The following is a 72,089-nucleotide window of genomic DNA, read 5'->3' on the forward strand; positions in this document are numbered from 1 at the left end:
AATTCCTCAACTTCAATTTTGATCAGGTCGTTTACTTCAGCTTGGCCGTCACTTTCGTCTTTCACCTACTCCTCGACCTCTGATCCACCTTTTGAAGATTCTAAATGCTTGACAGCTTATCATAGAAGTGATTATTATAACAGCAAGCTCTCGAAAACCTGTCTTAAAATCAAGAACCCCTGTCTGGGGATCACAAAGTTCTGTTTGCAATTTATGGAAACCATCTCTAATCAAAAGGAGTAAATCATATGAATCAACCTCCATGATGTAGCCTCAGGTTCAACCCTGATACCAATTGAGGTGGAACCCAGTTCAAAATACCATGTTGGGTTCTACAGGCCGACCTAATCACTATATAGTCCAACTCAAGAATTGAGTGGCAAAATTGTAAATATTTCAAAGTTAAAGGGGGAGTGGCATGACCGTAACCAACCAAACATTAAGGGAAGGATGCAAAAGGAATTACTATTTATTAAGTGAGGAAAAACTAGGAATAAAGACAAATAAAGGGGCAAGGCATACTAAAGGAAAAGAGGTGGGGGCATAAATGGAAACAAAATGACAAAATAAAAGGGAAGAGGAACTGTGGGAAGAAGTCTATCGCCTTCAACCTTGTGACTCTTTCTCCAGCAATAAACCAGCCTCTGTTACGAAGGGAGAACTCACCCTAGAGTATTGTGAATCGAAACTTCAGTTGAAGAATCGCCACAGTAGACCCTCTATAGATCCGATACCAACAACCCCTAACAGCTCTTGAAGGAAGAGATCTCAAGACCTGCAACTAAACTTGGCAGTAAGCAAGGTCCAGATATGAAGATGAGCTTGATTCTCACCACAGGGAAATCCTCGGAAATGAAATTTGAGGGTTCAAATCATAACCCATGCCCGCTGAATCTTAGGTAAATGATCCAGATTTCCATCACTAAAAAAATAAACTTGGGCAAGACAGTCACTGGTGGGAAAACAAAGATACACTCAATGACAGAAATTGACTGACAACAAAGGAGAGAGGGACGGAAGGAGAGCTCGTACAGGAGGGGGTAGGAGACACACACACACACAGCCCCCATGCTTCAGAACTCACAATTCCATTCCTTTTCAATCTAGCTATTCATGATGGTTACATGGTATAAATAAATAAAAATCAAAAGAATCCCATTCTAACTCTAAAACTGAAATATAAAGGAAATCTATAACTACCTAGCCTATTCAAAGTAAATAAACGATCACAAGATAAATCCAAATAATAATAGACTACCAGTATCCTACTAGATAAAAGACCCAAATTGGACCCAGTCCATCTCCGTCTGGATTCCCAACCAGTTTTGGGCTGATCCATGTAAGCACTACTGCATCATTAATTCTTGCACATGCAATGTAAACAGTTTGCAAAATCTACATTTCTAACACACCCTTGGCATGTTAGTTCCACACCGGCTTACTTTATCCAGAAAATACTGGTAAATTAATTCCATCTGAAATACATGACTGTAATTTTTTTAGTCTTTCTGATTAAAAGGATTGTGCTTAAAGCATCACCCTGTAAGCATTCTGAGAATATTGGTAAAATTTATAAAAGGAGGAGGTCAAAGAGAACACAGATGTATCAGTATAAAAAAAAAGGAGGTACAAAACAACTACCTCAAATCTTGAGGCCGCAACAAAGGAACCTTTGAATCATTAATTTCTCCTGATTTCCCATTTTTGTCATAAACAGGTCTAAGTGGAGAGGTCAGCATCAATCCATGGTTCATCCTTGAAGCACGTTTCCAGTGAAGCCTCTACAAACAATTGAGCTGAAGGTAAACAACCAAAACTATATAATGGGATAACAAAAACTTAAGGTAGACAAAGTTACTAAGTTATTCACATGGATATTTATAAGGGGTACGTTTCATCTACTGGAAGCTATATATGCCTAGTGGTAATCTGATTGGTGCCTAAACTGTGTTGGACATTTCTCACATCACTCTCCATTCATTGCCCAGCTTCAGCTCAATTGGACTACAGCACATGCAAAGAAGGTAGGAAAAATGGGTGTAAAAAGTACATCTCCTTTTGGAAAAATCTGGCCCACTGAATTAAAAGGAGAAGAATCCAATGCGTGCTGATCCATCCGATTCAGAAGGGCTACTACATTTGACATGTCACCAATCCAGAAGAAATCCTACCCATCCAACGAGAAATTATGAAATTACCCTCCCTAAGATAGAAATGACTGCCAATTAAGGACTGTTTGCTCCACTGCAGTGGAGAAAACCTTTCACCATATTTTAACACCAAAACTTACAATCAGATTAGCCAAAGAAATTCCAATGATGTCTCTGTTGGTTGCAATGTCAAGTCCTGAAAGTGAACTGCTATTCAAGTCAGAAGCCTTCGATCTAGGATCCTCCACGCAACTTCCATTAACAATGGCAAACAAGCTGTGTCCTGAAGAGACCTTGAAAAGCTCCTTCAATAACAAGAAAAACCAATACTTAGCTATTATATGTCAAATAGTAGAACAAGTTAGCCATCAAAAGATTTTATGGTAAACTTGCACAATGGTTAAAATACTGGTCCATTAGTGAGAGTGAAAGAAAATCACTATACGAATTACTGAGGAAAAAGTATTTGTCAAATTAGCATACCTCAGGGTTCTCAGTTTGTGGCCAAATCAGAAATTCCTCCCCAACTCGTGAACCAACAATCTTCACCCCGAGTCTTCTACAGACTTCAATATAAATGATGCTAATCAAAATTGCTGTCAACAAGGTAAAATTCATTAGGCATGATCAACTTACTGAATGGAAAAGAATAAGAGATATAGCGCCTTTCAAAGCAAAAAACTTCACCATCCCCGCATAGAGTTCCAATAGGAACAAAAGAGAAGAGTGCTTGCATGAATAAAGATAAGAAGAACCAGGAAAAGGATTTACCACTGCCACAGCCAGAGTTTAGCACCGCATGCAAGTATGAAAGCTTTGAGTCTAAGAGTACATGAAACCTTTTGAAGCCACGTGATTTGAAAAGAACTACATTTACAGCCTCCAAGACTTCCAACAAATGGCAACCTATGTCTCTCAAAACCAATTCCGCTTCCACCTCTTTGGCAATAGCATCCAACTCACTCAACCACTCAGTTATGCTCCTTCCAGCCAACGGAAGAGATTCCAAGGAATCCCACTCTTGTGCCTGAACAGAGACTGAAGATTCTCTCCTTTCATTCATTAGGGAGCAAGCATCCATGTTTCGATTGAAAGCCGTAAAGGTTTCATCCTCAGCCGCAACATATAGCAAAGCCTACAGCAATGTATTGGGCACAAAACAGAACTTCAGTGGAAGCATAGCCCAATATGCATAAGATGATACACAGAGGACACAGAGTACAAGGTCATTAATCTTCGGTTCTGCATCAATTTTCAGCCGCTATCAATAGTGAGATAAGTAGGTCCAGATTTCATTACATATAATACAAGATCAGAAATTTTAACCAAACATTAAAAACATCTCACATTTGTAGCAGCAAACGTAATAAAGTGAACCCAATGAATCACATTCAATAGCCATATAACTTAAAATTGAAGTAAGAGATGCAGATTCTAGTTAAAACTATAATTCAAGGAAGACAAAGAAACGGGTTTATAGTTTTATACCTTAGCAAGAGAAACATCTTTGTCCTTGGTCTGAAAGAAGATTTCTTGGGTGAATTTTTCCCTGGCAGCTTTAAGAACCTGCAATTGTTTGAGAGGGGCAAGCAAAAAGAGGGAGTCCAAGAAACAGAAAGAGATGGGCAGGTCAGGAAAAGAGAACTGAAATTTAAACAGAGACAAAAGGGTAGACTCTGAGATTATCTCTCCCCCTCAGTTGAAGAATGATAGATGATGGATTGATTAAATGATGAGTTTGTTGTCCAAACCGGGCGAGATTGTTGGTGGGAAGTAGTAATAACATGATCGAATGAAAACGGACCTCCTGGTAAAAATGGGAATCCCTGGCCTGACTGCTAAAAAGGGTAGTAGCAGAGGCATCAGCAGAAGCAGTCAGAAGGGAAAGGCTCCTGTGCGTCTTCTTCCCATTCCAACGACGATCATACCTGATGATCGTAAGAAGAAAGGGGTTTGGAATGCAGCACAAAACCTTCTTGCCCCACAAATAACAATACAACTCCAGACAAGTATGCATCTAATATAACAACATATAAGAAGAAGACACCAATGAAATAAAATAAAAGCTGCTCTTCTGTTTTACCTGATTAAAGAAGTGCGCGGATAGCTCCAACTGCTACAGAAATCCGCAACGGTAGAGACCGGAAAACAAGCAGCGCCGGCTGCGGCAGCGGCGGCCGTCATGGTTATCGTGGCAGTTGTCGCTGATGTCAAATCAGAAAAGATCGGCAACGGTAAGGATAACATTAGTAAGATAAATAAGAATCGAGAATTCCCTCCGGATTCAATTCCATTATTACAGTTTACCGGAGAGGATTGATAGAATCAGAATATATCAGAGGGTCTGAAGAAGGGTAGGGAAGCGAAGCAGATCGAGAGAAGGGAAGAAAAGGGATCATGCGTCATCATCATCGCATGAATAGGGAGAGGTCATGGGCTTTGAAGAAGCGGCGGCTTTGTTGATGTGAGCGATGGACTTGGGCTCGGGATAATCAGTTCCAATGAAAGGTGTAGTAGCGGAAGAGGAAGAATAAGAATAGTGACTGGAGAAGAAGACGACGTCGTCAACACCATCCATGGCGGAGACTTGAATCCCGAATAAACCTGAGATACCCAATGAGGTTGACACCATGAGCTCTGTAGCACTTCTTCCCCTCCTCCTTCCCTTCGGACAGAACTCTCCAACACCTTCAGGCATACCAGAGCTTTAATGAAGAGAAAGAATGAAATAAAGAAGAGGAGAGAGAGAGAGAGAGAGAGAGAACGGGTTTCCTCACCACTCTTCTCTATTTGATTGATTCTGGGATTTGATTTCCCTCCTTCCCCTCACTCTTAAGAACAGCAGAGAGGCAGAGAGGGACAGAGAGAGAGGGAGACGACAGACGAGGGACGATCCGTGGAGCACAGCAAAGTGTGGGTAATTTTGAAGCGTGTAAGCCAAAGCTCATGGTTGGGTACCGCAGCGCTTGGCATTTATATGCATAGTTTTTTTTTTTTTTTTTTTTTTTTTAGATAGATAGAAATGGTATTTATTTCCCATATTTTTATTTTATTTATTTACATGCACGCTGTTGTATAATGTAAAAGGTGATAATGATATGACGATGGATCACGGCCAAGTGAGAGCAAAAATATCAAAAAAAAAAAAAAAAAGTGAGGGTAATCCAGAAGCGTGTAAGCCAAATGTGATGATGGGCGCTTCATAGTTTTATATATCTGATGATAAGACTCCTACCTAAAAGAAAAAGGCAACATATGATGATAAGACGGACCGGTTTGGTTATTCGTGGGGTTTGGCTTCAAACGAATACTTTACTTGGAGCCAACAATGAATTCCATTAATAATGATTTTTTTGAATCACTCAATGACAGTTTTAATGGGATTAGTCAAACCATTATTGTGACTACGGGTCATATTACATTTCAGAGAGGGTGTTAAACATCCCCATCTCTCTGGTTGAATTTCATTCCTTGATGAAAAAATAAAAAATAAAACATTTATACTACACAAGAATCTAAACTACATGATATAAAAGCTAGGGTTAGGTCTACATATCCGAAGCAGCTAACTACAATGAGAGGGTCAGTATACAAAAATGTAATGAAAAGTGATGAGGCAAAATATGTCCCCTTCCTCAGCACGGCTGAAGCGTGTATGCAAACCTAAATAGGACTGACCCATTACCTCGGCCCTCCATCAGGCCGTGCTGCCACATCGGCCCTTCATCAGGCCGTGCTGCCACCTCAGCATCTCATCAAGTCGTGATGCCACCTCGGCATCTCATCAAGTTGTGCTGCCACCTCGGCCCTCCATCAGTCCGTGCTGCCACCTCGGTCCTCCATCAGGCCGTGCTACCACCTCGGCCCTCCATCAGGCCGTGTTATCACCTCGGCTCGACCAACCTGTCACCTCCGCTCGGCACAGTCAAGTAATGACCCGAAAACGTGCACACATCCACTCCGACATTCAAATGACGTGATCCCTGATCATGGGGGTAGGACTCTATCCACTACACATCATCAGAGGCGTCCACCCCTCTCACGACTTGCACCTCCAAGATCAATGGAGAATATATCCAGAATATGCCCTGGAACCAGGAATATTCCCAGAATCATGGTGCCACTCCCCTCGAGGACTCTACGCCTAAACTGGACTCTCCACAAACGCTCCTCCTTCTCTCTCTATCAGCAGCCTATAAATACCAAGGTAAGCCTCCATCATAGGGGATCGATCAATCACTCCTTTTATTGGAAAAGCTCTCTTGAGCATCTGATGTGGAAAGATCTGACTTAGGCATCAGAAAGTTCCTCGTTGGGTCAACCCGGCTCTCCCCTGTCATCTCTTCTATGCAGGTCGGCTGGAGCACCAGGAACTGCAGGGAAGGTCATCCAGTCAATTTTTGCCGCATCCAATTGACGCCGTCCGTGGGAATCAGTTACAAAAATTAACCTTCGACCAATGCAATTAAGGAGTGAGAAGGTCATTTCTTCTACGACAACATGAGTAAGATCCACCCGCGAATTACCATTTGGATGTCCCCCTTCACCATCAATGGCAGAGCAGGAGAATGTCCCAGCAGAGACCCCTCCACAAGGACCCCAACAAACCATGCCTGATGCACAAGTTGCCCAGGGAGAGGGGGATCAGCGCGAGCAGAACCCTCAGCTATCTCGCCATGCCCCATCATCCCGGTTAACTCACCCAAACATGGAAGAGCAAATGCAGAGCCTGCAGCTACAGGTGTTAGTGACAAAAGCACTGGTGCAGGACTTCATACGTCAGTTCGGCTCGGCACTTCCAGTGCCACGGACTAGTTCAGCTCAGCAGCCTAGGCCAGTTCTGGGCAAACAACTCAACGATGAATCTCTTGACAACAGTATCACCCCTCAATCAACAGCAAGGAGGAGGCTTGCCCAAAACGTCACGTACTGTTCACTCGGTACCACCCCGCTTTCCTATCGAGGGGAGCAGACAAGGTCCCGTTCCAGCCCAGAATGGGAGAGCTATCGTTCCATGCGTCACCGAAGCCCAGAGACATATGATGTCCATAGATCCCCACCCCGGGTAGGAAGATGTCAGCAGTCGCCTCAAAGACTCACTAGAGGCGTGCATCTGCACAAAGAAGAACAAGAAAATTCTCAGAGGACAGCTCGACGAGATCAACTCCATGGGGGTCAAGACTAGCCCACCAGAGCGACCAGAGGTGCACTATGGTAAGGTCAGGATTGGCCTGGTGGTCACCAAGGCTAAGGAAGAAGCCCCAGAAGAGGTGAAAGGGCACGACGATCCTCGGATCACCGAGCTAAGGTGAGAAGGGACGACCTGGACAGCCACATCTAGCGCCTCATTGAGCGAGTAGAAGGAATGCAGAGGCAAAGGCACCCGACCGACATAACTGTAACCCCAGCCCATAATGCATTATCCGAAGAACTGATAGACACCGAGCTGCCCTCAAATTTCGTGATACCCATCTTCAATGGATATGACGGCACCACAGATCCCTATGATCATCTGCTGTATTACAGCTCAGCCATGATGGTTCATGGTAGGTTAGATGCCATTCTCTGTCGAGCCTTTGCAGCCTCATTAAAAGAAGCAATGTTGGTATGGATGTCGAACTTGCGGCCACGGTCCATCCGCAGCTATGAAGAGCTGACAAGAGTGTTCCTCACACGTTTCCAAGCAAGTATGAAATAGAAGCAAACTACACAAAACGTGATAAACATGAGGTATGGAGCGAGAGAGACTATAAGAGGGTTCCTTGCCCGATTCACTAAGGTGACACTGGTGGTAAAAAACCTACCAGAAGGAGTGGCGTATAGCTTGTTGAGCAATGAGGTAATGCACCCTGATCTGGTCCAGTCTCTGGCCCTTGACTTGCCAGAAACAATGCCCGAGCTGTTAAGACGATGCAATCAATACGCCAACATAGAGGAAGTCCTGGCCGCCAGAGGGATAGCTGACAGGGGTGATCAGCCAGAGAAGGAGAAGAAAATGACTCTGAGGCCTAGGGACGATTCCTGCGAGCCGAAGAAGAATAAAATAGATCGACCACTTGACATTGATGAACCCGAGCATTATGAACTTGATCGTTCCCGAACAAACCTGCTCTTAGAGATCCAGGATCAGAAGTATTTTCGCTGACCCAGGCCAATGGAGGCTGAACTAGAGGACAGGAACCCCAACCGGTACTGTCGATACCACCGAGACCATGGGCATGATACTGAAGACTACAATTCTCTGAAAAGTGAAATTGATGAGCTCATCAGGGTTGGATACCTTAACAAGTATTTGAAGCAGAAATATGGAGGGAACTGGCCCGAGCCGAGAAGAGATGATGTAAGGCCGAGCCGAGATAGGATTGAGCCGCCGAAGGAACCAATCGCTGACCGAGCTGACGCGTATGATAACTAGCCAGTGGGTCCAGCCATTCTAACAATCATGGGTGGCTCACTGTGGAATCAGTCAGAAAAGCCACAGTACACGCACGGTTCGTATGCATCATGGAACAACCTATCAAAGCCCTTAGAACGTATCCATTCATTATGTTCTCTGACAGAGATCTGGAAGAGTTGAACTGGCCTCACAACGACGCTATTGTAGTTCAATTAGTGGTGGCAAACCACCCCTTCCACAGGGTCTTAGTGGACACAGGAGCCTCCATTGACCTCATGTCCTACGAAGCCTTCACAAAACTAGGGCTTGGCACTGGGACCCTAAAGCCAGCTCTAGGACCCTTGTACGGATTTTTAAGCACACCAGCAGAGCTAGAAGGAGTTGTAGATTTGCCCGTAACCATCAGACAGGGAGCTCAGACAGCCACTACCATGGTTTCTTTTATGGTTGCCAAGATCGCCTCACCCTGCAATGTAATCATTGACCGATATGGTCTCAATGGCCTTGGGGCGATTGTGTCCACTAAGCACATGAAAGTCAAATTCCTCGCCAGCAATGGAGTTGGTGAATGCAAGTCCAGCCAAAAAGAATCCCAGGAATGCTATGCAAACTTTATAAAATCTGTCAAGAAACCATGCTTGGGCCTAGCATGTACGGTAGAAATTGTTGATTGTCGAAATGAAAGCCTCCTGACCCGATCTGAGCCAGTAGAATACTGCTTACTGTCCCAATCACTGAGGCCAGTAGACAGTTTTATCAATAGATTGCATTGAAATCCCATCGATTGGGTGTTAGTCTTATAGATTTTATATTGTCAGCACCTTAGCTTCCATATCTTAGTTATTCAATTTTATTCACGGAGCGGATTAGATTCTATTTCGAAGCAATGTATTTGTCCCAAGTGTATACCACACATCAATATACTATAAAGCTTCTCCCAAATATCTGGCTCTTCTAAGGAAAAAAGACCTTAACAACTAAGGCATAAAGACAGGCTATAGCTCGGCAGCATCTAAGACCGAGCTACAACTCGGCATCATCTAAGACCGAGGTACAAGCTCGACAGCATCAAAGACCGTGCTCAAGCTCGACACTATCAAGACCAGACCCTAGTTTGGCAACTCAAGTCCTTATGCATTAAGGAATGCAAGCCCGAGCCCCAGCTCGGCACCTCAAGCCCTTACGCACTAAGGCATGCAAGCCCAAGCCCCAGCTCGGCACCTCAAGCCCTTACACACTAAGGCATGCAAGCCCAAGCCACAACTCGGCACCTCAAGCCCGGCACACTAACGGCACCTCAAGCCCTTACGCACTAAGGCATACAAGCCCAAACCCCAGCTCGGCACCTTAAACCCTTACGCACTAAGGCATGCAAGCCCGAGCCCCAACTCGGTACCTTAAGCCCTTACGCACAAAGGCATGCAAGCCCGAGCCCCGGCTCGGCACCTCAAGCCCTTACGCACTAGGCATGCAAGCCTGAGCCCAGCTTGACATGCATTAAGGCACGCAGACCGAGCGCGGCTCGACACCTCAAGCCCTTACGCACTAAGGCACGTAAGCCCGACCACGGCTCGGCACCTCAAGCCCTTACTCATTAAGGCACGTAAGCCAGAGCATGGCTCAACACTTCAAGACCTTACGCATTAATTCATGTAAGCCTAAGCCCCGGCTTGGCACTTCAAGACCTTACGCATTAAGGCATGTAAGCCCGAGCATGGCTCGGCACCTCAAGACCTTAAGCAATAAAGCATGCAAGCCCCAGCCATGACTCGACACCACAAAAGACCTTAACGCAAGGCACATCAAAAGATCAAGCCCCCGCTCGGCACCCCTATGGCTAGCCCCAGGCTTGGCACCTCAAGAGCTCATAAGCTAAACATGGAAGATCAATTCCGAGCTCAAATAGGGAACGGAGAAACACTCAGATAGTTGTAGTAGTCCTTATTCTTCCAAAAGTTACTCATTTTGAGCCAGCTCAAAGTATAAGAAAATAAAGAAAGAAGCACAAGAATACTAAGAGGTGACATCAAAACAAATTTTCCATTCATCAAAAAAAGGAGAAAATCCCTCAAAGTATATCACTCCCGAAGGAGACATTTACATAAAATATATATATATATACAAAGCTAATCTCGGGGGGCTAATCCATGGGCATAGCTCTTCACTTGGCTATCCTTCAAGTCGGATCACCTCTTCACCAACGTCAATCGAGCCGCAGAGCTGCACCAAAGTAGCAGGGACAGGAACGCGCTACTCATAGTCCGTCAGATCGTAGCCTGGCATCTTACTCGGGATGAACCGGATGGCATCGTCCGACCCAACCTAAAACGAAGCAATGTTAATGTCAATCAACTTCTGACAGGCCTAGGGGTTCAACCACCTCTTTGACATCCAGCTCGGCCCGGTGTTGCCTTTCCAACTCACCAACCCTAGCTACGAGCTCCTCCTCCATGCGAGCGCTCCGAGTCTCGGATAACTCATCTTAGAGAGCATCATTCTCCTTCATCAAGTTTTTGTTGGCATTGAGCTGCTTAGCAACCTCCTATTCCAGCTCTCCAGTTATCAACCTGACATCATTGGCACGGACCTCCTTAGATCGGGCCATTTTCTCCTCAACCTCCAGTTGGCCAGTAATCTTGTGCAGCTCCCCATGAAGGCACTTTGCCTCCTTCGCCTTTGAACAAGATAGCCACATCCTTGAACCATTGAGCAGCCTTGACTGAGAAAGTGAAGCAGCACGTTTCACATCGAATTAAATGCTTTAGCAGATCAATTCGAACTGCTAAAGCGGGAGGCTGGTGATGAGGTAAAATATGTCCCTTTCCTCAGTATGGCTGAAGCGTGTATGCAAACCTGAACAAGACTGACCCACTACCTCGGCCCTCTATCAGGCCTTGCTACCACCTCGGCCCTCCATCAGGTCGTGTTGTCGCCTCAGCCCTCCATCAATCTGTGCTGCCACCTAGGCCCTCCATCAGTCCGTGCTTCCACCTTGGCCCTCCATCAGGTCGTGCTGCCGCCTTGGCCCTCCATCAGGACGTGCTACCACCTCGGCCCTACAACAGGCCATGCTACCACCTCGGCCCTCCATCAGGCCGTGCTGCCACCTCAGCCCTCCATCAAGCAGTGCTACCACTTCGGCCCTCCATTAGGTCGTGCTGCCACATCGGCTCTTCATCAGACCATGCTACCACTTCAGCATCTCATCAGGCCGTGTTGCCCCCTCGGCCCTCCATCAGGTCATGCTGCCACCTCGGCCCTCTATCAGGCCTTGCTACCGGTCACCTTGGCTCGACACAGTCAAGTAATGCACCCGAAAACATGCACACATCCACTCCTACATTCAAGGGACGTGATCCCTGATCATGCGAGCAGCACTCTATCCACTACATGTCATCAGAGGCGTCCACCCCTCTCACGACTTGCACCTCCGAGATCAATGGAAAATATTCCCAGAATATGCCCTGGAACCCAGAATATTCCTAGAATCACAGTGCCACTCCCCTTAAGGACTCTACGCCTAAACTGGACTCTCCACAAACGCCCCTCCTTCTCTCTCCATTCGCAACCTATAAATACCAAGGTAAGCCTCCATCATAGGGGATCGATCAATCACTTCTTTTACTGGAAAAGCTCTCTTAAGCATCTACTGTGGAAAGATCTGACTTAGGCATCGGAGAGTCCCCCGTCGAGTCAGCTCGGCTCTCCCCTGTCATCTCTTCTGTGCAGGTCGGCTGGAGCACCAGGAACCGCAGGGAAGGTCATCTGGTCAATTTTTCCCGCATCAAAAAGGATTAGGGTTGAAAGCACAAACCCAAAACAGTTGATTGCAAGGTAGGATTAGTATACAAAAATATAAAGGAAAGAAATAAAATACAATATATAAGATGCAAACATACGAAATAGAGAAGGTCAAATACCATGCAAACCTCTACCTTAATGCATGAAAACCCAAATGAAAACATTTACCAAAATAATAATAATAATAATAATTAAAAGGACTAGGTGCTTAACACCTTCCCATATTCGTAACCTGAGATATACCCTACCTCTAGTTGGACCATCACCTCTCCATTGCAAGTCATTTTCTTCATTCTAAAAATGGAGGATTGGCTTTTGAATTCTTTGAACCTTCTAGGGGTATTAGGGAAGGTTGCTCTCTTAGCCCCTTTCTTTTTATTGTGTCCATAGATGGTCTCTCCAAATTTTTGTGTCCTTACAGAATACTCAAAATTTTTAAACGCATTGAGGTGGCTAGTAAAGCGCCTGAGATTTTCCACTTATTTTGGTGGATGACACTTTCATTTTGTGTCTAGCCTATATAAGACATCTCAACAATCAAATGCATTCTTGATATCTTCTCTGACTTATGAGGTTTGACCTTCAACTTTGGAAAAAGTGGGATTGCATTAAGCTCAAATGTAAATAATTTGTGTAAGTCCTCTATTTGCAACATCCTTGAGGTCAAAGAAATGAACAACACCTCAAACCATCTTGGCGCTAATCTTTTTCTTACCAAGGTCAAAAGCTCAAGATTTAACCACATTGTCCACAGGGTAAATAAAAAACTATTAGCTCGGAAATCTAATCTTCTTTCAGCATCTATTCCTTCTTATCTTATGTATTGTTTCGCCTTCCCCAATCTTATCCGTAAGAAATTGGATTCCATTTACTTACGTTTTTGGAATGATGACAGTCGTCAGTGAAGGAAATAAAATTTGCTCTCCTAAATCTACAAGTGGTCTTCGTTCAAAGGAATTGAAAACCTGGAACAAAGTTCTACTTGTAAAGCTTGGATGAAGGTTATTTACTGTAGACAATGCATTATGGGTTCAAGTCTTAATTCAGAAATACTTCCCCAACAGGTCAATTTTTCATCCCAAAACTTTGAGGAAAAAAGGATCTACCACATGAAATAACACTGTAAGTATCTTCTATGTTGTCAATCAAAAGGTTCTACGCAAGATTGGAAATGGATGCAATACTAATTTTTGGACCAAGCCTCTGATCCCAAATAACCCCAGCTTCTTCTCCAATCTCAGTGTCCCACTCCTCATTTCTTCTACTCTCAATCAGGTAAGTGATTTTACTATTGGGACCAATTGGAACACTAGTCATTTGTCTTTCGTTCTCCGTTTATCATTGGTAAATGATATCTTGTTAATTCCTTTAAATTCTAACACTGAGAGATGGTGGTGTCACCTCTCGAAAAAAAGGGGTCTCTTACCATTAGAAAAAGGGTGTCCCAGTGCACAAGGTTCCCGCATGACCACTTGACCACCAGGTGGCAACACTTGCACTTTATCATTGGATCTCTAGCTCTTACCACTAGAATGGCTACTAAATTTATTAAATTTGGTCTGATCACTAACTCAATTGGACTCTCAAACAGATGTACTTGCTCATCTCTATGCTCACACTGGTGGCGATTCTCTTGGAAACTACAAATACACCCAAAAATTTAAAGTCTTTTCTTGGAGACTAGCTCTTGAAGGATCTCCCACGAAGGATATACTTGTGAAATGGATGACTGTTGATCCTACATATGGGTTATCCCATAATCAAGTGGAGTCTACCTGGCACACCTTTATCTCTTGTGATTTCACTATGAGAATTTAGAGGCTAGTCCATTGGGGTTGCGAACAAAAAAAAAAAATCGGCATCTTCTTTTAAGCACCTTATTATGTATATCTTTAATTCCAACACAATTCTTGATAATCATCTCAGTAATTTCTTCAGCATTTTTATTATTATATGTTATTTCCTATCGTTACACATAAAGAAAGTTACCTTTTCTAATGAAAAACTAAACCCCCATTCCATCCGTAATCATGTTAACCAATTGACTGAGACACACAGGTGACTCCTCAACGAAGTGAAGTTCTATTATCTTGTTTACCATTTTATCATCTTTATTATGATTTGTGCTATTGTCTCAAATGCATTTAGATATACTTCTGGTTGGGCCACTTGTATACTTAACAAAGGAAAATGTGTTTCATTGACTACTAATTGTTTGATGAAAGGAAAACTTATTGAAGCCAGCACAAGGGGTCTTCTACTGGGATTAAAACAAGCAAGAACGGAGGGATGGAGTACTAACGAAGTTTGGAGTGACTCAGAGGAGTAAGAACAACTTTTTTTTTGAACAAAGTACCACCTTGTGGCCTTGGACCGTCATTCCCATTTTTTTGAATGTATACAATATTTTACCTCTAACCTCATTTAGGCTCAGGCCTACTAACGATGTGGTCCTTCTCCTTAAACATTTGGCTTTTGTAACCATGACTAAAAAATCACATCTCACTATCTCTAATAGAGACATTGATGTAAATGCTTTATTACAGTAATGTTTATTTATTTCCATAAAAGAAAAAAAAGTCCAAGGAGAGGCCGATTGTTCGACACTCCCCCCTTACCCCGATCAAATATGTAACATCCTGTTATTCCCCCCTCCTCATTCCCTAACACCCACAACCCTTGGTTGCCCTTCTTTGAGTTTGGACGCCAACCTTTAATGGCTTATGGCCCCTTGATGGGATATCAACAAAAAAAATCTTGCGATTGGAAAGTTCGCCTTTTTTACAGCAAGCTCACAAGTACCAATCATGGCTAAATGGTTCACACTCTCCCCCCCCCCCCCCGGGTCAAAAGGAGAGAAAGAGGTAAGAAAACATAGAAATAGTGAGAGAAATGGCATGGCTTTGAAATCTCTCTATCTTGGTGACAAGTCTAAGATGACTAAGACAATGAGTCATATTAGAAGAAGATGCTCTCCTGGCTTGCGCAAAAGCACCCTAGGAAACCCCAACACACATGAGAAGCGGGAAAATTCCTCTCAAAAGGGGTTGCACCTTTAAGTAAAAAAGTCTATATATATATATATATATATCCACATCTCCACTCCTCTCAAACCAATGTGGGACTAAACACCTTGGCCTTTTGGACAAGATTTTGGCTACCTTTTTATTTTTTTTGGTAAACCAAATTGGCTACCTTGAAAGTTCCGCTCCTCGCCTTAGCATGTAGATCTACACTCATTATGTGTTAAGCTCCATCCCTGCTTAAGTCTTGTGTTCACTTCCCTAAACCCTTTTGTTGCAAGTTTGATGCCATTTATACAAAATTTTAGAGAGAAAAAACATCGGACTGTAGATTTTCTCCGGTTGGATGGAAAGTCTTTGTTTCAAACAGCATTTGGACCGTAATCACTCATCTACGATGGAGACTTCTTTCCAAACCTGATTCGTTGTTTTGCAAGATTATCAAAGACACGTACATTCCTTTTGCATGACATCATGGATCCAAGTTTCAAACCTAAGGCTAGGATCTAGACCTAGAATAGTATCGTCTGAATTCCCCCCATTTAAAGGAATTTGGTGGTATGGAAAATAGGAAGGGGTACCTCAGTTGAGGTACACTTGGACTTCACCGTGGATCCCTGACATTCGTTGTGCATACACGTTAATGCCTTTTTTTCCTTCTGTTTTTTTTTTATGTACCGTCTTACTAAGTGCCGCTAGCAATGACCATCCACTCCTATACACATCAGCTCACTCACATGCATATGACAAAGTTCGATCCCACAACCTCAACCCACTCACATGCATATGATAAAGTTTGATCCCATAACCTCAACCCACTCACATGCATATGACAAAGTTCGATCCCACAACTTCTTTCCTCAGATGCTGCCTCTTCAAGCCGAAGCTGCTGCCACTGGGCTAAGCTAATGTTCATACATTTATGTTAATGTCAAAAATGTTCATCCTTCCTTCACTAGAGTGGCTGAACTTCTTAAATGTTAAACCCCATATGGACTTAGAACCACATACTCCTTGAGGCGAATGTCCCTTGCTCCCTCTTCTCTACAACTCTCTACCCCTTTCTCCTCCCTCTTCAGCTTTGACACCCCATCCCCCTCCCTCGGTTCTTTTGAAACGAATAGATGTTACATATGTTCAACATGCAAGCAGCAGATTGGGCAGATTAAGTGATTCAGATTTGCTTGATCCAATTAACTAGGTGCATGAATCTAAAAGGCTACGCTTGGTAATCATTCAGTTCAAGAAATGACATTTCAGGTGAAAAACAAAATTTTCAGCTTCTATCTAAATGCCATATTAAAAAAAAAAAGAAAAAAAAAAAATTTGTTTGGTGAACCCATTTCAGAAACAATTACCCTAGTTGTTTACTTTTTTTGTATTTGGAACAAAACCCAAATGACGAAACAAGGTTTCGTTGTTCTATCATTTTGCGTTTTTGGTGATTTTTTTTCCCCCTTTTCGTTAAAAAAATAAATCGAAAAACAGAAAGATGACACCAAACGCTTTATTCCATTTTTATCTTGACGAAAAAAAAAAAGTCAAACAACATTTTTCTGGATGAAACATAAGCAGCCTAATAGTCAGGATGGTGATTCCCCGAAAAAAAAAAAAAAAAAAAAAAAAAAAAAAAAAAAAAAAAAAAAAAAAAAAAAAAAAAAAAAAAAAAAAAAAAAAAAAGGGAAAAAGAAATGTCATTTTAAAACGTAGAAAGAACAATATAGTGCGCACTATACAATGAAATTCAAACATAGCACATCTAGTTGTCCTGCACAGCTCAACAAATACGCTTAACTAAATGTGAGCAAGGGTCATCTGGAAAATCCTCGATTTCTTGTCCCTTCTTGCACATCTGATCCAAGCCTCAATTGGTTGCCCAGGTCATCATGATGGAGGGAAAGTTCGAATGTTATGGTCATAAGATCCTGCCTTTAAAGTCTGAAGTCCCAAGACTTGCAATGGCAACACCAAGCCAGTAATCAACACGAGCAACTGATTTGAAGCAGCTGTGAAGCTATCATCTTTGAGCAAGTGGCCTGCCTTTTTCAGCATTTTCTGCTCTCATGGAATACTGTGATCGTGATTGTAGACTGAAACACAGCTTCAATCAACTTATTACAGCAGAGGGGGCATAGGATGGGCGAATTCTGTTTGCTAATGGCCTTGCAATGAGCCCATCAGTGACCCATCCAGCCAATTTCCCATCATGTTTGACATGGTTGAATTCCCTCTGCACATAATCCAAAGATATTTGCAGCCTTCCTCCAAACCTGCAGTCATTAGCAACACTTCCTGACTCAATTCCCATGTTCTTCTCCAGCCAGTATAGATAATTGACATGGAACAGTGACTTCAGCATGTCTTGCGGTGAAGAATCCTCTCTAAGTATTACCTGACCAGAAGATATTCCAAGATGCAGTAAGATGACTGTTGGGAGTTCCAGAGAAATAAAAGACAAATTTTGTATCTCTTTTCTTGGTTTTCAGAAATGTTCGTGGTTCTACTTACACAGAATCTGCCATTGTGCTCTGCCAACATATAGCCATCATTTTTGTACAGATCAAACAAGGCCAGTGCATCCTCCTTGCTGTTGATAACTTCACTAAGTTTGAATCCAAGCTGCAGACGGCACTCAATTTGAGCTGCCGCATCTTTGGCTTCTACTGAGAGTACTTGCGATTGTGCCTGATGAGAAGTAGATACATGAAAATCAGAATGGAGAGAGAAACTTTTCTATTTTGCCTGCTGCCTGCATCACACCCCTCCCTGACCAGGCTTGTGAAAATCAAGTAGATGACATTTTACATAGCAACATTCAAAATCAATAGGTTCATCATTGATTGTCACTAAGACTTTATCCAAGAAAAGGACCATTGTAGTTCAGGTATTACATAATAAATAACTGTCTCAATTTTTCCAGAATATGGGCACAGTATCAAGTGTAACAATATCAAATTCACCTAACAAGCATTTGGATAAGTTTGCTAAGGTTCTTGACTGGGAAAACGAGGAGTGGCCTTTCAAATACATGGTCTTGCCTCTCAGGATAAATTCAAGGTCTGAAATCTGAACCATTCAGGGAACCAATGCTTCGAAGGTTGGGTAAAAGGTTACAGAAAGAACTATATCAGCTTCGGTCAGTCACGCAGAGTTTACCAGTCTATTATTTCTCTCTATTTAAGGCACTGGTTAAAGTGCAAGAGAAACTGGAAAAATTGCAAGGGATTCTTATGGGAACCACCCCACAAGAAAGAAATTATTCGGCGAGATGAAATATAGTATGTCGGGATACGAAGGATAAGGGTTTAGGTCTTGGAAACTCATCCCCAAGAAAATGAGGCCCTTTTGCAGAGTGACTATGGAGGTTCCCACGAGAAGCAGAAAGGTTTTGGAATGTAGCAGTCAAATAACTCAAATCAATATATGCAATAGATTAGAATGGACAGGATCTAAGGGGGCATGGATAGGGTAAGCTAAGCATGTCATTGGAAGAACATTTCAAGGCTTCTCCCCGAGTGGTGAGGCAAATTAGATACAAGGCGGTTTGTTAGGGGTCTAGGCGACTGTTGCCATAGTGCAAAGCGCTGGTCTGGCACTTATTTTATGCTAGATATTGCTGGTCTAGCACTTATTTATGCCAAATAGAAAAATATAATTGAAGTAAATGCTTAAGATATTATTCATAAATAAGCAAATATCCGCCTATTTAAATCCATAAAAATATTTTCAAAATTAAATTCCCAAAGAAGGATTGAAAAAAAACCCTTAGTCCAAGAAAAAAATTGGATTTTTGGTTGTAGGGGCGATTTTCAACTTTCAAATGCTGAAGTTTTTCTCAGCATTAAAATTTTATAAATCTTATCACGGAAAAACATTGTTAAGCCCCAAATCTTAAAATTTGGTCCACCTCCTCCCAATGCTTCTTTGCTCTCGCCTCTACCACTCCTTTTAAACCAACCCACTACACCAGCCATCCCGCAACCAATAACCCTCCCACCCCTCTTGACCCAACCAACTCCTCTCTTATAAGGATTTGAGCACAACATCTACCAGCTGCAACAAATTCAGCTTCTGTGGTAGATAAAGCAACGGAGTTTTGTTTCTTGCTAAACCAAGAGACAAGGCAAGAGCCGAGAAAGTGACAAGTACCACTGGTACTTTTTCTGTCAATATGGCAACCTGCGAAGTCAGCATCTGAAAAGCTGACCAAGTGAAGGGGTTGGTTTTTGGGGTACCATAACCCAACATCACATGTGCTTTTCAGATATTTAAAAATTCTTTTTACAGCAATGAGGTGAGATTTCTTAGGATAAGCTTGAAACCGAGCACCTGCACATACACTGTACATGATGTCAGGTCTACTTGTTGTTAGATATAAAAGGCTCCCAATCATGCCTCTATATCTAGTTGCATCCTCAGAAGTTCCATCCTCATCCTTGGTTAGTTTCAAGGATGAACTCATCGGAGTGTCTGAAGATTTTTGACTGTTAATGTCAAATTTCTTTAGCAGCTCCTTGGTGTACTTGCTTTGATTTATGAAAATTCCATTATCAATTTGTTTTATTTGAAGTCCAAGGAAGAAATTTAACTCTCCCATCATACTCATTTCAAATTCATTGCTCATTTTGTTACTGAAATCAGTACACATTCTCTCGTTGGTTGAACCAAAGATGATATCATCTACATAGATTTGAACAATGAGTATGTCATTCTTCAAGTTCTTCACGAACAGAGTTGTGTCAATCCTCCCCCTTGAGAAGCCACTTTCTATCGAGAAAGTACTTAATCTCTCATACCAAGCTCTAGGGGCTTGTTTGAGGCCATACAGAGCTTTCTCAAGTTTATAGACATGGTTTGGAAATTTAGGGTCTTCAAAACCAGGAGGTTGAGCTACATATACCTCTTCTTGAATGTATCTCACTATGTTGCAGCCACTAGTCTTGCTTTGTTTCTCACTATGTTCCCATCTTCATCTAGTTCATTGCGAAAGACCCACTTAGCACCAATGATGGTGTGGTGGTCAGGTCTTGGGACAAGTTCTCATACCTTGCTTCTTTCAAACTGGTGAAGCTCCTCTTGCATAGCTATAATCCAATCACTGTCTTTTAGTGCTTCTTCTATGTTCCTAGGTTCGATCCTTGAGATAAATGCAGTGTGATTGCATACCTCTCGGGTTTTAGATCTAGTCTGGATTTCTCCATCTAGATCCCCTATGATGTTTTCTAAGGGATGATTCCTATGCGGAATGACTTCCTTAGGTAGTGTTTCTAATTTTTCTATGGTAACATCATTTGTATCATCAAGAGAAATATCATTAGCTTTGTTCTTAAGTTCATCAAATCAACAGGAGATTTGTTTAAGTCATTAGATAAAGATTCATCAAATCGTACATTCATAGATTCTTCAACCACTAATGATTTTTTATTAAAGACTCTATATGCCCTACTGTTGAGTGAGTATCCTAAGAATATTCCTTCATCAGATTTTGCATCAAATTTTCCAAGATAATTTTTGGTGTTTAAGATGAAACATTTACATCCAAAGACTCTAAAGTAGTCTACTTTTGGTATTTTACCAAAGTACAGTTCATAAGGTGTTTTAGAAAGTAAAGGTCTAAGAATTATCCTATTTAGTACATAACATGCTGTATTTACAGCTTCAGCCCAAAAATTCTTAGGTAAAGAATACTCATTAAGCATAGTCCTTGCTGTCTCTTGTAATGACCTGTTTTTCCTTTCAACTACCCCATTAGATTGAGGCGTTCTAGGAGCGGAAAGGTTATGATCAATACCATGCTTGTTGCAGTATAAGTCAAATTGACTTTGTTGGGAAACATGTCCACACTCCTTGCTATGTTTTGGTGTTAACAAACAAACATACATCTTTAACTTGGTTTGATAAAATGTGATTAGCTTGAAGAAAGTGTAATTAGCTTGAATAAACACTTGTCGAATCAAGACATGAATCTTAAAGACATGGAATTGCAAACAAGAAGAAAAGAAGATGAAGTGCCAAAGAGTGGAAGGTTCAAGTGAAGAAGAAGACCACTATGATAGATTAGTCATTTTTAGTGTAATTTGTAACTTCCACATATATATATATATATGCACTCACCACATGCATGTGCATTGCATCATACTAGAATGATCATAGAGCATACCTTGACCAAGTATAGAAAGTCTCTAAGTGGTGAGGAACATATTAGGAAAAATGTGTTCTAGTGAAATTCTGTGAAAACCACATTAACCTGACTCAAAGGTATGTTAGGGAATCTTAAAATTAGTATCAGGAAATGAAACCTTCATAGAAGTTGTAGAAAATTGAGTTTTGATTCCAACGCAACTGATCTCAGATCAATCTGAGGTCAGACCGAAAATTTATGGTCAAAACACTGACGACTGGTCAGTATGACAGCATTCTGTCAAAACAGAGTATGTTATGTTGGCGGTTGACCGGCTGGAAGCCCCGGTCGACCAGAACTGTCTGAGACCATAGCCGGTCGACCAGCTGGAAGCTCCGGTTTACCGGTGACTGCCTGGAAGTGCCCCAACGGCTATATTTTGCCTCAACGGCTCTTAGCGGTCGACCGGCTACCGATGACGATCGACCGGTGGTCCCAGAATACGTCCGTTAGAGCCTGATTTCCTGCCTAAAATGCTTCACTAAGTTCACCTATAAATACCCAAACCGCTCTTAATTAAATATTCATTAAGAAAGAGCTTTAAGAGCAGTATTGCAAGCATTCAAGAATTATATATTCTACTTGAGTTGTTCTATTACACCAATCCCAATAAAAGGCTCAAGTCTCAATCAAAGTCCTCTACTCTCTCCTATGCAAGTCAAAGTCATAAGAGAGGACTTTACAAAAGGTGCATCATTCATATCTCATTCTCATCATTTGCACCACACTTGAGGTATTCCTCCTATTCCACTATTTCCTATTTATTTCTGTTTTTACAATTCTAGACTGTACTTAGGATTGTAAAGATTCTCTTATCCTAAAAAGAGAAAGGTGTCTCTCTACCTCCAAAAGAGATTGTAAAGGCGTCTCTCTGCCTGGAAAGGGGATTTGTAAGGATACTCTTATCCGTGAAAAAGATTGTAAAGGTTTTCTTCCCTACCTACCGCACTGAAAGGGAGAACTAGTGAAATACCTTACAAGAGGATTCTTGTAGGGAGTGGACTAGACTCGGATTGAGTCGAACCACTATAAATCTTGTGTTTTGTGGTTGTACTTGTTTTATTCTCTCCGCATTATTTTAACTTGCAGTTACACTTGTGACCTATTTATCGAAAAGAGTTAAATTCCACTAGTATAACCTATTCACCCCCCCTCTAGGTTATTTCAATTAGCATCAAAGCGGGAGCTCAATTTATTTAAGACTATATCGTCTCCTCTAGGTTATTCCAATTGGTATCAGAGCGGAAGCTCAATTTATTTAAGACTATATCGTCTTAAAGGTGAGTCAAAGACCATGGCCACATTCCAAGGACCACCAGAAGGCATGAACGCCTCGAGACCCCCTTACTTTAATGGAGAGAACTTTTCCTTCTGAAAGTGCAGATTCAAGAATTTTGTGTGTGGTCACAACATTCTTGTATGGAGAGCCATAGAGAATGGACCATACACCATCACCAAGATAGTTGATGGAAAGACAGTACCGAAGGATGAAGGGGAATGGACGGCTGAAGACATCACTCTCATCCAGTACAACTTCCGTGCTATCACGTTCCTTCAATGTGCCCTCAATGAACAAGAGTTCAACCGAGTCATAACATGTGACACAACTAAAAAGATTTGGGATATGCTTCTTGTCACACATGAAGGTACAACAGAGGTAAAAGAAAGAAAGGTAAACCAACTCGTTTCTGATTACGAATCCTTCTCTATGAAAGAAAATGAGTCAATAACTTCTATGTTTACAAGATTTACTGATATTGTGAACAATCTCAAAGGTTTAGGCAAGACTTATACTAACGCTGAAAAAGTCAGGAAAATCTTAAGAGCCTTACCTGCAGCTTGGAGACCCAAGAAAGCAGCAATAGAAGAAGCCAAAGACTTGACGAAAATCTCCTTGGACTACTTGCTTGGATCTCTACAAACGCATGAAGTAGAGATGAACGCCGACAAACCAAATCCTGAGAACAAAAGGAGAACCATAGCTCTAAAATCAACTCAAACTATCGAAGAAGTAAGCGATGATGAAGAAGATGAAGAATTCGACATGGAAAAAGAAATTTCACTCATCACGAGGAAATTCAACAAGTTCCTCAAAAAGAAAGGAAGATTCAACACAAGAACAAATCCTACGGTGACAAATCTTATGGGGAAAAAGGTAAATCAAAAATTAAACCCAAGGAAATCCCTTCTAAAGATATAGTCTGTTTTGAGTGTAGAAAGCCTGGACACTTCAGAACCGAATGCCCAAATAAGTCAAAAAGAAAGGCTTATGCAGCCACATGGGACTCAAGTGATGAAGAGGAGAAAAGTGAATTTGGAGAAGAAGTCACCAACCTCGCCTTGATGGCCATCGGAGATGAAGAACAAGAGGTATGTCAAAATCGACCTGAACTTTTAGTAAGAGACTCTAATGAGGAGCTTCAAGAAGCCTTCGAGGCCTTATATGAAGAAAGTATCAAATTAGAGTCTGATAAAAATAAATTTGAAAAAGAGGTTGACACACTAAATAAGAGAGTGGAGGCACTAACCTCAAAGGTAAGTGAACTGGAGGAAGAAAACTTCAAGTTGAACTCCACCCTCTGCACCTTTACCCAGGGGCAAAAGAACCTTGACAATCTTCTTGGTTCTCAAAGGAAGGGTCCAAATGAAAAAGAAGGAATGGGTTATAATGGACAAAATCCATCTAGAAATGAGAATCCAAGAAGGGGTGACCAAAGAAACCAACCATCCACCTCTTACATTAAATGTAGTTTTTGTAAAAAGACAGGACACTCCATAAACCAATGTCACTCCAAGAAAAAGAAGAAACCCAATTCTCAAACTGAGAGATCAAGAGTTAGCCATGCCTACTACTACACACCCCTAAGAAGGCAATATAGGTCTCAAGAAAACTCTAGACCTATGACTAGGTATAGAAAATCCCAACCTCAAAAAGAATACTCTATTGAGAGGCCACAAAGACAATTCCAAGGGTACAAGAACTATCCTAGGGAGACTTATAGACCACAAGGGAAATACCAAAACCAAGGACTCTATAGATTTCAAAGATACTATACTCCTCAAAGATCAAATGGATCTTATGAAAAGCAGAGGACTCAAAGAAACCTAAAGCCATTCCAAAGGCAGAACCAAAGACCCAAAAAGTACAAAACCATTTGGGTTCCAGTCGGAAAGTTTGACACTAACAACGATGGACCCATGAGATTATGGCGACCAATGTACGATTAAATTTCTGTTATAGGTTTGCTTGAAGAATAAGGTGGAAGCTGAATAGGTCATCGACAGTGGATGCTCCAAACACATGACATCCAACAAGAACCTATTCTCAAGCTTACGGGACTACGATGGAGGATGGGTCTCCTTTGGAGATGACAGCAAAGGAAAAATTGCTGGTATTGGAAAAATAAGACTTTGAGGTATTTCAATCTCAAACGTTTACTTTGTGAAAAATTTGAATTATAATCTCCTAAGTGTAAGTCAATTATGTAGCATTGGATACAAAGTAGAATTCAATGTCTCCCATTGTTGCATCAAAGATGCAAATGATAATCTAATACTAAAAGGGTCTAGGAAAAACAATATTTATGTTTGTATACTTGACGAAGCAAGTTCCTTGAATGCATGCTTGGTTGCTAACCATAGTGAGTCTTCATTATGGCATAGAAGACTTGACATATAAATGTCAAGTTGATTCAAACCATAGCATCCAAGGATCTTGTGAGGAACCTCCCTAAAATCAAGTATGAAATAGACAATTTTTGTGATGCTTGTCAAAAAGGCAAACAAACCAAGGTCTCCCACAAGTCGAAGAATATTGTCTCTTCCTCTAGACCATTGAAACTACTTCACTTAGACTTATTTGGACCTATCAATATATCTAGTATGAGTGGCAAAAATTATACCTTTGTAATCGTTGATGACTACTCTAGATACACTTGGATTGTTTTTCTGAAAAATAAAAATGATGCCTTCGATGAATTTGCAACTCTATGTAACAGACTGCAAAATCAGAAAGGGTATACTGTAACCTCTGTGAGGAGTGACCATGGAGGAGAATTTGACAATATAAGTCAATTTGACTTATACCGCAACAAGCATGGTATTGACCATAACTTCTTCGCTCCTAGAACGCCTCAATCTAATGGGGTAGTTGAAAGGAAAAACAGGTCATTACAAGAGACAGCAAGGACTATGCTTAATGAGTATTCTTTGCCTAAGTATTTTTGGGTTGAAGCTGTAAATACAGCATGTTATGTACTAAATAGGATAATTCTTAGACCTTTGCTTTCTAAAACACCTTATGAACTATACTTTGGTAAAATACCAAAAGCAGACTACTTTAGAGTCTTTGGATGTAAATGTTTCATCTTAAACACCAAAAATTATCTTGGAAAATTTGATGCAAAATCTGATGAAGGAATATTCTTAGGATACTCACTCAACAGTAGGGCATATAGAGTCTTTAATAAAAAATCATTAATGGTTGAAGAATCTATAAATGTAAGATTTGATGAGTCTTTACCAAATGACTTAAACAAATCTCTTGTTAATGATGATGATATCATAATTGATGAACTTAAGAACAAAGCTAATGATATTTCTCTTGATGATACAAATGATGTTACCATAGAAAAATTAGAAACACTACCTAAGGAAGTCATTCCGTATAGGAATCATCCCTTAGAAAACATCATAGGGGATCTAGATGGAAAAATCCAGACTAGATCTAAAACCCGAGAGGTATGCAATCACACTGCATTTATCTTAAGGATCGAAACCAAGAACATAGAAGAAGCACTAAAAGACAGTGATTGGATTATAGCTATGCAAGAGGAGCTTCACCAGTATGAAAGAAGCAAGGTATGGGAACTTGTCCCAAGACCTGACCACCACACCATCATTGGTGCTAAGTGGGTCTTTCACAATAAACTGGATGAAGATGGGAACATAGTGAAAAAAAAAGCAAGACTAGTTGCCAAAGGGTATAATCAGCAAGAGGGAATAGACTATGATGAAACCTATGCACCAGTAGCAAGGTTAGAGTCCATTAGAATGCTACTAGCTTTTGCATGCCATAAGGACTTTAAACTATATCAAATGGATGTCAAAAGTGCCTTCTTGAATGAATACATTCAAGAAGAGGTATATGTAGCTCAACTTCCTGGCTTTGAAGACCCTAAGTTTCCAAACCATGTCTATAAACTTGAGAAAGCTCTGTATGGCCTCAAACAAGCCCTAGAGCTTGGTATGAGAGATTAAGTACCTTCTTGATCGAAAGTGGCTTCTCAAGGGGGAGGATTGACACAACCCTGTTCGTGAAAAACTTGAAGAATGACATACTCATTGTTCAAATCTATGTAGATGATATTATCTTTGGCTCAACCAACGAGAGAATGTGTACTGATTTCAGTAACAAAATGAGCAGTGAATTTGAAATGAGTATGATGGGAGAGTTAAATTTCTTCCTTGGACTTCAATTAAAACAAACTGATAATGGAATTTTCATAAATCAAAGCAAGTACACCAAGGAGCTGCTAAAGAAATTTGACATTAACAGTCAAAAATCTTCAGACACTCCAATGAGCTCATCCTTGAAACTAACCAAGGATGAGGATGGAACTTCTGAGTATGCAACTAGATATAGAGGCATGATTGGGAGCCTTCTATATCTAACAGCTAGTAGACCTGACATCATGTACAGTGTATGTGCATGTGCTCGGTTTCAAGCTGATCCTAAGAAATCTCACCTCATTGCTGTAAAAAGAATTTTTAAATATCTGAAAAGCACATGTGATGTTGGGTTATGGTACCCCAAAAATCAACCCCTTGACTTGGTCAACTTTTCAGATGCTGACTTCACAGGTTGCCATATTGACAGAAAAAGTACCAGTGGTACTTGTCACTTTCTCGGCTCTTGCCTTGTCTCTTGGTTTAGCAAGAAACAAAACTCCGTTGCTCTATCTACCACAGAAGCTAAATTTGTTGCAGCTGGTAGATGTTGTGCTCAAATCCTTTGGATGAAGCAAACTCTCCAAGACCTTGGAGTGAGTTTCGAATCTTGCCCAATCATGTGTGATAACACCAGTGCCATAAACTTGAGTAAAAATCCCATTTTTCACTCAAGGGCAAAGCACATTGATATTCGACACCACTTTCTACGAGACACCATTCAAAATGGCGATGTCTCTCTAGAATTCATTGAAACTGATAAACAACTCGCAGATATATTCACTAAACCTCTTGGTGAAGAGCGTTTTAGTTTCCTAAGGAAGGAGCTTGGCATTTGCAACCCGTTTGGCTGAATGAATAAACATTCCTTCTTGAATATTCTTTTCCAAAAGCCCAGACTTGAAAAATCCTTTCCACATCCATAATTTTCTAGGTTCTCAAGCTTCTTGGACTCTACCGGTCGACCGCCCCAATATACCAGTCGACCGGCACTGACCGAATAGATTACCGGTCGACCGCCACCATATAACTGGTCGACCGGCGCCGCCGAAAATTCGATTCCGAACTATTTTAAATCGATTTTTTTTTAATCCATTTTTTTTCAACTTTAAAACCCTGTTTGGCCTAAAACTCCATTTCGACTCTTCCTCTCCCAAAACCCTAGCTTAGAACTTCTTTCTAACCTAGATCTCTCAAGATCCCTTCCTAATCATCTCCCAAAGCCCTTGCATCTCTTTCCCTCTTACACCTCCAATCATCATGGACTCTCAACGCCCACATAGAGGCAAGAAAACGGTAGCTCAGAAGGGAAAAAGGAAGGCCTCTGACAAAGATATATGGTTCTCCTCCTCCATTGCTCAAGAATCATGGGATCTCTACATCTCTCGAAACATAGAGCAAGGTAGGACCATCAATTCCGACTCTTTGTCCAGGTATGACATCAAAGACTTGTTTGATGCTTTGGGATGGAGCAACATTCTCAAACTTGACTCTCACTGTCATCCCCATCTTGTCAAAATGTTCTTTTGTAACCTTACTTTCTCTGGCGAAGGTGACAACCTTCTGGTCCATTCCTATGTTAAGGGAGTTCCTATAGATATAGACATCATGATTTTAAGAGAAATCCTAGACATTTCTGTGACAGGGGAACTAAAATACTACCAACCCAAGACCTACATAGAACAATTCATGGATGTTGACTGTGTGTATTCTAGCATCATGAAGGAATATGCTAATACTCACAAAATTAAAGCTAAGGAACTCACTGATATAGGGAGGATTGTAAATCTCATCATCTCCTACAACATCCTCCCAAAGAGTGGTCATAGAGATGAAATCTCCCCATTTCATGCTTATCTCACCTACTGTGTTTGCAAAACTGTAACCATCAACCTTCCCTACATTCTGCTCAAAACCATGATTACCCATGGTGATAGACTTCAAAAGGGTAATCTTCCCTATGGAAGGATGATTTGCCAAATCATGGACCACTTTCATGTAGATTTTTCTGGTGAATCATTTGACCCGTTTCCTCAAGAGATCAATCTTTCCACTATTCGCAAGATGCATCTTCTTCCCCAGTAGCCCACAAACTCCAAAAAGACTATTGCTGGACCCAGCGAGCCACAGCAACCAGGAAGTGATGAGACATCAGCCTATGCGACCGTTGCTGATCTTCAGAAAGTTGGAAACATCATCCTTGCTCAGTTGGCAAAAATGGAAAGAAAGCAGAATGAGATTCTCAAGCTCCTACGCAACGACGAGGAAGATGAAGATGACGAAGAAGAAGACGAAGAGGCGAACACGGAGGATGAGGATGCAGCGGATTAGGAGTTATTTTTTTTTAACTTCATGTTTGTTTCAGCCTTTTTTTTTTTTTTTTTTTTTTTGATACTTATGAAAATTTGAACTTATGATACTTTTCTATGTGTTAAATTTTTTGCACATACTAAGGGGGAGTATTTTAATTTCTTGTGTCGTTTTGATTCCCTTTTTGCTATTGACAAAAGGGGGAGAATATTTATTTACTCTATTACTCTTCCTGAACATGACAATATGACAGTATCTATCTTTAATTGTTTATGGAAATGACTATCTTTAATTGTTTATGGTAATGACACCACAAGGATAAAAGGCACCAATCACAACAAACATCAAGACTATCGGAGCATCGAGAGGGAAAAAGCAACCCGGCAATAAAAAAACGTTCTCAGGGAGGAAACCTTGAAAAAGTGATGAAAAAAAAGCTCTAGAACAGAGATCTCAAAAGAAAGTGGCAGGTACATACCACCACAAGGATAAGAGGCACCAATCGCAACAAACATCAAGACGATCGGAGCATCGAGCAGGGAAAATTCCTAAGTGGATGGCAAGATAGTAATTATAGAAGTAAATAAGAACATATGATGTTTAGAACATACGAAGCAGGTAGTAGTAAATATGGAAACTAAATAAAAATTAAGATAAAAAATAAAAAACAAAAAAGAGGGGCAGATATGAAAAAAAGAGATGTAAATCAACAAAAAGTGGGGTTTAGGTTTAGAACTTCAAAATAACTGAAATAACCTAGAGGGGAGTGAATAGGTTGTACTAGTGGAACTTAACTCTTTTCGATAAATAGGTCACAAGTGTGACTGCAAGTTAAAAATGTGCGGAATAAATAAAACAAGTACAACCACAAAACACAAGATTTATAGTGGTTCGACTCAATCCGAGTCTAGTCCACTCCATACAAGAATCCTCTTGTAAGGTATTTCACTAGTTCTCCCTTTCAGTGGGTAGGCAGGGAAGAAAACCTTTACAATCTTTTTCACGGATAAGAGTATCCTTACAAATCCCCTTTCCAGGCAGAGAGACGCCTTTACAATCTCTTTTGGAGGTAGAGAGACACCTTTCTCTTTTTAGGATAAGAGAATCCTTACAATCCTAAGCACAGTCTAGAATTGTAAAAACAGAAATAAATAGGAAATAGTGGAATAGGAGGAATACCTCAAGTGTGGTGCAAATGATGAGAATGAGAAATGAAAGATACACCTTTTGTAAAGTCCTCTCTTATGGCTTTGACTTGCACAGGAGAGAGTAGAGGACTTTGATTGAGACTTGAGCCTTTTGTTGGGATTGGTGTAATAGAACAACTCAAGTAGAATATATTAATCTTAATAACTCTTGAATGCTTGCAATACTGCTCTTAAAGCTCTTTCATAATGAATATTTAATTAAGAACGGTTTGGGTATTTATAGGTGAACTTACTGAAGCATTTTAGGCAGGAAATCAGGCTCTAACGGACGTATTCTGGGACCACCAGTCGACCGCCATCGGTAGCCGGTCGACCGCCAAGAGCCGTTGAGGCAAAATATAACCGTTGGGGTACTTCCAGGCAGTCACCGGTCGACCGAGACTTTCTACCGATCGACCGGCTATGGTCTCGGACAGTTCCGGTCGACCGCCAACATGACATACTCTGTTTTGACAGAATGCTATCATACTGACCAGTCGTCAGTGTTTTGACCATAAATTTTCGGTCCGACCTCAGATTGATCTGAGATCAATTGCGTTGGAATCAAAACTCAATTTCCTACAACTTCTATGAAAGTTTCATTTCCTGATACTAATTTTAAGATTCTCTAAAATACCCTTGAGTCAGGTTAATGTGGTTTTCACAGAATTTCACTAGAACACATTTTTCCTAATATCTTCCTCACCACTTAGAGACTTTCCATACTTGGTCAAGGTATGCTCTATGGTCATTCTAGTATGATGCAATGCACATGCATGTGGTGAGTGCATATATATATATATATATATATATGTGGAAGTTACAAATTACATTAAAAATAACCAATCTATCCTAGTGGTCTTCTTCTTCACTTGAACCTTCCACTCTTTGGCATTTCATCTCCTTTTTTTCTTGTTTGCAATTCCATGTCTTTAAGCTTCATGTCTTGATTCGACCTTCTAAGTGTTTCTTCAAGCTAATTACACTTTCTTCAAGCTAATCACATTTTATCAAACCAAGTTAAAGATGTATGTTTGTTTGTTAACACCAAAACAGAGCAAGGAGTGTGGACATGTTTCCCAACAAAACGACATAGGAGAGGGAGTTTTCTTCCTTCTTGGAGTCGAAACTAGAGAAAACCTAAGGAGAAAATGACCAAAGCTTGGGGAAGTTCGACAACCAGCAGTAGGATGGCCTTAGGACGTCAGCAAAGGCTGCAACTTCGACTGGCAGGAAACGTCAACTCAGGTATTTCTCTTTTCTGGATCTCTCTTCGACTTCTTCTTCTGTTCTTCCTTCTCTGAACTTTTGTTCTTTTCTTCTAGTTCTGTCTTCTCTCTCTGCTGCTCTACTTTTTTTTGTTCACTTAGTAGAACCCTAAAGAGGAGGGGGTTCGATTGAAGGGGTTATGAAGGAAGGGTTAGGAGAATGGCTCGATCCTCTGAATTTGAACAGAGATTTTTTTTTCCGGTTGTTGGCGACACCCTAGGCCGAGGGAAGTGGTTGCTTCAGCAAGTTTTTTTTTTTTTTTTTTTATAAGGATCTCAAACTTGCAACAGAAACAAAGAGGATAGAATGGGAAGGAAAGATGGTCGAATAAGGAGGGAAAGCGAGGCTCTGATATCAAGTTGATGGAGGGCGGATAGAGGTAGGGAAGAATCCTTGAGATGAACTCAGAGTTGCAAGGGAGGGTGAGAAGATTCGCACAAGAAAGAGGGGGGAAGAGAATCGCACACTACCCGCAGGCACTCAACTCAACTCATTCTTCTATTAATCACTTTGTCCTCTAACTGTTACATGCATTTAAATAGTAAAAAAACAAACATTAAAAGGAAACCTACTCTAATTTGAAAACTCAAATTAATTAGAAACTAACATTAAAAGGAAATCCTAGTAGTTATCTCCTACTTAAGCTACCAAAAATAAAAGATTGCATGAGAATAGAAATGAAATCCTAAAAGATCCTATTAGTCAAAGACCTAAATTGGATCTAGTTCAACTCTGCCAAGATAGCCAGATGCGTTTGGATCAGTCCATGGGTGCGAATATAAATCACCTTGGAACTCTCCTCCCTTCTTGCTTAAGAGGAGAGTTTTCTCCGCCAGAAATCCAAAATTAAATTGGCTCAAGCTTGGTGATTCTAACTCCCCTTACTTCCACAGATCCCTTAATGGTAAAGCCAATGCAAACTCCATTCCTTTGCTCACCTCCAGTGGTAGGTCCACCCTTGAAATCCCCAAAGAAATAAAATCCAAAGCCATCTCTTACTTTTTTAGCTTTTCCAACCTCTTTCTGCTAAAAAAATTCATCCCTGAACTTATCCTTCCTCCCCTCCAATCCATCACCTCCGATGATAAGATCCTAGCTACCATCCTCTATCACAGAGCCAATAAGGCCCTTCGGGCTTTAGCATGGGCTTTTTTCTCTTTCTTCTAGGATATCATCAGGTCAGATATCATATGTGCCATCAGAAGCTTCTTTTACAGCCCCCAATCAAATCAAAGGGATTAATCATATACTTTCCTATGGCTTATCCCTAAGATTGAGGGAGCTTGCTCTATGCCTGACTTGAAAACTATCTTTCTTTGCAATCTCATGTACAAGTTCATTGCCAAAATCCTTGCCAATAAGATCCAATCGGTGGTTGACTCCCTAGTCAATGCAAACCAGTTTGCTTTTATCGCAGGGAGAAGCATCGTTGATAACATCATCTTGTTCCATGAGATTGTCAGAGGATTTGATAGGAAATCCCACTCCCCCGCCGCCCTTCTTAAAATCAACATACATAAAGCTTTTGACTCCATCAAATGGGATTTTATCTCCAAAGTCTTGCTCTAGATGTCTTTCCCCTGTTTTTGTTCATTGGATCCACTCTTGCATCTCCTCCCTCCCCCCCTTCTTTATCCTTGTTAACGACAGCCCTATTGGCTACTTCCCCTCTTCGATGGGAATCAGGCAAGGTTGCCTCTATCCCCTTTCGTCTCCTCCCTATCCCTCGAGGTGCTTTCTAGATCCATCCAATCATCCACTGACCTTCACCTTATTCACCCCATCCCAAAATGTAAATCCCTCCTTCTCAGCCATTTAGCTTTTGCAGACGATCTCATGATCTTCTCTAAGGTGGGCTCTCAGTCTATTTCCTCCCCTATGTCTTCCCTCCAACTCTTTGCTAGCTTATAGGGGCTCCATATCAATCTACTCAAATCTCAGCTATTCCTCTCTGGAGTCCCTGACCCTTTTATAGCTCGCCTTCTTGAGCTCACTAGCTTTCCCCTTGGTTCTTTCCGATCGAATACCTTGGTTTGCCTCTCATCACCACTAGGCTCACTACCCACACTACACACCGATGCTTGAACTCATGAGGAAAAGGCTCCAACTCTGGAAAGGCACTCCTCTCCTAAGTTGGTTGTCTTGAACTTGCCGAATACATGCTCCAATCCATGAACTTATACTGGTTTGGTGTCTTCATTCTCCCTAAATCCACCATCAGAACAATTGAGTCCCTTCTTTTCTCCTTCCTCTGGGAAGGAGTAGATTCTTCAAAGTTCCTCAACCCTCTAAGCTGGACCTATGTTTGTCTCCCTAAATCCGAGGGAAGGCCTGGCCTGAGAAGAATTGCGTCCAAACATAAAAGTATTTGGGTTTCTTAGATCCACCCTTCCCCCTTAAGAACTACTCCCTTTGGACTGTCTCTCCTACCTCTGATGCCTTTTGGGTCTAGTTCAAAATCATCAATACTAAATCCAAGGCTCTTAAGGCCATCTCCTACTCTATTGGCAATGGCTCCTCCACTTTCCTTTGGCTTGACCCCTGGCACCCATTGGTTGTTCTCTCCGAGGTTGGCCCCAGGACCATTCACTCATCAGGTTTTAGTAGGACCACCTCTGTTGCCTCCATTTCGGATGGTATTTGGTGCCCTCCTCCATTCCCCATCTCCTTAACTGATATATGGTTTGCTCTTCTTCCTATCCCTCGAGTCACCGTGGAAGAAATGGTAAGATCACTTAGCTCCCCTCTTCATCTGGCCTCTTCAACTCTGCCTCTGCTTAGGATCGTGTCCAATCGAAAGGTGCCCTTGCTCCTTGGTGTAAAATCATTTGGTTTAAATGCCATATTCCTGCCACAGTTCACTGATTGGTGTGCCATCTCCAACTGCCTCCCCACTCGATCTTCCCACATCTATCGTCACATCCAGGTCCCCCCCTCACTGCTACCTTCGCTGGAATGGCACTGAAAGGTAGCAATGAAGGGCGACTTGGATGTGACGATGAATGAGGAAAGATTGAGTGGGGAGGTAGTTGGAGATGGCAGGTTTAAAGGTCCCCTAATGCAGGAGTAGATTACAAGTGACTAACTCCGCAGTTTATAACCCCAAACAATACAAATAGGAGCAAGAAATAAATAAATAATACCATCAAATAAACCCCCAAGGATACAATACCCATATAGAAGCAAAACCAGCCCAAAACCCAACCCGATAGGAGAGAGAAAGACCTTCTACAGAGCTAGAGAGAGAAAGGTGCGGCCAAGTCTGTGGGAGTCCGATTGAGCTGCACTTTTAGGTGTAGATAGTCCCTAGGGAGGGTACAAAAACCCCCAAATATGAAGGGCTTCTGATGGCTGGTTATGGAGTTATGCGCTTTCTTGATTTTCAAACCTAGGAGAGAGAATGTGAAGAATTCTGCAGGAACAGCAACTTGTCTTCTTCAGATAACCTTCAAAAGAGGATCGATTGATCTTCTTAGAGTAAAGAACCAGTCCTCCAAAGGATCTGCAAATCATATCTCAAACTTGGGCAGCAATGAGGGTCGATTGGCTTCAAGAACAACAACTCTTTGGCTGGCTGATTATGATTTTGTATGCTTTAACAGGTCTGAACTTCTAATAACAATAAATAGAAAAAGAAGAATCGATGCAGGGTTGAGAAGGGTGAAAGAGAATAAAGAAATGGGTATATCACCCCTCAGGTTTTGGGTATCACACCCCTTAAAGGTTTAGGCATCTCACCTCTTAGTAACAGTTTTTTTAGCTAAAGAGTAATCACTCAATAATTCATTCATTCAAATATAAAATTGATTACATAAGCTCCTCTATTTAAAGAGGGCAAAATAGCAATCCTAACATAACTAGGAGCTAGTTTCCAAATAGGACTAGACACTCCTAATGGGACTTAGACTCATAATAGGACTAGACTAGAACTCTAATAGGGAGTAGGACTAAAACTCCAACATGGAATAGGTAACTAACTAGTCATTCACTAATAGGGAGACCTAAACTGACTTAAACTGAAATAACAAAGGAAATAGACTCAAACTAAACTAATGAATTAAATCCCATTTTCCTACTTTCTACCCATATTTTAGGCTCATAAAAGTGGCACATTACAAAGAAAACTCATGGGATCAAAGGCCCAACACATACATAACACAACCCAAGGCTTATTTGTAATAAACTAAGCCCAAGCGACTTATCCACATCATCCCCCCTTCTCTTCTACCATTTGGAAGAGGGTCCGTAGTAGCTGCTGGACTTCTAGAAGAAGAGCTCTCCCCCTTAGTAGAGAATGGATCTGGATTGATAGGACTTTCGTTGGTTCCTCAGTTTTTGACATCGTAGGAAAGCTCGCCTTTTATGCTACCATTAATCATATATGGATGGAGCGTAACCTCTGGAGATGGACTTCCAAATCCCGATCCTAAAACGGAGTATATGATGTGTCACTTTAGTCACAATACGATGGATGACAAAATGGTGAAGATGGAGGAGAGAGAGGTACTGCAAAGTGATCATTTTAAGTATCTAGGGTCAATCATAAATAAAGAAGGAGATATAAAGGATGATGTTTCAACGAGGATTAAAATGGGATGGCTGAAGTGGAGATGTGCGTCCAGGGTGTCATGTGACCAATGTATTCCTTTAACGCTTAAAGAAAAGTTTTATACGACAATCGTTAGATCAGGCTATGATGTATGAGGCAGAATGCTGAGCAATTAAGAAATGTTATATTGATAAGATATGCGTAGAAAAGATGAGGATAATGAGATGGATGTGAGGCAAAACTAGGAAGGATAAAGTAAGAAATGACCATATTAGGCTGATTTGGGAGTTGCCCCGATTCATGATAAGCTCCGAGAAATTCGTTTGAGGTGGTATGGCCATGTTCAACAGAGGCCTAGGGATGCGCCAATAAGGAGGAGTGATCTGATTCAGATTGAAGGAAATAAAAGACCTAGGGGCGGGAATAAAATGACCATAAGAGACATATTAAGGAAAGACATTAATATCGAAGTAGGTTACACAAGGCAACTAACTCCCAATGTATTACAGCCCAAACAATTAGATATGACTTCCCAATTAGTCTCGACAGAAATCAGAAACAGAAGTAGGGAAATAAAGTAACAAGGACAGAAATAACCCCAAAGAACTACTTATAAGAACAAAGAATGACCCAGTAGCAAGAACCAGCAAAAGGACCCAAAACCCTAGAGAGAAGTAGGCCTGCGGCTAGGGTTAGTAAGGGATACCTGCGGCTGGAGATGGGAGGCTCAGATGGAGCCCAGACTTCGGTCAATTGTAGGCCCTAGGGTGCTGAACAAAACCCCCAAAGATCTTTCAATTCTGCCGGGTGGTTTGAGAGATCCAAGACTTCTTGATTTCAGACCTTTGAACAGAGAGAACAGAGGTTTCTTCAAGGACAGCAGCCGATCACTTCAACTGGCCTCCAAGTGTGGATCAAGTGATCCTCTTGGAAGGTAGAACAAAACCCTAAAAGGGCTTTCTGATCAGAACTCAGAAGTGGGAGCTAATGGATATCCATTGACTTCAAGAACCCTTACCTTCAGCTGAATCGATTCTGGTTTTATGCCTTTAATAAATCAGAATACTTCACTCACTCTTCTCTCACAGCAAACAATAATAAAGGACAGAAAACAAAGTAGGAAAGAAGAGAACAAACAAGAGAGATGTGGGTGAGAATGGCTATCTCAGCCTGGGCATCTCGCCCACAACTATCTCGGCTGTTAGAAGCAATTAAACAGCAATATCCTTTATTCATTCAAGTCTGAATTGTGTCTATAGCAGTCCCTCCTTTAAATAGAGGACTGAAGTTACGATAGTAGCAGTTGGAATAAAATTAGGAGTTGTACTCGACTTAGGAATTTAAGGCAAATTAGAAACTAATTTTAACTACTAACTTAGGGAACAGGTAAAGGCTAATTAAGCTCCCTATTGTGGGCCAATGGGCCATTAAATAAGGATCAATGGGCCCATCCACGTTAGCCGATGGGCTTTTATTAACTAAGCGTCGAACTCAGCCATAAGCTGGTTCGATGGTTCTACTTCGACTGGGCTTTCCTCCTGTGATAGCTCAGCCCATGATGTGGATCTACATCAACTCCCCCCCTCTTAAAAACATTTATCACCGAAGAATGAATGACGGACATATAGCGCCCGTAGAGATCCGTATTAAGACGCTGAAAATCATTGGCATGGATCCAAGTGCAATCTTGTTGAGGTCGTCCTTTCCACTTGACTAGAAATGAGTAGTAACCCTTACCACCACGAACAGTAGTGAACTTGTTGTCAAGGACATCTTCGATAACATCATCCATAGGGGTCACAAATTAGGGAAGTCTCAATGCACGCTCCGTATCTTCGTCATCAGAATGATGGCCTACATAGAGTTTAAGATCAGCAACATTGACGACATTGTTAATTTTCAGAGTAGGAGGTAATTCCAACATGTACGCATTGGGACCTTATGAGGGTAAATGTCTCTGACCACAGCACGGCCAAGAAGCATTCAAACTAATGTTGTACTGCCACCTCAGCTCCTCATCAGGCCTAGCTGCCACCTCGGTCCTCATCAGGCCAAGCTACCACCTCTGCATCTCATCATGCCATACTGCCACCTCGGCCCCCCATCAGGCCGAGCTACCACCTCTGCATCTCATCAGGCCGAGCTACCACCTCGGCCCCTCATCAGACCAAGCTACCACCTCGGCATCTCATCAGGCCGAGCTCGGCCTCCCATCAGGCTGAGCTACTACATCGGCATCTCATCATGCCGTACTGCCACCTTGGCCCCTCATCAGGTCGAACTACCACCTCGGCCCCTCATCAAACCGAGCTACCACCTCGGCATCTCCTCAGGCCGTACTGCCACTTCGGCCTCTCCTCTGGCCGAGCAGCCACCTCGCCCAGGCATCATCAAGCAGGGCTCTCAAAAACGTGCTCTCATCCACTCCTACATTCAAGGAACGTAATCCCTGATCACAAGGACAGGACTATCCACTACACGTCATCAGAGGCATCCACCCCTCTCACAATCCATACCTCCGAGATAAGAGAGAAATATTCCCGAAAGACGCCTCAAAATTTGGAATATTCCTTTAATCAGAGAGCCATTCTCCTTAAGGACTCCACGCCCAGTAAGACTCTCCACAGACGTTCCCCCTTTCTCCACTCCATCAGTAGCCTATAAATACCAAGGTAAGCCTCCATTGTGGGGATCGATCACTTCTTTTGACTGAAAACTCTGGAATATCTGCTATGGAAAGATCTAATTTAGGCATCGGAGAGTCCCCCGTCAAGTCAGCCCGACTCTCCCTTGTCTTCTCTTCTGTGCAGATCGACTGAAGCATCAGGAGCTACAAGCAAGATCGGCTGGTCAAGTTTTACCACATCAGGACCAATACACTTCAAGATCTTATAAAGACCCATATTCTGAGGATAGAGCTTGAATTCGAACCATCACCATATCACCAGGCTGAAACTCTACGTAACGGCGATGTTGGTTAGCATTTGCCTGATATCCTTCATTACTAACAGCTATGCGACAACGAACATCGTGTACCTCTGTGACATGCTTAAGGAACTCATCCGCTTCAACACTAACACGGGCATGAGGTGGCAATGGTACCATGTCAACCGGTCGTTGTGCTTGCAGACCAAGAACAATCTCAAATGGTGTAAGACCGGTGGTATGGTTGACGGAGCTATTGTATGCAAACTCTGTTATGTCAAGAATAGAAGGCCATGTCTTCTCATAATCACGAACTAGATAACGGAGTAAATTGCCAAGACTTTTATTCACTACTTCCATTTGACCGTCTGTTTGAGGATGAAATGCCATAGAAAACTTTAACCTAGTGTTAGTTTTCAGCCATAGGGTCTTCTAGAAATAACTCATGAATTTGACATCACTATTTGAAATAATCCACTATGGCAAAACATGTATGCGCACTCTCTTTGAAAAAGAGCTTGGCTAGGTGACTTGCATCAAGTGTCTTCTTGCATGGGATAAAATGTGCCATCTTGGAGAAACGATCCGCAACAACAAATATAGAGTCATAACTCACCCGTGAAGGTGGTAAGCCGAGGACAAAGTCCATGATTACGTCTAGCCAAGGTGCATGTGGAATGGGCAGCGGTGTGTACAAATCCGCATTCTTCTTCTCTCCTTTAGCAAGTTGACAAGTTTGGCATCGTTGGATGACATGCTAAACATCCCTTTGCAGTTGAGGCCACTAGTACAAATCCACAATCATAGAATAAGTCTTGTCCTTGCCAAAATGTCCGCCCATTCCTTCTCCATGTAGCTCTTGAACCAAGTGGTGCCTTAAAGAGGTATTTGGAATACAAAGATGTGTGCCTTTAAATAGGTATCCATCATGAATAGAGTACTTCTCATCTCGACTTCCTTCTTGTAATTTTCTGAACAAGTCCGAAAAATCAGCCTCATTGGCATACTCGTCTTTGATATGTTCCACCCTTGTACTTTGTATGATAAAGGTATTCATCATCAACACCTTCCGACTAAGCGCATCAGCCACTTGATTCTCTTTTCCAGCCTTGTACTTGAGAGCAAATACATATTCTTGCAAATAAGAGATCCACTTAGCGTGCCGATCGCTAATGGTCTTTTGGGAATGCAAGCACTTGAGTGCTTCATGATCTGAATAAAGTATCAACTCCTTACCGATCAAGTACGATCTCCAATGCTTGAGAATTTGAATAATGGCATACAGTTCCAAATCATTGTTGAATACCTTCTTTTTGCATCATTCAACTTTTCACTGTAAAAAGCAATCGAATGGCCAGGTTGCATAAGCACTCCTCCTATCCCAACATGGGATGTATCAATAGCCACTTCAAATATAAGATCAAAACTAGGTAGCCTAAGCATTGGTGCTTCCGTCATCTTTTGTTTGATCAAATTGAATGTTTAGTGGCAGCCGAGGTCCATTGGAATGGAATTTTTCCTCGTTTCGTGCACTTTTGTGATAAGTGCCATAATAGCACTGAAATTCCATATGAACCGTTTATAGAACAAGGCAAGGCCGTGGAAACTTCGAACCTCCATCAAAGTCTTAGGTATGGGCCAATCTACCACGCTCTTAACCTTCTCTGGATCAGTTTCTATACCTTGAGAGGACACAATAAAGCCAAGGAATACAACCTTGGGCAGCATAAAGGAACACTTTTTCAAACTGATATAGAGCTTCTCTTCCCGTTGCTATAAATTAATATGTTATCAAAGTATACCACAAGGAACCTCCTAATAAAGGGGCGTAACACGAGTCATCACTCGCATAAAGGTACTAGGTGCATTAGTAAGGCCAAAGGGCATGACTTTCCATTCGTATAGCCCTTCCTTTGTCTTGAAGGCTGTCTTCCATTCATCCCCAGGGCTGTTCCAAATTTGATGATACCCACTACGTAGATCGATCTTTGAAAAGATAGTGGATCCTGTTAACATGTCCAACATATCATCCAAACGGGAAATAGGAAATCTATACTTTACCGTGATTTTGTTGATGGCACGGCTATCAATACACATACGCCATGATCCGTCCTTAGGTGTCAATAGAGTTGGTGCAGCACACAGACTCATGCTTTCTACTAGAAATCCCTTTCGTAACAGGTCATCCACTTGTCTCTTAAGCACGGCATGTTCGGTGGAGCTGAGATGATAAGTGGGTAGATTTGAGAGTATTGATCCAGGCACTAGATCAATAGCATGTTATATGACCCTTATAGATGGTAGCTCATCTAGTGACTCATTGGGCACCAAATCTAAAAAATTAGCTAGTAAATCTTTGATGGGTTGAGAATGTGTTACCTCTTTTACCGGTTCAGCTTCCTTTGTAACTAGGGCTAAGATCAGTCTGGTTTCTTCACTTGTAGCCAAAAACTCTCTATGGGGCAGCACACAACTTCTGATCCATCATGTGCTTCTTGTTAGTGCTTGCTTTATATGGCGGCTTCTTTGATTCAGTAGTTTCTTTGTAAGAGGTTTTTTCAATGTTCTTCAAAACATGTTGTCTTCGTACCTGGGCAGCCCTCAATTTAGCCTTCACTTGAGGTATTTTGAGTGGGTTTAATGTAAGTGGCTTGCCTTTATGATCAAAGAAACATTGGTTCTTAGTACCACCAACTAAGACACTATTGTCATATAGCCACGGTATTCCAAACAACACATCAGTTAGCACCATTGGGATGACATCACACCACATTCTCTTCATATTCCAAAACCTTCAATGGCACAGAACATTGTTGATTTACAGCCATGGTGTTATTGTCTAGAAGTGATACCTTGCAGGGTCGTGGATGGGGTTCGGTCTTGAGCTTTCCCTCAATCACAAAAGCTTGAGACACTACATTCACACAACTTCCACTGTCCACAATCACTTGAGCTTTGTGAGGTCTACTAGACATCAAAGTACAGAAGATTGTGCCTCCTCCAATCTTCTCCCTTTACTTCAACCACTAGAATCCATGCAACCACATTAATGGTAGCACATGGATCATCATCTTCCTGTGCATATTCAGCTTCATAATCATCTTTCATTCCTTCAATAGAGATATTCACAGCCCAATCATCATCTTGGGGTTCATACTTGCATGTCCGGATTGGACTCAATTGCGTTGATGATTGAATTGATCTTCCACATAGTGTCTAATTCCACCACAACCGAAAAACTTTAGAGCCACGGTCTCTCCTCCGACCATAGGACTCTTACCCTTATCCCGTGTGACTTGTGGAGATCGGGTAGGGAATCCACTAGGTTTAGTTGATGCAAATGGTCTCTTACTTTCAATGGGCTGATTATACCTTCTAGGTGCTGATTTGATTAGATCTGCCTCGAAGGATTTTTCAATACATGCATTCAATGATGAAAGTTCCACCACATCAATCTTGTCACGGATATCATGTCCCAATTTGAATCGGGATATAAGCAGTTCTTCATCCTCGCGATAAGCACCTATACGTGAGAGTAAGTCATTAAATTCATCAACATATTCCTCTACAATCATGGTACCTTGTTGAAGAATGTTGAGAATGTCATAGAAATGGTGTCGGTATGTCGGGGGCAAGTTATCTCTCACTGAGTATTAGTTTGAGTTCTTCTCAATTGTGAGGCTCTCTATGTCTCCGGATAAGTCTACTCTCTTCAGCTTTCCACCAATCTTTAGCACCACCTGTAAGCTTAGTTATAGCAAGTTGGACCTTCCTTTCTTCAAACATATGGTACCATCAGAAATAGTCATCAAATGAATTCATCCAGTCATGGAAGTAGAGAGGGTCATGCTTTCCATTATAGTCCTTCAAGTCCAATTTTACCTTATATGTGTCATCAAGGTGAAATTGGGTTCCCATGTTCATCAAACTCTTCACCTCCACCATACGTACGGGCCGGTACGTTTCTTTGAGCAGGGAAAGGAAACCTTCTTTGTTCATTAGGATTGTTATTGACCGTAGGTTGCGCATTAGATTGGGCAGCAGTAGTCTCCTTCAGTGCTTCAAACTTTTGGTCCATGGTGTCCATCCTAGTGTTCAATTGTTGGAGAGATTTCATAACATCCTCCAGTAAGTATTGTTTGGAGCTCTCTCAGCCATAGCTCTAATACCACTTAATGTCGAAGTAGGTTACACGAGGCAACTGACTCCCAATGTATTACAGCCCAAACAATTCAGATATGACTTCCCAATTAGTCTCAAGAGAAATCAGAAACAGAAGTAGGGAAAATAAAGGAATAAGGACCAAAAATAACCACAAAGAACTACAACAAAGTATGATCCCGTAGCAAGAACCAGAAATAGGATCCAAAACCCTAGGGAGAAGTAGGCCTGTAGCCAGGGTTAGTAAGGGATACATGCAGCTGGAGATGGGAGGCTTAGATGGAGCCCAGACTTGGATCGATTGTAGAACCTAACAAAGCCCCCAAAGATCTTTGAATTCTTCCGGGTGGTTTGAGAGATCCAAGACTTTTTGATTTCAGACCTTTGAATAGAGAGAACAGCGGTTTCTTCAAGAACAGCAGCTGATCACTGCAACTGGCCTCCAAGTGTGGATCAAGTGGTCCTCTTCGAAGGTAGAACAAAATCCTAAAAGGGCTTGCTTGTCAGAACTCAGAAGTGGGAGCTAATGGAGATCGATTGACTTCAAGAACCCTTACTTTCAGCTGAATCAATTCTGGTTTTATGCTTGAATAAATCAGAATATTTCACTCACTCTTCTCTCACAGCAAACAATAATAAAGGACAGAAAACAAAGTAGGAAAGAAGAGAAAAAACAAGAGAGATGTGGGCGGGCATGGCTATCTCAGCCTGGGCATCTCACCCACAGCTATCTTGTCTATTAGAAGCAATTAAACTGCAATATTCTTTATTCATACAAGTCTGAATTGTGTCTACAGCAGCCCCTCCTTTAAATAGAGGACTGAAGTTACAATAGTAGCAGTTGGAATCAAATTAGGAGTCCACTTAGGAATTTAACATAAATTAGAAACTAATTTTAACTACTAACTTAGGGAACAAGTAATAGCTAATTAAGCTCCCTGTTATGGGCCAATGGGCCTTTTTTAAATAAGGATCGATGGGCCCATCCACGTTAGCCGATGGGCTTTTATTAACTAAGCGTCGAACTCAGCCATAAGCTGGTTCGATGGTTCTACTTCGACTGGGCTTTCCTCCTGTGATAGCTCAGCCCATGATGTGGATCTACATCAGAGATACATAGCTTAGGTCTTGTCCCAAGTATGACCTCAAATAGATCTGATTGGAGGGCTACAGACCCCATTTAGGTGAGTTTTTACCGATTTTTATGTCTATTTTTTCCTTTTCTGCCTTTGATCGGATCCATATAGCCGACCCCATTTAATTAGGATAAGGCTGATTTGTTGTTGTTGCTTGTTGTTGATTTATCTGTTTAAGGAATTAAAAATAAAAACCGACATTATATTTCTCAACAATGAGTCCATCCCATATATTTTAAATGTGAATCATCTCAGCCACTCACTCACTCACCTTACAGATGGGTTTAACATTAAGAAGTGGCAGACCAGGAAACAGTGGTTCCTCGTCATTGACCTCTTTAATAGGAGGAACTTGGCCACTGAGTAGATATTCACTGAAGACCAAACCTGCCAGAAAAAATACCAAGGAAACCATTGATTCCGCATAAGATATTTGATTAGTAATTCAAAGCTTGAGATACTACATAAATTTGTTGAACACTTTCAAATCAGGTCAAAGGTCACAGTCGGCAAGAGAAAAATAAATATGCACAAACATTCTATATGTTCTTAACCAACTGCTTTATCATTTCATGCACTATTTAAAAACCTATGTAATAACAGACAAGTCTAAAGACTGGTCAATGAACGCATCAAACAATGGCTCCTTCACAACGAGCATCCTGCTGTTATTTTAGGAGCAATATAAAGTTCTCCTATTTTAAAATTTTATTTTTGAATGAATTCTAATATTTATATAACTCATTCAATTTATTGTATAAGATAAAATTCTCCCTCCTATTTTAGAATTTTATTTTTGAATGAATTCTAATATTTATATAACTCATTCAATTTATTGTATAAGATGAAATTCATCACGGGAGAATTTCTCCTCCAATACCTGTTAAGAGAAGGTTATGGGTGAATGTTTCCTTCACTGGATAACCAACAGCATACTAGTAAAACACCTAGCTTTGTGGTTGAAAGCCCAGAGTAGGTGGTGCCTGTAGGCTGAAGTGTAGTGTTTGGAACTCATGCTGCCAACTCATCAATGTGCTTTAAGGAAATAAAGGTTGGAATATGTCAGGAATTGTAAAGGCTTACCATGGCCCCAATGTTGGTTCATAGTTGTCACGGCATCTAGGCTACCCAAGGCGTTGGAGGGGGCCTGGATGCAAAGCAACACCAACAAGGCGACTAAGGCACCTAGACGCCTAGGCATCACCTTGACAACTATGGGTTGGTTAAGGTGACGTAAAGTTGATCAACCACATTAGAACTTTAGAAGGTTTCACCTTGAGTGAAGGTTTTAAAACAAGCATGCTTTTTTTCTATGTTGCTATTAATCTTTAGTCCTTTCCAAGAATCAAACAGAATGAAACATGGGTCAATGGTAGTACCTTATGCATAATTTAAAGCATTTCTAAAGCAAGATACTGCTTATATTCGTAACCATCACAACTGAACATAAAAGTGGGCTTCAAAAATAAAATGATTTTCTAAGTGTTTGAAAGGCTTTTGTAGGTTCAATATATCAAAGAAGAATTTTTCTAATATTTATAGAACTAATAAGGGAACCCTCAAATAGAACATAAAATATATTGAAACATCAAGAAATGTACCAAGAAACATGACAGCTAAGCTCTGAGCTCAACCTGATCCCTCCAACAATGTGAATCCTCTTCCATTTCCAATAATCCACTCTTTGGAGGCCGCATCATAGCTGCTGTTAACTCACAAGAACTCATGTGAGTCATGTCTTTTTAATCCAATTCAACACAAGTCATTTTCAGCATTTCCTGCACTCTAGTCACAATTTGTGGATGTCTGTTCCATGGAGCCTTGATGCTCTTCAAGGAATGGTAATGCTAAAGTCTTAACTCTATATATATATATACTCTTGCTTTGTTTTGATGCAGAACATCCCAATGACCCAGTCAAGTGGTTTTGGATATGCTTCACAGACCATTTGGATCAGTTTTTGGTGTTCGGAATATTGCTTCAAAGAAACTTGGTTATTTCCGTCACTGATTTTCAGGATACTTTTGGATGGTCAAACTCTCCACTTTGCGTGATATTAGTGTTCCTTAATAGGTTATTGAGCTAGCTATCCAACAAGACCAAATCTTGCGATTCTGACTTGTATCAGGAGAGATATAACCACTTTATTGATGATACCTTGATCTATAACAAGATTTCTTTAGGAAGTATGATTAGACTATGATTTATATTTTGTGTCTAGTTTAGTTATTGTCTTGTATTGAGTCTTAGTTTAATTAGTTAGGACAGGGGTTAAATACTCGTAGGAGTCATGTATTGTAATAAGATTTATATTAGTCTTATTATGAAAAAAAGAGTTTTTTAGTTGTCTTAGGATTTTGTCCTAAAATCCATCTAATCTCATTTTTGGGAAGGTAGCTATATATGGGGCAGTAAGAAAGTTTATTTGTGGTGTGAGTTAATGAATTTGGGCCGTACGATGTCGGGGTTGGCCAGGAATATGAACAGTGGCGATTCTCCTTTGCTATTGCATTTTTCCCAGGGTAGTGGCCTGGTTAACAATTTGACTTAGCTGGCTTGATTTCCTAACTTCCTCCTTATTTCCTCAACTAATCTCTTCCATTATTACCGCTGTTTTCTTAATTTCTCTATTAAATCAATCTTTTTATAAGTTCAGCTTTTGGAATTTCTGATGTAGTTCAGAAGAACAGTAAGGCCAGAAGCAAACCATGCCACTAGACTGGGCCAAGAATAGACCAATATATTCGATTTTGAGTGTCCAATAGGTTATATAAGCTATGTGCTTAGAATTTTTGGGTTTACAATTGTAATGGGCCAATTCTATAAACCCAAATTTGAGGGGATTTAAACCCTATACAGTATTAGTGTCAGTTTCTATTGTTGATGCAGTTCATTGTTGATGCAGTTCAAAAGAACAAGAAGGCCAGTGGCCATTGGACAGCTTTTCCCGTGCCTTAGCTTTGTTACCCTTCCATCTAGTCTCTTGGATCCCAGAATTATTAATCTTTCTTCTCCTCATACTGTCAATCAACTCTAGGCTCTTACCCGTTAAGGATTCGATGTTCCAGGTTGTTTATCTAATCCTACACTTCTGGGCTGGGATCATTCCCTCTTGCGTGCCCTTGGCTACTTAACACCATCTTCGGGTGTCGATACGGCGTGTTGCTTACAGTTTAGAAACAAACTAAAAAAGAAACTAACATGATATATAAACTGATGACATTTAGTAACTAGCTACCAACTTGTACTCTAAGAAACTAACATAAGACAATAAAGGACTCTTCTAGAATGCTAAAACTGATTTTGGCCACTTATTAACACACACAAAACGAAACAAAAAAGGGACCATATTACTGTTCACGGGTATTGTTCATGTGAAAAGTAATTTCTGGTTTTGATTGGCTTGATGGGCCAACATTGGGGCTGGCTGGTCTGGTTTGATGGAACCAGCAGTCCCCTTCTTTTGCAGGATCGATCTACATCACCTGTGGCAGCACTTTATTGGCTTGGTTTCTAATTCTGTCCTGCTACTTTCTCTTTTCTATACCCACTAATTAATTTGCTCCTTAGTTGCTATTTTCATCCCCATCAATCCTCTTTATTTTCAAGACTCAGAGTTATATATTTCTAGCCTAATATATCTGAAATGAACCTACCAAGTATTTGATAAATCCACCCACCACCTTCTCCCTGGTTTTGTTCCCCATCAAGTGGGGTGGAGACGGTCATAAATTTTATTTTAGTTTTCTTTTGCTAAAAACCAGCAGCACTTAGGCTTGAAATTGTGCCTCCACAATGGGAGCCCAAGTTTTTCACCATCACACTTATCAACAGCCCCTCAAGCATGCATGAGAACAAAGATAAACCAAATGAGAATAATGACATAGCTCCAAATCAAACCACATAAGCTGATTCCAGAAGTGGGGAAATTTTGGAGAACTATAAAAGGGGATAAGAACTTGGAGACAACTAAAAATCAAATCCAGAGAATATTCATTTTACAGTACTAAAAGCATCATGATTATGATTCTTGTTGTAAAAGAAATTAATTTCCAGTGAGAGATGAGGGAAGAATGGAATTACTTGCACGATATGAGTTTAGAGTCCTTAATTGAATTGATTGGTATGACTTCAGATTGCAAAACATATGGACCCCAGTTACTATAGTGAAAGAAGCAAGAGCTAGAGATGTGGAGGTGCCGATGCAGTTTGCTAATGCTATACCAAGCATTATACCAATCGATTTGCTAATCATTCCTTGAGCTTCACCCTTTGCAATCACCTGCAATAGAAACTTTAATTTAGGAAATAGATGAAAAATATAATCCTTGACCAAATTAAAAGCACGACACTTCAAAATTGAATGAACACAAGCAAGAGAAGCAATAGTATGCCACCTGAGCATAAACAAAGAAAACAAGTTGATGGACTGGAAACTAAGTGGCTTTTTGTGCTCCCCCACAATGTTTTCACCTTTAGCTTGCTGACAAGGATAACCACAAGAACAATGTCTTACCTCAGCAAAATTTCTTTGAGCAGCAAAGCCTGCGTAGAAGCAACTCCTAGTGGCAGCCTGCAAAGCAATGAAACTACAGATTTAGTGACTAAAATCCTGACAAAATGCTGTACAAGAATAATAAGAGCATTCCAATGGCTACATATCCAGCAGATAGAAAGTGTCATGATTACCAAAAGTGTAAAGGCTCATATGACTATCCTTGTCCACTCAGAACATTTTCCTTGTGGAAGGACGATTTAGTTTTAGTTTTTCTGCACATTAGATGGTGTGGAGTTCTCTAGATTGGCCACATGTCAATTTAAGCGGCCCATATCAATTGTCAAGCACATCATGAATAGGGATTTCACCATTGTTTCTTAAACCATCCAAATTCCCATTTTTTTTAAGAGCTGTTTTTATACAGTTCTCAAAGCATTATTTTGGCACATGGCAATGTTGGAATGGACTGAAAATTAGCATACGAACACATGAGAAGATGATGAAATGAACAGTATGTCCACCTCGTGTGAGCGCTAACAAACTGTCAAATGGCAGCTTACAGCTCATGTGATGAAATGGCTTCCCTTAATACCGGTGCCAGAACCAGCACCCTACATATTGTCTGCTTTCACTAAAAATTGTAACCAAAGCATAAGAGGCATATTAAATTGAAAAGAAAAATAGTTTGTCCAACCCATATTTGTGAGAAAATAATTTCATAAACTAGGAAGGAAGAAAAGGGGAAAAAATCAATAGCTACACAGAAAGTATACAGCTAACTGGAAGTAAAATCCAGGAGAAAGAAACCCATGAAATATAACAGAGAAAATCCAAAAAAGTGATGGGCAAGGACCCAACCCAACATTTTTATGGAAATTTTCCAAGAAATCCAAATGCACAACAAAAGGAAGTTAAAAAAGAATGAAGATTCCCAGTGCTTCAGACACTATACTAGTATGCTGAAGCAACAATCTCCTTGAAGATTGTCTTAAAGGAAGTTTCAACCTACCAAAAAAAGGGAAAAAAACACGAGTGAAGGCATCTGCACCATCAGTTTCTAAAGAATCAGAAGATTGAAGGAACTGATCTTTTCACAATACAAAAACCAAAACTGAAATAAAAATATAGCACTAATAATTGTAGAGAAGAATAAAAGAAAGTGAAGCAACAATGTGATGCAAGGGCAACAAGATTCTAGTCTTACATTATCTTCTAGTAGGTGTACTAACCATGCCCACTAACTAAGAATTCTGCTTCTGAGTTTCGGTTGAGTTTTGTCCGTTCATCCCTTCCTCCCCCCTCCCCCCCTCACCCCTCCCCCCTCCCCCCCTCCCCCTTATTTCTTGCAGAGAAACAACCATACCCATGAACCAAGGCCCCCTTTGGTTAGAAATGAAGTTGAGTAAAATTAAAACAATAACAAAATGGAAATTTCCTGTGATTATTACCAAGAAGAATTGTCTCACTCAGAACCATACTACATAGAGCAACTAAAATTTAATTCCATTTTATTCATCCAAAAAATTAATTAATTAATTCCATTTTCACCAAAAATATCACAGCATTTTTTCCCCCTTCAAGAGCACCGGTCCGGCATTTGGAAAGTATGGTGGCTATGAGTGATGGAGGGCCTTAAGGAAGAAAGGGAGGATCAGAGTGGCAGGGGGGCAAAGGGGAAGCACACACTCTCACATAGCACAAATTGTAACCATAATGTAGACTAGGATAGGGAGACTAACCAAGTCTTCCACTGCAGGATTTTATATTCAAATGAACAACCATAACCAGCCCAGTAATATAACAGAAAATCAGAATAGAGCAGAAAACACAATAAGACTGTCAATTCCAACAGATCTGGTTCCTCTGGTCAAAGTAGCAAGCAGGTCCAGTAGCCTAGCAGGGACTATTACAACCCCACACAGTCCAATTAATTATGAGCAACAACATAGGAAAGCATAGAAACCAGAACACAGTAGAACAGCCCCATCGATTTCAGCTTCTCCTCCTATGTGGGGATCAGGCAGAGATGTCCTCTATCTCCCTACTTATTTTGCCTGGCTATGGAAGTTCTATCCAGAAGTTTGCAAGTGGCCACTGATCAGAATCACATCTCTGCTATTCTCAAATGCAAAGCTATCCAGCTTACTCACCTAACGTTTGTAGATAATTTCATGATTTTTTCCAAAGCCAACCCCTCCTCCATGCAGAACATTATGCTTTGCTTGAACCAATTTGCTGCTATGTCAGGGCTTCGTATCAATCCGACAAAGTCACTTATTTTCCTAACTGGGATCTCCGACTCTGCCAAGGCATCCATCCTAGGCCAAACGGGGTTTAGCTTGGGCCATCTTCAGATGAAGTACCTTGGTCTTTCTCTCATTCTAGCTAGGCTCTCTGCTCATCATTGCACCCCTATGCTTGACCTCATTAGGAAGTGTCTCAGCTTTGGAAAGGAAGACTTCTATCCTTTGCCAGCCGGTTAGTGCTTATCAGATCAGTCCTCCAAGCTTCCTACATTTACTGGCCGGGTACTTTTGGATTGCCGAAATCCATCATCTCTAAGCTTGAGTCCATTTTTGCCTCCTTGTGGAAAGGGAGTGAGTATGTGAGATTCCTTCGTCCTACTAGTTGGGGTGCAGTTTGCCTTCCCAAGGAAGAAGGGGGTTTGGGCCTTAGAAGGATCAAAGATGTGAACTCTGCCAGAATCATCAAGCTGGCTTGGAAGATTATTTCCAAAAAGGACAGCATATGGGTGAAGTGGATATACTCGAACCAGCTGGGGTCGACTCCTTTTGGACAGTGAAAACCCCGGCTGATGCCTCATGGGCTTAGCGTAAGATCATGGCCATCTGCCCCCAGCTTTCCTCAGCTATCCCTTCTCAAGTCGATGATGGGCTATCTACCTTCCTTTGGCTTGATCCCTGGCACCCTTAAGGAGTCCTCTACCATACTCTTAGCGCCAGGAATATATATAACTCAGGATTGCCCAAACTTGCCCTCGTGGCTAATATTATTTCATTGGACTCATGGTCTCCCCTAGCCACCTCCTCGAGCCAGCTTTAGGATATTTGGAACTCCTTATCAGTCATCTCAGAATCCCAGAGGCAAAGACATGACTCTACTCTTTGGATGCCCTCTTCTTCCAAAATCCTCTCCACCAAGGCTACTTGGGATTTTGTTAGAATTCATGGTCCGGCCACTCCTTGGCAAAGATTGCTCTGGTTTCCTCATCACATTCTAAGGCGTAGCTTCACGGCCTAGAGAGTATTCACAAACTCCTTACCTACACATTGCTTCCTCACACAAAAAGGCATCCCAGCTGATCCTAAGTGCATCCTTTATGGGAATGAGCCGGAATTTGTGGACCACCTCTTCTTTGCTTCCACAATCTCCAACTCCATTTGGAAAATGGTTCTTGCTAAATGTTGGCCTGCTACCAGAAGAATCCTCCCTCTCCATAGAGAATGGATCTAGATGAACATGACTTCCGGGGTAAGTCTATATGCGACCTGGTGGGGAAGCTTGCCTTCTGTGCAACTATCAATCAAATCTGGATGGAAATAAACCATAGGAAATGGACCTTCAATTCTCGCTCTCTGGATAAGATTTGGGGTTCCATCTCCTTTGATGTCAAAGCAAAGATCTCAAGGCTCTCTTCCCCATGTAATCCATCCACTAGGAACTGTCAAACTGTAAATTCCTGGGAGCTGCCTAGCTCCATCATCAAGAATGCATCCCCTTAAGTTGGGCCTCTTTCTTCCCTTCCCCCTTCTCTAAGAGTTGTATGTTTTCCCTTTCTTCTTGGTAATGAATTATTTATTCACCAAAAAAAAAAAAAAAGGATTTCAGTTTCAGCCTTAAGAACTGACTACAGGACAAAATAAGGAGATTTTGTATATCTCAATAACCAGAAAGGTCTCCCTTTTAGATCAAGTTCTTCCCTAGGCAAGGGGCACCTTCGATCCAAATTTCAGCCCAAACTGATGGCTGGTTTGGTCTGGGCAGAATCTGAAAAATTGTCACAGAACCTTCTTTATCTCTAGACAAAATTGAGAGAAGAAGTGATTTAAATACCTGCTTACTTAGGACAGATCCGTAACGCCTTGGATGGTTGATAGACCAAGAAGAAGAACCTCTCGGGCTTCACACGGCAAAGAGTCAATTGGATCAAACACCAATTCCATCAGCTTCGATCAAACACAAGACAACTCTTCATAGAGAAGACAATAGCAACAGCCATTAATTTGTTTTCCAAAATCATTCTATCTTTAGAAGCCTCCTCTTCTTTATTTATAATGTTGATGGGGGAGGGAATTACAAAATTGAAGATTCCTCAAAAAGAAACCTTAATTTAGTCTCCTAATATAATATTTACTAAAAACTGAAATTAGAAACTAGCTGAAAAAGGAAACTAACTACTAATGACTTGACTCAACTAATAACTTGACTCCTAAGAAAACAAATATAACTTAAATTAAACCCAACTTAAAAGGAAACTAATGAATAACAAAACAAACTATTAATCCCGTATGCAACCTTAAAGCCCCTCTTTTAGGCACATTACACTCCAAACCACATGAACTGAAGGCCCAACACATATACAACCCAACCCTAGACTTATTCCTAATAAAACAAGCATAGTTTGGTGATCAAACCAATTCTCATTCCAAATTAATTCACTCTAACTTGTCCGTTACAGCCAATATATAGAAAAGTAAATACGTGAAATTAGAAACTCAACTGAAATAGTATCTAGCCTAAACTAGGAAACAACCATAAAGTGAAGAGAAGTGTAAAACAACAGCCAGGTCTATATAACAAGCACAACAGCCATGAAAACACTGACAGTTCAGGCAGAATCAAGTACATTGTAACAATATTGCATTCTAGAACTGAATTCTTAACTTCCAAGTACCTGAATCAATGATGCAGCAGATCGACCAGCCCCAGCGGCTGCACCAATTAATATGAAGAGCTGAGGAAAGACAGGAGTCAAAAGCTCCATTCCATAGGCAGCATTTTCCAGAAGATCGGCAAACAACCTCCACCCTTTAGGGTTCACATCGAAATGACGGCCATACTTGGATAACATAATTTTGCTGAGGTACCCAATTCCATCCTTTAGCACCCAACTGATGGCAGCTGCGGTTGGAATAGCACCCTTTCCCAATCCAACAGCATAAAGCAGAGCCTACACAAGAGAACATAGAGCAGAGCACAACATATATATGAAAGGAAGAAGCCCTAGAACACAGACCAGGGAAAAAAAAAAACTTAAATAGGAACTAACCCATGAGCAGGACCAAAGATTTTCTACTTAATATCCCTTTCATATTCATAAAATCACTTTTGACGCATTGATACAGTGCATTCAAGAAGCAGAAGATGAAGCTGATACCTGGGTGGAAAGGACACCGCTAATTTGGCTGGCGATCCCCTGGACACCTCTCCAGAGAGTGTACTCCATGTAATCACTGCTAACACTCTGGGGATAACCCTCTGGAAGCATAAGACGCAGGAACACATCCCAGCAATCCACCAACAAATTGGGTCCAAGAGACAAAGTCTTCCTTCCATCACCAACGATGAAATCATCCTTAGAAGGGTCAGGCTGGAGTCTTATCCATTTCCCACCTCTTACCTCCCAAGCAACCTCAGGAACGGCTCTTGCGAGGGCGTATGAGCCCAGCTGCGACTTCCAGATGCAACCCAACACGGAAAGGAGAAAGAGGAAGGCATCCCTGGATTTCCATATCGAACAAGCATCGTAGCCCTCCTGACGAAGCACTCGAGAGCACAGAAAGAGAAGCGGAGCCAGAGGAAAACCATCTTGCCACCCACCACCACCGAAATCAAAAGGACCCCAACCACGATTGTCCTTGTTGTTATGATTATTGTTATTATTGTTGTTGTTGTTGTTGTCGTCGTCGTCACCTTCATAGCCACTGCCTTCTTCAGGCAGTACAAGGGTTGGGGTGGAAGAGGGAATCGTAGAGGACCCGCCGTGGGAGACTAGGGTAGAGCATTTAGAAGAATTGAAGACAAGTGGAAATGAGAGGGGTTCGATGGGCTGAGAAGCAGAGAGTCGTCGGGTAAAAGGAGGCCTATTTCTTGAAACCAGTAAAAATGCTTTGATCTGGAATGAGGATGATAACGGGGGAGTCGTAGTGAATATCGTTGAACTCCAGCACACCATCTCTCTCCCTCTCTGTATCTTTTCAAGTTTCTTTGCTCTTCTCCCCTGAAGGCTGATATATCATGTCATGTTGTCATCACTCCCTCTCTTCCTTGAAACCGTCCGATCGGCGGGATTTGATTCGATAGACGAAAGAAAATCAGAATAATTTGCGAGTTCCAGTACCTCTACCTCTAACAAAACATAAACCTTGCCCGGTAGACCCTTGCTTCATCGACGCATCCTAGGGCCCGTTAAAAACGGTTCGTTTCAGCCGTTTCTGTGTTTTTCTATTTGAGAAAACAAAGAACCGGAAAAAAAAAACGTTTGGTGATCGCGTTTCATTTCACCTATTTCTATTTCTAGAAATAGAAATTTATTTTGATTTCTGGTTCAAGAAATGGTTTTAACGAAACGACTCTCGCACGTTTCACTATTTCCGGAAACAATTTTCACTCATAAAAAGCCACCCCTAATAAAAATCACTCTTCCTATTTTGAAAGGGGAAAGCACCAAAGAGGCGATAGCAAGCCTTTGCACCTCCTCCCACCTCCGACTGCATCCACAAAGCAACAATTCCCTCCGTATTTGCAGAGACTCGTCCTACGATTACGCTCTCGTGAAGGTAGAGGAGTTGTCTTCTCAAGTTGCAGAGATTGGTCGTACGTTCGCGCTCCCATGAAGAAGCACTGCTGCAAGAGAAACTGCAGAAGAGAGCTTTAAAATAGGACTTCGGAAGCAACTTCTACCTCCGATTGTTCAACCTAACTTCGTTGTGCTTCTGAATTTTCTTGTGATGCATTTCAGCCGTTGGGTGCCCTAGGTTTGTCAAGGTTATGTTAAATCCTCCCTACCCTGAAAACCGTAGAACGATAGCAGGCCTCTCTACCGTTTACGAAGTCCCTCCCTGAGTTAGGGTTTACAAATATGATCTTCCAATACCCATTGATAGTAGTTCATCTCTCTCTCTCTCTCTCTCTCTCTCTCTCTAACACAGTTCCTTACCCATTTACAATCTTTGGAATCAATTTCGCCGGTCTCTTCTACCTTCGATTGTTCAATCTAACTTCGGTGTGCGACTGGATTGAGTGGGAAGCATTTCAGCCGTTGGATGCCCTAGGTTTCTCAAGGTATGTTAAATCCTATGGTACTAGAATGATCTGCTATCGCTGATTTTTAGAGATCTTTAGGCCTTTGTTTGCTTTAAAGATTCAAGAATGGATCTGTCTTCATAAGCTCTGTATCAACTTCTATCATGGTCTGTAGGTTGTTTGTAATTCTTGTTGGTTAGGTTGCAATAGAACTTACTCTCTAAAACTTTTTGATTAATTTCATGTGTTATTATAACCATGTACTAAAGCCTAATTAATTAAAGATTCAAGAATGGATCTGTCTTCATAAGCTCTGTGCCAACTTCTGTCATGGTATGTAGGTTGTTTGTATTTCTTGTTGGCTAGGTTACAGTAGAACTTACTCTCTAAAACTTTTTGATTAATTTCATATGTTATTATAACCGTGTACTAAAGCCTAATTAACTGGTCAAGTTATACTAAAAAAATCTTAAATCCCTCAATAAGAAGGGTAGGCAGGCAGGCAGGTCCATTGACATGCCTGAGCCCAAGGTCAAGAAACTGGGCTTCAGATCAACTGAAAATCATTTTTTTAACCATTTTTTATGACAACATGCAGTAAAAATTTAAGAGTATATAGTTAATATTCAATTGATATGTGGGAAGAAATTTTAGAGATTTGATGTTTATATTAAATATATGGGTATGAAGGATTTCAAAGTTTAGATTGTTATATTCAGTCAATTATTGGTTATAATCTTTACACAAAGGAAGTTGGATGAAAAATCTATGCTATGGAGAAAATAATACTAGTAGTCTAGTAATAAGGATGATGCTTTGTCATGTAGCATTTTGAAGAAAGAACACATCAAACTTGTTAGCTTAAAATTTTCTTTTCCACTACTTGCTTCTTGTCAAATGGCATTAATAGAAAAGTAGGTTGAAACACACTTTAGTCAAAGATGCTAGTTTTATTGATGCACCTGGTTGGTCTGAGACACTAGGGGTTGCTAATGGTTACTGATCACTATAGAAAGATGGTTGAATACTTTTCTGCTATTTCAATTGCCTATAGGTCTGGTTTGGAAATAATTTGAGGTGTTAATCTAACAGAGTTCATACTATGTCCTTGTTATAAGTAACTCTCTCTATCCTTTACTTGAACAATTATGTTGGATCCCTTTTTCACACTTTTGTTGTTGTGTTACTCACTCACTTCCATATTTCATAATGATGTACATGTTGTAGCGAGTGTTAGAGTGTTTCTTCCCATTGTTACTAATAATTTAAGTGGAAGCCATATCAATTTTTGGAAGCCCCATTTTTCTTTGTAAATGATGATTGGTCATTTCTTATTCCTATTTTTAACCTTCCCTCCTCCCACATCATTATGGTTCTTTTTTATGCTTAGTGAAAACTATTTGCCACAATTATATCCATGGTTTCATTCATAATTTCCAGGTTTAAAATATTTTTGTGGAAGCTGTGTTTTATTTGTTGCCAATAACTATTCTTCTCTAGTGATGAAATGCTAATAAAATGTGAGGTATTCCATTTTTATGCACAAGATCCATAAGATGTGAAGCCTTTACTGTCATAATTATGAATTGGTGTCCTATGTCAGTGTTTCAAATCTTCTATCAGTTTGATACTGTAAATTCTACTTATTATCTCCATCCTCTGTCTCCCAGTACCTCAAAGTAATCTTTGACATCAGTGCTTTGCTTAAAAAAAAGAAGTAAGTTGATTTTTAACCTCCTACACTGTTTAAGGATTGCATGTTTTATCTATTGATAGATGATTCTTCTTGCTATCATATGTATTGTATTGCATTTCAGTTGCCAATATCCTTACCCTATATTGTTTGATGACTTGATCCAGTTCTAATTTTTGACAAGCACTTCCTTCTCAATACAATGAATATGATGAAAATTAACATTTGTTATGATAGTTAGTAATTCATTTCCTTTTCTTTCTTCTGTTTGTTTTTTGTTTTTTTTTCCGTATGTCTTGTTTTGTTGTTGTTGGTATTTTTATAGGCCTAGTTTTCTTTTTCTTCTTTTTTTAACTTTCCTTTTAAAAGTATTTAAACCAGTGTTTGAGTGTTTAAATGTGAACATAATGCATTGGATATTTCTGCACATCCATTGATCATTATGCATACTATGTACTTTTGTGTTCATCCCTTTTCAAGTTTTGTTTCGGATAAGCAAAATTTATGTGAATGCAACTAATTTACATATTTGAAATGTTTGCTAAATTAATTATGCACGTTCAAAGTTACGAGATCTCCAAGAACCCCTACCACTAAAAGCAGTACTATATCTGGAATGAGGCTGAACTAAAAGCATTCATCAACCAAATGGTTGAGAATGCAAGGAAAGGTTAAAAGACCAACTCCACCTTCACAAAGGTAGAATGGAAAAAAATTGCGAAAGGGTTAGAATCCGAATTCAATCAACCGTTTGCAAGGGAGCAACTGCGTAACAAAATGAACAAGTTACGTAAGCAGTACAATAGCTTACGGCATTTGTTAGAAACAACGGGATTTGGATGGGATGCAAATGCTAGGACTGCTACAGCTAAAGATTATGTGTGGGAATTTGCTATTAAGGTATGAATATTTTATTTGGTTTATAGATTTATGAAAATGTACTACTTACATTTGTTATGTTGGTTACTTATACAAAACTCTTTGGATTACAGGAAAACAAATAGTGGGCTAAATATAAAAGAAATGGTTAACCATGGTGGTTAGAGTTGTTAGAGATATTCTCTGACTCCAGTGCCTGTGAGGATAGAGGGCTATCAGAGACTACAACTGTTACTCCTAGGTCCACTAATCTTGCTATTGATGATGATGATTTTCAGGAGACTAAACTAGATGAAAGTGAAGGTTGTAGTGGCTCACCTAACAAATCAGCTCCTCCCAAGCTGCAACTTGATAGGACTCCTACGGATCGTAGGAGGAAGAGCCAGACAAGCACAGTCTCGAACTCTGCTCAAGACTTCAGAGAGATTGTGAGATGGAGGATGAAGAAGGGAAACTCCTCTGCCACTTCAGCCATTGTCCGACCTCCTGATCCAATGTACGATGGGCCACATAGTATAATGAGTTTTCAGAAGCTCCTTGAAACTATAGAAGATCTTCCATCGGATTTGTATATGTTGGCTCAGCGTAAGATACATAGTGATCCAGGTTGGTGCTTGTCATTCGTGGAAGTTAGGGCAGATAGGAGGTTGTGGATGATCCGGCACTTGAAGGATATCCCGTGAACTGGTTGAGTTGGTGACTACATGGTTTTTTCGAAAAAAGTTGGACTTGGTTTTTTTTCTGGGGCTGTTATATGACTCTTTCTTACTGACATACATTTCTTTTGTTGACCTGGATGTTGACACTTGACTTATGTTGTATGTGTTTTATTTACTTGAGTATGCATGATGATTTCAATATGTTCTTGGATTGGTATATGCTTTTTGTTAACTTTTTAATATAGGATGTTGCATATAATAGCATATTGATAGGTAATGTTATAGTTTATATTTACGATGATTTCTAGGATTGTTTGATGACTTTCTTAACTACTTATTACAAGATAGTATGTATATTTTTGCATATATATAGGAAAGGTAATGATTGTGACTTATGAGGCTTTTAGTTTTGGAGGATGTTATCTTTTAACTCATTAGTACATGATGGTAGGTATCTCAGCATATAAGCAGTACTATAGAAGGTTGTGGTTTATGATGCTTTCATGATGGGTGCATGCTTTTTAGGCCAGGGTTTGAAAATATGGTTATGTGAAATGGACTAGTAAGATAATGTTTGTGGACCTTGGTAGGTAGGTTTATGGATGTGGTTTTTGGGATTTCCTTTATTTATTTATTTTTTTTTTCACATAATGCTAGTGATATTACATATAGCCTAGTAAGCTTGTGGCCTGCTGAATGTGGTCATAATTACAGGGATGTCAAATGACCCCGATACCAACATCACAGGGTTATCTAGTGATGATGACGATATGGTTATATTATACCAATTCCAAAATATGCTGAGTACATATAAGATAAGAGAACCTCTGAATGATAGTAGTCACACAGGAGCTGTAATGGTAGCTGAGGGTCTCGCAGGACATGCAGACGTGTGCTACCAAGAGTTTAGAGTTGAAAGACATGTCTTCCTCAACCTATGAGATAGAATGGTACATAGAGGCTGGTTATTTGACACTCGTTACATTCGAGTAGATGAGCAACTTGTAATGTTTCTTATAATAGTAGGCCAAGGTTTGAGTAATAGACAAACACAATAGAGATTTCAAAGGTCGGGACAAACAATTAGTGATGTCTTCCACACGGTTTTACAAGCTATACTTCATCTATCACGTGAGATAATTAAGCCACCGAATGTCCAAGCGGTACCTCCAGAGATTGCCAACAATCCAAAGTTCTATCCATATTTTAAAGTAACTTAATATCTAGATTGAACAAATTTATTTATAGTTTTCCCTGAAATTTTGATGTACTTCACACAATTAATTGGACTAACATATATGGACTGAAAACTAGGATTGCATTGGTGCTATTGATGGCACCCATATCAGTGCCATCGTAGCTAGGTCATAGGAAACACGGTATCGAAATCGAAAGGGTATGATCACACAGAACGTTATGTGTGCATGTGCATTCAATATGCGATTCATGTTTGTGTATGCGGGTTGAGAAGGCAGTGCACATGATGTCAGGGTTAGGTAGTGCACATGATGCTAGGGTTTTTGAAGAAGCAAAAACAAATAATACCTTAGGGTTCCCTCATCCGCCACCAGGTATAAATATCTTATGAATTTATGTTTGTCATTTTGTATATGTACGATATGGAGTACATATCTAAGCCCGTACATGTTTCCATACTAATACAAGGCAAGTATCATGCGATTGACTCGGGCTATGCAAATCAACTGGGGTATTTGGTGCCATTCCGAGGAGAAAGATATCACTTACAGAATTATGATGAGGGTAGACCTAGGCCTAGAATAGCAAAGGAATTGTTCAATCATAGACACTCGTCACTGCGGAATGTTATTAAAAGAACATTCGGTGTCTTGAAAAATAGATTTCAAATTTTAAGGAGTATGAAGACGTACAATATAGAAGATCAGATAAGAATCATAGTCGCCTGTTGTGGGCTCCACAATTACATCATGGAATAGGTAATTCAAGATCAATTATTTAATGACCTTGGAAGTGAACAACCTTATGAGGACCCTATGGATCTCAATCCTATGGTGTATCGTGCTTCAACTTCTGATACAACCCAGAGACACTCAGTGAGAGAAATGTCCTTAGTATGCCTAAATATAGCTAATCAATTGGCTAGATCGAGGAGAATGGCTACGATTCCATTAGGTGGATCGTAAATTTGGTCGATGATCGTCGGGATGTGTTAGACAAAGTTTTGAGTAATGTAACATGCAGGTTATTGTACTTAACTTACTTGATAATGTTATTGTTTCCACAGTATTATTTATATTGGATGGGTGTTGTGCTATCATATGTGTCGTAGAATGTGATTTCCCAGGCTTTTACCAATACTATTTTTTTCGTACATGATACTTTGATTTTATAAGTAGAATTTGTGCTCTAGATATGTCTTCAAGCGACATCGTACTGGCAAGATGTGAATATTATAATGGTTTGTGCGATAAGTTCACAACCAAACAAGGGCCTAATAGAGGTAGAGCGTATTTCAAATGTCCGAGGCATGATGAATTTTGTATGTGGGTAGATGAATTTCGATTATGTGAATGTGGCGAAGGACAGTGTAAGGTACGTGTCGCGAATACCTCAGCGAACTTTAATCGTCAATTCTGGTGTTGTCCTAAATCTACTGGGGTATAACTATTTTTCATATTTTAAACTACATATTGTATATATTATGCGAACTATTGTTGTAGTTCAATTCAAGTTAATTATAGGCCCAAGATCGAGGATGCATGCTTTTTCGATGGATTTTTAGTGACTGCATGTTCATCCGAATGTAGAACAAGCAATTCAACGGTTGAAGGCCACTCTTCTCTATCAACACCATCCTCTGAATTTGTGAAGGGGTACTTGGAAAGAGCAATCAAAGTTGAAAAGGAAAGGTAGAGAGTATTGCAAAACGAGATTGATGTTTATGAGGAAAAGAGAAGGATATATACAGATATCCTGGATGCAGTTAAGAAGATGGACATAAACGAAGGTGGTAGTTAGACGATCATGACCAACTACTAAAATTGATGTTAGACATTTTCCATATTTCGAATATTTGCATTGTATAATATTTTGTTGGGTTACGAGTTTCTTTCAGGTATGACATATTTGGGATTGTCTTGATTAAAATAAACAACAACTCATACAAGAAAGGTTTCCAAAAACAACATTTATCAAACACCAGTTCCTACAGAAAATGTTTCCAGAAACAAGGTTTATCAAACACCTTCAAATCCGTTTATGTTCCCAGAAAAAGGAATTTATGTTTTTTCCGTTTCTTGAAACATAAACGAAAGAAACGTTATCAAACGGTGCCCTAGAATAATAGAGCTTCAAGGACTTGTATGGTATGATTTCTGTTTCAATTTCAGATTGATTTATCTACAATAGTCAAGAAATTGAAATTGTTTTGGTGGCATATTTTTGAAATATTTCAAGAATAAGAAATATATTTGATAGTTCAATATATGATAGGGTAATTTACGGGGTCACCCCTTAGAGAGTGTCAGTATTATAGGAACACCCCCTGTTTAATACCAAATTATGTTCAGGCCCCTACCATCATTCTCTGTTATAGAATATACCTCAAATGCTGACTTTAGAATCTTCTTTTTTTCCTACATACCATATTACCCTTAGAAATGTTAAAGTACCAATATTACCCTTAGTGAGTTGTAGAACCAAATCAACTAAACTCTAATTCATCAAATTTCAATTATAACGGGTCAGGATCCGCGAGGTTGGCACAGCTCTCTATCGACGAAGAGCCTAAGCTGAGTCGAATCGGCAACATGCGCTTACGCCTACTCCATTTTGAGATATAGAAAAGGTTTTACCATGACTGACGTACTTCATTTCAATATCAACGGTGACCTCAACATGATGCCAATGTCTGAAACCCACTTTTCCCGTTAGACTCAATATCAAAAGCTCCGGCAGCCTCGACGCTGCGGAGAACGATGGTGTCGTCATCCTTGAAATCAAGTATCACCTTAACGTACTCCTCCATTGTCGGCGAAGATGTGCCACTAAAGGAATTCCCAGAAACATTATTTGAACCCCATTGACGTTCTTGCTGCACTACCCCTCGTGATTGGAGAGAAGATTGGTAATCCAAATTAAAAAAAAAAAGAAGTGAAGAATGTAATTTCCCATATATTATATATATATCCTCACTCTTTCTCCTTTCGCTGTCTGTGTGTCTCTCTCTCTCTCTCTCTCTCTCTCTCTCTCTCTCTCTCTCTCTCTCTCTCTCTCTCTCTCTCTCTCTCATAACCAGTAAGCCACTGTGGAGAGAGCTCCAATGTGATTCACTTTAGAAGAAATGGGATTGAAGTTTCCAAACACGTCAAGAATCTCTCAAAAATGACATTAACGTGGAGCTTCTGCATCTAGACGAAGAGAGAGTGGGAAATGAAGAAATATATATATATATATATATAGAGAGAGAGAGAGAGAGAGCTAGAAAGAGAAGTTCAGAATAGGGAACCACACTGAAATGGTGGGGAGTTACAGAGGACCCTAAAACCAAATTGTAGGTATCATGGACCTCCACGGGGTCACTATATAGCGCGTAACATGGATACATGCTAGGGTTTCACCCTAATGAGATAGTATCCCCTGGTCATCAAATGCCAAGGGGGGATACACGTTATGGGTAAAAGCGAGTCACCACCTAAAAAGGGTCTAGGACCCATAAATGTCTCCCCCAATCAAGGGAGAGAGACTAATGACTCTGAAGGATAAATTTGGTTTGCACCAAGATTCTGGACAAGTGTCAAGTGACAGACTGAAAAGGTGTTAGGCACCCAGTCTACCCAGCCATAAGGTCGGTCTCTTTTTGTTTGATCAAAGTTTATTTGTACCCTACTAACTAGTCCTAAATCTAAGTCACTGAAAATCCTAAACTAGGTATCTAAGCATAACATGTGAAAACCCTAAGCCAAGTGTCTAAATTATGCTAGCTAGACTATGGTGCAAATAATGAAATGATTACGCTAATTAAAAATTAAAAACCTTAAATGATTTAATTGATGTATTATAAGTCTTAGATTAAGCTAATGAAATAAGCCAAAACGTAGGATTAGTTTAACAACTTATGAAACCCTAAATTAAACTAATTCGATTAATTGAGCCTGACATAGATGGATGATCAATGAATTTGTGAGATCCTAAATTGAATTAATTAAAATGATTAATCCTAATCCATAATAATTTGTGAAATAAATTATTGCAATCTTACTTAATATAATTGGTAAAAAGATTTATAAATTAAATGAGACCTAATTAATTTATAAAAGTGAAATGGATTAATCACATTAAATGAATGCATTTTTACTAATCTACCTAATCTAGTATAGGAGGATTAAACTAAACCTAAGGTTTAATTAAATTAATTATGAAACTAATTGCACTAATTATGTTTACCTTGAGCTAATCCTAAGATGAGTTGAACATTTTTCAAAACCCTAGTTAAGCTAATGAGAAGAGAATCTTTTAACTAAATAAATGCAATACTAATTATCTTCTAAGTTAAATATGTCTAATGATTATTTTATGCTATACCTATATTATGTTAGAGTCTAAATGTTATATTAATTGAACCCATTAAATAATTAAAACAACGAATTACGATTTAGAAAAGCACTAGTGAAAGATTTTCTACCACAATGGCTACTGGTTTGGAAATGAAAAAGAAGAAGAGAGAAAGGAGAAAGGAGAAATGAGAAGAAGAAGTTACAGGTTTCAACCATGGAGAAGGTCGGCTGGAGAAAAATGATGGAAGGTAAGGATTCAGTTGCAGGCAAAAAGAAAGAGAACAAAAAATGGGGAAAGGAAAAAAGGATTGGTTGGTTTCAGGTTTGGAAAGAAAAAGAAAGGAAGTAAAAGGTATGGAGAAAGGAGAGGGAAGAAGAAGGAGAAGAAGAAGAAGAGAAGGTAGATGGTTGCAGGTTTTGGAGGCCGTAGGTTTCAACCATGGAGAAGAGAAGGAGAAGAAGAGAAGGGAGGTTCGGTTACCTGAGAAGTGAAGGGCGATGGCTGCTGGTTCAGAAATGAGAAAGAAGAAAGGAGAAAGGAGAAGAAGAAGAAGAAGAAGTTGTAGGTTTCAGCCATGGAGAAGAGAAGGAGAAGAAGAGAGAGGCAACTGATTTTCTCCTACAAGGAAAAGAAGAAAGAAAGGAAGAAGAGATGCGAGAAGAGATGAGGGCTTGAGATCCTAATCTAAGGGTTTATGTCTAAAGAACAAAAAACCAAAAATAAATCAAATCAAACCTACTTATTAAGTGAGTATATTAAGCCACAAATAAAACCGATTAATTGAATCAAAATATAATAATAAGAGAAAACAAAACAAATTAAAATGAGAAAAACCGAATTAGCAAAACCAATGGATTAGACCCAATGACCCAAATCAAACTATGTTGAACCTAATTAAAACAAAATAAACCCAATTGAACCGGAATCAACCAATTCACATTTAATAAACCATACTAAATCAAATTAAAGCTAATTAAACCTAATTAATCTAAATGAACCAATTAAACTTAAATACACCTAATTGAATCAAAATAAACTAATTTATATCTAATAAACCACATTAAACCAAATTGAAACTAATTAAACCTAATTAATCTAAATGAAACAATTATTAACAAATTATAACCTAATCTATTAAATTAGATAAACTAGTTCTAAATTACAATTAGGAGAAGAAAAATACCTTAAACCCGACTTTAATCAAGAAACAAGGGGAGATAACCCTTGTGCTTCAGGCCCCAAATCGAACCGAACCGGACTAGATCTCCTGGCTCAAGGAAGGATTAATATGTTAAACTTTTAGACTTAGAAAATATTTGATTTTAAAGGGAAATTTTACTCATTAATGAAGCAACCGAATGGTATGATCATTAGCCAAAAGCCAAAGTAGGACTTCATCCTTTAGCAAGCTCAAAAAAAACAAAAACAAAAACAAATAAAACAAAGTGAAAAAACCAGAAACTGGTTTCCCTCCCCCACACTTAAGTCTTGCAATGTCCTCAATGCATGGAAAGAATTAAAAATGAAGGCAATGCAAGGGAGCCCTACCATATCTTGTGTCATAGGCAACACCTACATTAAGCATGCCTTACTTGACCTTGGTGCAAGTGTGAATCTTTTACTTTATCATGTGTACAAGCAACTTGGATTGGGAGAATTGAAAGCCACTGGAACTACTCTTCAGTTGGCAGATCGGTCTGTTAAGATTCTTAAAGGGATGGTTGAGGATGCCTTACTAAAGGTGGGGAAATTTATTTTCCCTGTTGATTTCATTGTGTTAGATACCAAGTCCTTTTCAACCAAGGATGAGATCCCAATAATTTTAGGAAGACCATTATTGGCTACCAGTAATGCATTAATCAACTGCAGGAATGGTTTCCTAAGATTATCTTTTGGTAACCAAACTGTTGAGTTTAACATGCTTAGGATAGGCAAACAACCACATATAGAAGAAGAGATCAATATGCTTGAGGATTTTCTGGATTTTTCTGATGATTTAGTTACCAACTTTGATATTGATTTTGATTTAGAATTCCAAGAGTATATGGATGAGTTGGATGATGATAGTGAAAATTTATTTTCTGAAGTCTTGAGTCTTCACACACCTGTGGAGCCCTTAGGACCCCTTTCCAATTTTATTCCCAAACCTTCCATAGTTGAGCCCCCTTAGCTAGATCTTAAGGAATTGCCAATTAATTTGAGGTATGCTTTCCTAGGGCCTGACCAGACTCTTCCTGTAATAATTTCTTCAAATTTGACTTATAGCCAGTAAGAGGAGTTACTTAAAGTGTTAAAAGATAATAAGGAAGCCCTAGGTTGGACCATGGCTGATATCAAGGGTATAAGCCTTTCTATTATGCAACATCATATACATCTTATGGAGGATTCCAAACCATCCACAGAACCCCAAAGAAGAGCTAACCCAGTGATGATGGAAACCATTAAGAAAGAAATCCAAAAGTGTTTGGATCATGAAATAATTTATCCTATTTCTGACAATCAATGGGTAAGCCCAGTTCACGTAGTGCCTAAGAAGTCTATTGTGACTATAGTTCCTAATGCCAGTAATGAACTAATTCCAACCCGTGTCCAATCAAGGTGAAGAGTGTACATAGACTACAGAAAACTTAATGTGGCAATCTGGAATGACCACTTCCCATTGCCATTCATTGACCAGATGTTAGAGAGGTTAGCTGGACATGAATACTATTGTTTTCTTGATGGATATTCTGGCCATAACCAGATCTCAATTGCTTTAGAGGACCAACATAAGACCACTTTTACATGCTCATATGGAACACTTACTTACAGGTGTATGCCCTTTAGGCTTTACAATGCCCCTGCTACATTCCAACGATGCATGATGAGTATCTTTTCTGACATGGTCGAAAAATTCTCATAAGTATTTATTGATGACTTTTCAATTTATGGGAATTCCTATTCTGAATGTCTTCATCATCTTTCTCTAGTTTTAAAAAGGTGCATATCTAGGAATTTGGTTTTTAATTGGGAGAAATGCCATTTCATGGTTAAATCTGCTATTGTTTTAGGCCATGTAATATCCAAGGAGGGAATTAAGGTAGATAGAGCCAAAGTGGATTTAATAGATAGTTTACCACCTCCTCAATCTGTTAAGGACGTCCGGTCTTTTCTAGGGCATACGGGCTTCTACAGAAGGTTTATTAAGAACTTTAATCAGTTAGCCCGACCTCTCACTTCATTACTTGCCAAAGATCAAACTTTTGAGTTTTTTAAAGAGTGCCTAGAATCCTTCAAACAACTTAAGAAGAAGTTGACCAATGCACCCATTGTTCAACCACCTGTTTGGACTGAACCTTTTGAACTGATGTGTGATGCTTCAGATTTTACCATAGGAGCAGTTTTGGGTTAAAGGATTAATAAGTTACCCACTGTCATTTACTATGCTAGTAGGACCTTAAATGATGCACAACTCAATTATACAACCACTGAAAAAGAATTTTTAGCTGTTGTATTTGCATTAGAAAAGTTTCGGTCTTACTTAGTCGGTTCACATGTGGTGGTGTATACTGATCATTCTGCTCTCAGATATTTAGTTCAGAAGAAGGATGCTAAAGCCCATCTCATCAGGTGGGTTTTACTTTTGCAAGAGTTTGATTTAGAAATTAGAGATAAAAAATGAGTTGAAAACCTAGTTGCAGACCATTTATCCCGGCTTCCCAATTCCTTGACTGTCGATTCTCCAGTCAACGAGAACTTTCCAGATGAATAATTATTTGCAATGTCCAGTGAACCATGGTTTGCTGACATTGTCAACTTCTTAGTTTCAAGTGTAACTCCGGATCACTGGTCCACTCAAGATAAGTATAGATTTCATTCCCAAGTTAAGCACTTTTTCTGGGATGATCCTTATTTGTTTAAGATATGTCTGGATCAAATTATCCGACGATGTGTTCCTGATTATGAGCAACATTCTATTTTCTCTTTTTGTCATGATCATGCATGTGGTGAATATTTTGGACCTAAGAAAACTGCCGCAAAGGTTCTCCAATGCGGATTTTATCGGCCCACTCTTTTTAGAGATGCTTTTGATTTTTACAAAGCTTGTCCCGCCTGTCAGTCTTTTGGCCGTATCAATAAGAGGAACATGATGCCCCTCAACTTTATTTTGGTAGTTGAGATCTTTGATGTATGGGGCATCGATATTATGGGACCATTCCCTAATTGCTTTAGGAATTTGTACATACTTTTGGCTGTTGATTATATTTCTAAATGGATAGAGGCCATACCTTGTAAAACTAATGACCACAAAGTGGTGGTCCAGTTTTTAAAAGAGAACATTTTTTTCCGCTTTGGTACACCACGTTCAATAATTAGTGATAGGGGTACTCATTTTTGTAATCAGCCTTTTGAGGCCCTAATGAAAAAGTATGGGATCACCCATAAGTTATCTACCCCTTATCACCCCAAACTAGTGGCCAAGTGGAGGTGTCTAATAGGCAGATCAAATAAATGTTGGAGAAAACTGTTAATCCCAACCATAAGGATTGGTCCCTCAGGCTCATTGATGCCTTGTGGGCCCATCGGACTGCATTCAAGACCGATCTTGGTCAGTCTCCCTACCGTTTGGTGTATGAAAAAGCTTGTCACTTACCAGTTGAGTTGGAGCATAAGGCCTTTTAAGCTATCAAGAAGCTCAACTTTGATTTGTCTGATGCGGGAATTCATCTTAGGCTCCAACTATCTGAGTTGGAGGAACTTAGGAATGAAACCTATGAAAGTTCTAGGATTTACAAGGAAAAGACCAAAGCTTTTCATGATAAACACATTTTGCGTAAATCTTTTACAATTGGTGATAAGGTCTTATTGTATAACTCTCGATTGCATCTTTTCCCTGGTAAGCTTAGATCCCGATGGAATGGCCCGTTTATTGTCCATAATGTACATCCCCATGGGGCTATGGAGATTTTGAACCCAGGAACAGGGGTAATTTCGAAGATTAATGGTCAGTGTTTGAAACCGTTCCTCGAGTTGCCTACTACTGGTAGTGAAGAGGTTATGGATCTTCATGAACCTCTTTACATTGATGACTAACTTTTAATCAGGTATGACCCCCTTGCATGGTCTTAGTTTTTAATTATTTTTATGCATTGAGGACATTGCATGACTTAAGTGCGGGGGAGGGAAACCAGTTTCTGCTTTTTTCACTTTGTTTTATTTGTTTTCTTTTTGTTTTTTTTTTAGCTTGCTAAAGGATGAAGTCCTACTTTGGCTTTTGGCTAATGATCATACTATCCGGTTGCTTCATTAATGTGCAAAATAAAAGTTTTGACTAAGGTACCCATCTTGAACGTAGAAAAACCCGTTGAGAAGAAAGAAACAAGCATGTGTCTTAAGATGGGACTTTCTTTTGAAAAATAAGACACCCCTGTTTTATAGTGTTGGACCATATGTAAGTCAGTGGGTTCCTTGTACTTTTGATTTGGAGTTGAAACATTCTTTTTAATTTGGCATGAGTTGACAAATGTACAATTTTAAATAAAATGTGAAATGTGGTATAAAGAAGAATAAGAGTTGATTTCCTTAGAACTAGACAAGTCATTACGCCTTAGGAAGCGTGGTGTCTTGATTGAAATTCCTAGGGAGGAAACTTTTGAAATAACACTAGCATCACTGTCTTTGTGGGCATATGCAAAAAGCAAAGCTACATAGTAACTTGGGTGTCTGGTGTTTGCTCCACCATGTAATTCAGGCCAAAAGTAGTGGAGTAGAATAGAGTTTATTAAGCAAAAAAAAGAAGAAGAAAAAATGTGCAAATGTCATTAATGCTTGGCAATATGTTTTGGTAAAAAACACTCCAACACCTTAGTCATTGGTTCCCTATTTCTTCACAAGTGGTTTTACCTTAAGATAAGGATGTTTTGGAAGAGACGAGGTGAGTTCCAAATTAAGAAATATGCTAGTGCCTGAAATTGATAAAGGGTAATAAACGTTCAAGGGTGGGGTCCCTTGTAAAAAAATTATCTTTGCTCCGGATCGGTATGAGCCTTACCTTTAGCCAAGGTTGGGATTTATTTATTCTGAATTTTGGGTGTATATTCACTGTAAACACCCACGAGACACAACTCGTCCACTAGGGGTGACCTAGGGGTTTAAAGGCTTGTTGCACATGCTAAGTGCAACCGTGATTCCAACGAAAGTGAGTTAGGTTTTTTGTTTTTATGCTTTTTCTTTTTATTTTGCTCGAGGTCTAATAAAGTCTAAGTGTGGGGGAATTCTGATGAGCACATTTATGTGTGAAATTTAGGGTAATAAAACATGCATTTTATATATTTAGAATGGAGTTACCTTGGGTTTTACTCTCTTTTTGCAGGTTTTGTATTTTAAAGACTTTAAGCATTATCGGACATCATATCTCTCCAACAACAACTACCTAGTGTAGTTGGTGAGCTATGGTGTGCAATATTCCCTTGCTCACCAGGAGGTCTGAAGTTTGAATCTCATGGTTGTTTTTTTTTTTTTTTAGAATTTTGTCGAAGATTTCCTACTTTTCACTCACTTGAAGCACTAAGGGTATGGAGGGAATTTTCACATCAAATTATAAGCAAGGAAAATTGTGGGAGGGGTTTCCTGCACAAGAAGAGAAAAAAAAGGGGATAAATAAATTTTGTCCAAATCTTATCTCTATTTCACATCATCACCAAAATATTGTCCAAATCACAAAAAGCAAGAAGGAAAATCGTTCCTTGGAGGGAGAAAAAGAAGAGATAAATAAATAAAAAAAAAAAGGAAAAAAATAAGCAAAAAAAATTATAGGAAATTTCTCCAAGTTTATTTCTCTCTTCTCTCTCCTCCACCTTAGCACTTTTAGTCTCAAAAGATCTCACTACCAATTGTGGGTTTCTCCCTTTTAGGAAAGAGAAATTTGTTATCATACCTCCCTATTCCTTATAAATACAAATCATGTAAGAGGAGGGGGGACAATTCATTCTTCTTCTAGAGTTTTTTTTAGTTACTCTATCTCTTTCTCTAGCTCTAGTTTT

The 72,089-nt window shown here is 40.1% G+C and overlaps 2 protein-coding genes across 3 annotated transcripts in view; both read right to left on the reverse strand.

The window, feature by feature from the left end:
* LOC122082682 overlaps window positions 1–5,100 on the reverse strand; it is a 10,880-nt gene extending 5,780 nt beyond the window's left edge. Inside the window, exons 1-8 of one of the 2 annotated variants that reach the window (XM_042650406.1) lie at window positions 4,928–5,100; window positions 4,234–4,838; window positions 3,955–4,078; window positions 3,639–3,716; window positions 2,922–3,285; window positions 2,634–2,746; window positions 2,291–2,455; window positions 1,642–1,781 (exon numbers count right to left, since the gene is read on the reverse strand). In XM_042650406.1, coding sequence (XP_042506340.1) covers window positions 1,642–1,781; window positions 2,291–2,455; window positions 2,634–2,746; window positions 2,922–3,285; window positions 3,639–3,716; window positions 3,955–4,078; window positions 4,234–4,397 — 1,148 coding nt within the window. In that variant the 5' untranslated portion in view covers window positions 4,398–4,838; window positions 4,928–5,100. The remainder of the gene's footprint in view (window positions 1–1,641; window positions 1,782–2,290; window positions 2,456–2,633; window positions 2,747–2,921; window positions 3,286–3,638; window positions 3,717–3,954; window positions 4,079–4,233; window positions 4,839–4,927) is intronic. The other variant, XM_042650407.1, reaches the window with a different exon arrangement.
* An 11,947-nt stretch (window positions 5,101–17,047) lies between these two features.
* On the reverse strand, window positions 17,048–55,401 carry LOC122082397 (protein root UVB sensitive 1, chloroplastic). Its single transcript, XM_042649928.1, has 7 exons — window positions 54,434–55,401; window positions 53,951–54,226; window positions 49,054–49,110; window positions 48,621–48,819; window positions 44,809–44,924; window positions 17,880–18,056; window positions 17,048–17,763 (listed from the first exon to the last, which is right to left on the reverse strand). The coding sequence occupies exons 1-7, from the start codon at window positions 55,229–55,231 to the stop codon at window positions 17,479–17,481; spliced, it is 1,908 nt and encodes a 635-aa protein (XP_042505862.1). The 5' UTR covers window positions 55,232–55,401; the 3' UTR covers window positions 17,048–17,478.
* Window positions 55,402–72,089: the final 16,688 nt, after the last annotated feature.

Source organism: Macadamia integrifolia, chromosome 6 (genome assembly GCF_013358625.1).
Source record: "Macadamia integrifolia cultivar HAES 741 chromosome 6, SCU_Mint_v3, whole genome shotgun sequence".
NCBI classification, from domain to species: Eukaryota; Viridiplantae; Streptophyta; class Magnoliopsida; order Proteales; family Proteaceae; genus Macadamia; species Macadamia integrifolia.

Coding starts and splice junctions, on each gene's coding strand:
- LOC122082397 (XM_042649928.1), bottom strand. CDS start 55,231: ATGGTGTGCTGGAGTTCAACGATATTCACTACGACTCCCCCGTTATCA. Junction 54,227..54,433: donor GCGGTGTCCTTTCCACCCAG/GTATCAGCTTCA, acceptor TCTCTTGTGTAG/GCTCTGCTTTATGCTGTTGG. Junction 17,764..17,879: donor AGCACAATGGCAGATTCTGT/GTAAGTAGAACC, acceptor TCTTCTGGTCAG/GTAATACTTAGAGAGGATTC.